The following is a 72,089-nucleotide window of genomic DNA, read 5'->3' as shown; positions in this document are numbered from 1 at the left end:
AAAGTGAGTGAACCATTCTCAGTATCAACTTTATTCTAAGCTTTATTTCCCTTTGTGTACATGCACAGGAAATGACCTAAGGATTCATATACCCTGTTATTTTACTCAGAATTAGAAAATCAGGTTTTGAGATCACTAATAGTACACATTTTAATCTCTCTTTCAGTTTTTATTAAGATTTTTTAATTAAGAGCTTTAATTCATCCTACTTATATTTTATTAGCTTTGGTTTTACTTTCTATAGAAATATATTATTGTGTAATATTTTTCAAATGCTAATTGTATTACGTATGTTTGTTAGCAGATTTACTGCATTACTCCAGAGAAACCTGGCAGCAAATTCCTCAATGTAAATTTGCCTGAGCAAAAACAATAATTGTTTACCTGATCTTAAGTCCTGGCCCCAATTATAAGATATCTGTAGTCCAACCAGCTGAGATCTGTTCAAGTATAGGCAAGAGGCCAACTTACGAAGACATTGCAATAATGAATAAGAAAGAAAAAGTAGTCTGAAAAACAGGACCCTCTAAGAGAACGGTGTATGATATATTCATGGTGGTGGAGTGGGGAGAGCAATAGTAGCTTTTGGACATATCACAAAGCATTGATTGTATGTGAAACAGTGTATCATTTAGCATAGGGAAGTACGGATATTGTAAATAGCATGTTACTAGCTTGAATTTATTCGAGGGATTTAATGGAAGAATTTAACTAGGTAGTTAGTATGTATCAAATACAATTTATGACATCATGCTGCTCAAGTATTTCACATAATCTTTATCAAATCATTATATAATCACATAATTATCAAAATGTAATTCATTATCAAGGACTGGAAATAATCAGTAGTTGAGGAACTTAGTTTAATGAATTAATAATTCATCGATAGTTTAATGAAAAGGCTAGAAGGACTCAGACAAATTCCATATATTGTACAATTTTCAGGTATAATGTGACTCAAATTCACTACATTGTACAATTTCCAGGTATAACAAATTCCTCAGACAAATTTCCTTTTTGTACAAATTCCCTACATTGTACAATTTCTAGGAATAACATGATATATATAATACATAGAAAATCCCCAATAACATACACATTATTAGAATTAATAAGCAGGTTTAGCAACAGTATTGCAACATTGGATATAAGAATCATATCTAAGCCCAATGCACATCTATACACAAGAACAAAGAGTTAGAAGATATGTATGAAAAAAGAAACCATTTACAAGAGCAATTAAAATGATTAAAGGCCTAGTAATACATTAAATAAAGATATGCAAGACCTCAATGAAGAAAATCTAGAGAACTTAATTAGAAGATTTTAAAGAAGACCTAACTAAATGAAGAGATAGATCATGTTTTTAGGTAGGAAGACCAAATAACATAAAGGTCTCAATTCTTTCCAAATATAAACATAAATCAATGCAATTCCAAATAATCCCAAACAGTAATTATCATACAGCTAGATAAGCTGATTCTAAAATTTACAAGGAAGAATAAAGGATTAAGAGTAGTCAAAACACACCTAAGAAACAAAATACAAAGGCCTACTATAACATTCTAATAATTAAGAAAGCATGGGAATATCGATCAGTGGAACAAAAAAGAAAGTGTAGAAACTGATGCATTAGTTTAGGGAAATGCAACGTTTGGGGGAGGTGGCATTACAGATGAGTGAGAAAAAAACTTTTATTAAGTCACCAGGGACAATTAATTATTTATTTGGAATATATATAATTGGATCTCCACCCCTTGCCATGTGTGAAATTCAATTCTAGGCATAGTTAGGACTTAAATGTGAAAAACAAAACTTTTAACATTTTAGGGGAGAATTTCTTCAGCAGTCACATGTAAGATTATCTCAAAATGAAAACATTGATTAGACTCAATAAAATCATGAGCTTCTGTTCATCAAAATAGACATTAAATAATGTAAATAATATGAGCACCAAATCACAACAAGACATTTGCAACACTTAATTAACAAATGGTTAATATCCAGAATATGTAAATAACTCCTACATTTCAAAAGAAAAAGACAAAGGACATACAGAGGGCATGGCAGAAATGTTAGGTTTCTGAAACTAGATGTGTGGACCATATGTATATTCTTTTTTATTCTTTTTTTAAAAAAGCATTCATTGAGATATAATTCACATACCATTCAATTCACCCATTTGAAATAGACAATTCAATGGTTTTTAGTATATTTACAGCTGTGTAACTATCTCACAATATAGTTAGAGCATTTTTATCACCTCCAAAAAGAAACCAGATATTTATTAACAACTAGTCCCATTTTCCTTCACTCCCAATGCTCCCAAGCCCTGTACAACCACTATTCTACTTGCTGTCTCTATAAACTTGCCTATTCAGGACATTTCCTATAAATGGAATATTTGTCTTTGTGTCTGGTTCCCCTAATTTAGCATAATGTTTTCAAGGTTTATCCATGTTCTGGTATATATCAGTATGTTATATTTTTGAATTTTTTATTAAGGGATTATTGATATACACTCTTATGAAGGTTTCACATGAAAAAACAATGTGGTTACTACATTTACGCATATTATTGAGTCCCCACCCATACCCCAATGCAGTCACTGTCCATCAGTGTAGTAAGATGCCACAGATTCATTATTTGCCTTCTCTGTGCTACACTGTTCTCCCCGTGATCCCCCGACACCATGTGTACTAAACATAATACCCTTCAATCCCCTTCTCTCTCCATCCCCACCCACCCTCCCACACCCCTCCCCTTTGGTAACCACTAGTCCCTTCTTGGAGTCTCTGAGCCTGCTGCTATTTTTTTCCATTAGTTTTACTTCGTTGTTATACTCCACAAATGAGGGAAATCATTTGGCACTTGTCTTTCTCTGCCTGGCTTATTTCACTGAGCATAATATCCTCCAGCTCCATCCATGTTGTTGCAAATGGTAGGATTTGTTTATTTCTTATGGCTGTATTTCATTGTGTATACTTACCACTTCTTCTTTATCCAGTCATCTACTGATGGACTTAGGTTGCTTCCATATCTTGGCTATTGTAAATAGTGCTGCGATAAACATAGGAGTGCATACGTCTTTTTGAATCTGAGAAGTTGTATTCTCTGGGTAAATTCCAAGGAGTGGGATTCCCAGGTCAAATGGTATTTCTATTTTTAGTTTTTTTAGGAACCTGCATATTGCTTTCCACAATGGTTGAACTAGCTTACATTTCCACCAGCAGTGTAGGAGGGTTCCCCTTTCTCTGCATCCTCGCCAGCATTTGTTGTTCTTAGTCTTTTCGATGCTGGCCATCCTTAGTGGTGTGAAGTGGTATCTCATTGTGGTTTTAATTTGCATTTCCCTGATAATTAGTAACGTGGAGTATCTTTACATATGTCTGTTGCCAATCTGGATTTCTTCTTTGGAGAACTGTCTCTTCATATCCTCTGCCCATTTGTTAATTGGGTTATTTGCTTTTTGGGTGTTGAAGCATCCAAGTTCTTTATATATTTTGGATGTTACCCCCTTATCAGATATGTCATTTACAAATATATTCTACCATACTGTGGATGTCTTTTTGTTCTGTTGATGGTATCCTTTGCCGTACAGAAACTTTTTAGTTTGATGTAGTCCCATGAGTTCATTTTGCTTCTGCTTCCCTTTCTCGAGGAGATAGGTTCAGGAAGAAGTTGCTCATGCTTATATTCAGGAGATTTTTGCCTATGTTGTCTTCTAAGAGTTTTATGGTTTCATGACTTCCATTCAGGTTGTTGATCCATTTTGAGTTAACTTTTGTGTATGGGGTTAAACAACAATCCAATCTCGTTCTCTTATGTAGCTGTCCAGTTTTGCCAACACCAGCTGTTGAAGAGGCTGTCATTTCCCCATTGTATATCCATGGCTCCTTTATCATATATTAATTGACCATATATGGTTGGGTTTATATCAAGGCTCTCTAGTCTGTTCCACTGGTCTGTGGGTCTGTTCTTGTGCCAGTACCAAATTGTCTTGATTACTGTGGCTTTGTAGTAGAGCTTGAAATTGGGGAGCATAATCCCCCCAGCTTTGTTCTCCCTTCTCAGGATTGCTTTGGCTTTTTGGGGTCTTTTGTGGTTCCATATGAATTTTAGAATGATTTTCTCTAGTTCGTTGAAGAATGCTGTTGGTATTTTGATAGGGATTGCATTAAATATGTAGATTGCTTTAGGCAGGACAGCCATTTGACAATATTAATTCTTCCTATCCATGAGCATGGGATGTGTTTCCATTTATTGGTATCTTCTTTAATGTTTCTTACGAGTGTCTTGTAGTTTTCAGAGTATAGGTCTTTCACTTCCTTGGTTAGGTTTATTCCTAGGTATTTTATTCTTTTTGATGCAACTGTGAATGGAATTGTTTTCCTGATTTCTCTTTCTGCTAGTTCCTTGTTAGTGTATAGGAATGCCACATATTTCTGTGTATTTATTTTGTATCCTGGAACTTTGCTGAATTCAGATATTAGATCTGGTAGTTTTGGAGTGGATTATTTAGAGTTTTTTATGTACAATATCATATCATCTGCAAACAGTGACAGTTTAACTTCTTCTTTACCAATCTGGATGCCTTTTATTTCTTTGTGTTGTCTGATTGCCATGGCAAGGACCTCCAGTACTATGTTGAATAGCAGTGGGGACAGTGGGCATCCTTGTCTTCTTCCTGATCTTAAAGGAAAAGCTTTTAGCTTCTCGCTGTTAAGTATAATGTTGGCTGTGGGTTTGTCATATATGGCCTTTATTATGTTGAGGTACTTGCCCTCTACACCCATTTTGTTGAGAGTTTTTATCATGAATGGATGTTGAATTTTGTCAAATGCTTTTTCAGCATCTATGGAGGTAATCATGTGGTTTTTGTCTTTCTTTTTGTTGATGTGGTGGATGATGTTGATGGATTTTTGAATGTTGTACCATCCTTGCATCCCTGGGATGTATTCCACTTGATCATGATGGATGATCTTTTGGATGTATTTTTTAATTTGGTTTGCTGATATTTTGTTGAGTAGTTTTGCATCTATGTTCATCAGGGATATTTGTCTATAATTTTCTTTTTTTCTGGTGTCTTTGCCTGGTTTTGGTATTAGAGTGATGCTGACCTCATAGAATGATTTTGGAATTATTCCCTCTTCTTCTACTCTTTGGAAAACTTTAAGGAAAATGGTGTTAGGTCTTCACTAAATATTTGATAAAATTCAGCGGTGAAGCTATCTGGTCCAGGAGTTTTGTTCTTAGGGAGTTTTTTGATTACCAGTTCAATTTTGTTGCTGGTAATTGGCCAATTCAGATTTTCTGTTTCTTTCTTTGTCAGCCTTGGAAGGTTGTATTTTCTAAAAAGTTGTTCATTTCTTCTAGGTTATCCAGTTTGTTTGCATATAATTTTTCATAGTATTCTCTAATATTTCTTTGTATTTCTGTGGTGTCTGTAGTGATTTTTCCTTTCTCATTTCTGATTCTGTTTGTGGAGTAGACTCTTTATAAGTTTGGCTAGGGGTTTTTTCTATTTTGTTTATTTTCTCGAAGAACTAGATCTTGCTTTCATTGATTCTATTGTTTTATTCTTTTCAATTTTATTTATTTCTGCTCTAATCTTTATTATGTCTCTTCTTCTACTGACTTTGGGCCTCATTTGTTCTTTTTTTTCTAGTTTCATTAATTGTGAGTTTAGACTGCTCATATAGGATTCTTCTTCTTTCCTGAGGTAGGCCTGTATTGCAATATGCTTTCCTCTTAGCACAGCCTTTGGTGCATCCCACAGATTTTGCATTGTTGGGGGGTGAATTATTATTGTTATTTGTTTCCATATATTGCTTGATCTTTCTTTTTATTTGGTCATTGATCTATTGGTTATTTAGGAGCATGTTGTGAAGCATCCATGTGTTTGTGAGATTTTTCATTTACTTTGTGTAATTTATTTCTAGTTTCATACCTTTTTAGTTTGAGAACTGGTTGGTACAATTTCAATCTTTTTTAATTCTCCAAGGCTCTTTTTGTGGCCTAGTATATGATCTATTCTTGAAAATGTTCCATGTGCACTCAAGAAGAATGTGTATTCTGCTGCTTTTGGGTGTAGAGTTCTGTAGGTGACTGTTGGGTCCATCTGTTCTATTATGTTGTTCAGTGCCTCTGTCTCCTTACTTATTTTCTGTCTGGTTGATCTGTCCTTTGGACTGAGTGGAGTGTTGAAGTCTCCTAGAATGAATGCATTGCATTCTATTTCCCCTTTTAATTCTGTTAGTATTTGTTTCACATGTGTAGGTGCTCCTGTATTGTTATAATGGTTATATCTTCTTGTTGGATTGATCCTTTTATCATCATGTAATGTCCTTCTTTGTCTCTTGTGACTTCCTTTGTTTTGAAATCAATTTTTTCTGATACAAGTACTGCCACTCCTGCTTTTTTCTCCGTATTAGTTGCATGAAATATCTTTTTCCATCCCTTCATTTTTAGTCTGTCGTTATTCTTTTTTACTGCTGAAAAATATTCCATTGAATGGATGTACCATGTTTGATTTTTCCATTCATCACTTGGTGAACATTTGATTGCTTCCACTTTTTGGCTACTATATACATTCATTTACAGGTTGTTTCATGGACATATATTTCATTTCTGTTGTGTCCATACCTAGGAGTAGAATTGCTGTATAGTATGGTAACTCTACAATTAATCTGAGGAACTGCTAGATTATTTTCCAAAGTAGCTGTACCACCTTATGTTCCCACTAGCAAGATTCCAGTTTCTCCACATCCTCATGGGCACTTGTTATCATGTTTTGTTTTGTTTTGTTTTGTTGTTATGCCCATCCTAGCAGACGTACAGTGGCATTTCCCAGTGGTCTCGATTTGCATTTCCCTGGTGGCTAAGGATGTCGCGCATCATTTTCATGACTTTATTGGCCATTTGTATATCTTCTTTGGTGAAATACACATTCTTTTCAAATACAAACTGTTTCATAATCATACAGATGTCAAGGTAAAATAGATATAAGAAAAATCAAAAGAAGTTCATGCAGACAATTTTGTAAATAAACTTTGCTATGAGTAGCAGCAGAGAAAGGTAGTAACTCAGAGGAGGTGACAGCTGAAGAAAGACTACAAATGGTTTTGCTCAATGTTTCTGTTTTTTTTTTTAAGTGTCACAGGGTTAATTGTAGTGTATGGTCACAGTGTTGGTGGGCATAGAGTGAGAGGGCAATGTGAGCAACAGGAATGGGCAGTATGAACATGGGATGGGATACAGTTTTTTACAAAATGGAGAAGAATTATCAAATGATAGATGGCTGATTGTCTGGCCCAGTGTATGTTGGAACTGGATCCTGGTCGGTGCAGTAGGAAAGCACATAGACCATTGGATAAGCAGACTTATTGCTTGTGAATCCATGACTCCAGTGAATCAATGCTTTTTCCCAACCCAGAGACCTGCTCCCAAGGAACTAGGTAAAGAGAAAAAAAAAAAAGCACCCCAGCTAGTTAAACATCCAATGCACTAAAAGCCCATCAGGAGTATGTTAATTGAAACTACAGTTTGTACTAAACCACTTGCCTTATTTAAACACACAAAAAAAACCTTATTAAAAAACAAGTTTTACTTCAAGAAACCCATCTGTGAATTATTTGAATAACTGAACCAATGAAGGGTGAAATTAAAATAAGTGTATTCAAATAAAGATAAGCAGTATAAGTGAAGAGAAATATGGTTCAGATTCGGAGTTTTACAAAAATTCTCTTTATGTATAATGCAACTATCAAAATTATCTCCACCGGGCTATTTTCGTTTCTTCATGTTTTCATGTGCAATGATGAAGAGCAATAAAACAAATAAAAACTCCTTGATTTGCATGTATAGAGGAAATCCAAGCTCTGGCAAGTACAGTGTGGCCTCAGTTTATGCACATGTACATATGCTGGTATTCAGCCAGTACTGAATTTCATGCCCACTCTTGTGCCCTCTGTCAGATATGCTGGGTCTGGGACTCTGTAAATCACGTTTCTTCTGCCAGCTGGCTTCCTGGTACGCTCTGCCAATTAAGGGACACTGGAGGCCACCTGAAAGGCAGGAGGAGGAAGAAAGGACCCAGTTCCTTTTTGCGTCTTGTTTCTTTCAGGGACAACCCAGCAGTGATAGTTTTTTACACTAGCAGCAGTTGGTTCCTATTTGTAGTTCCTGCAACATTCCTGGAACTGGTGGGACTGTGCTCCTTGAGACCCACCAGCACCAGGCAGCGAGCACCCTGTCTTGGACAATCTCAGCTCCAGCTGAGAAGTCCTCAGCTTTTGTACTGTAACAATTCTAACCTCTACCCTTTGCTCTTCACACCCTATGGGTGGCAGCTGCTTTCTACAGCTGCCTTGTCCATGATATTTTAGTGTTCCCTTCTGCCTGTTTGCTTCTTCAATATCTGCCTAGTTAACAATTCTCTATATTAAATTATCTCTAAAAATCACCTTGTGATTTCTGTTTTGTATCTTATGAGGACCCTTATGAATGACTATATATATTCATTTTCCCAGAACATAGTGAGACACCCTCCCCAGTAAGTCTATTATTTTAATGTGCTTCAGTATTGCATTAGCTAAGTTAGAAATTTCTTTATGTTTATCTGTAAAAATGACCCATAATTGCCTTTCCTAGTACTCACTTTTTCTGGTTTTGCTGGTAGTGTTATGTCAGCTTTCAACAATGGGATAGGAAGCTTATTACATTTTTTAAAAAAAATTAATTAATATTAAGACATTACTTTTTTAGAGCAGCTTAAGGTTCACAGCAAAATTAAGTGGCATGTACAGAGATTTCTCTTATACCCCTATTTGCACTACCCCCACTTCCAACATCCCTACCACAGTGGTACGTTGTTACAGTTGATGAACCTCCATTGACACATCATTATCATGCAAAATCCGTAGTCTACGTTACAGTTCACTCTTGGTGTTCTGCATTCCATGGGTGGACCAATGTGTACTGACACGTATCCATCATTATGGCATCATACACACTATTTTCACTGCCTGAAAAATTTTCTGTGCTCCTCATCCTTTTCTTCGCCATCCAAATGCTGGCAATCCTGATTGTTTCAGCCTTCATCATTTTGCCTTTTCCATTTATGCCATATAGTTGGAATCATGCAATATGTAGCCTTTTGAAATTGGCTTCTTTGGTTTATTAATTGTTTTGAAATAATTTGTGTAAATTAGAATCATTTGTTCCTGAAAGGTTTACGGCATTCATCTGTAAATCCATCCTGATACTGCACAATTTCTAAGTTAGTTCATTGAAATTTCAATTTCTTCTATATCTATTTACATCTTCTATTTTTTCATGAGCCAGTTTTGAGAATTATTTTCATCAAAGTATCTATTTTCATCTGATTTATAAGTAACATAGTATTTTTAAATAGAATTTTGAACTCATTCTCTTTATTTCCAGTTTTCATTCACAACGTGGTTAGTTTACATTTTATCTCTTTGTTGAAATTATACTTTCCAAAGTTTCAAAAATGGCTGATCTTTTTAAAAAAAATCAAGTTTTGGTTTTACTGAGAAACTTTTCTTGTTACCTAATTTCATTAACTTGCTTTTTTTCCTCTAATAATTCTGCTCTAATTTTATGAGCATTTTCTTAGCTAATTGAAAGCTTAGTTCAGCATTTTTCAGTCTGCTTTGGTCTAATTGGCTGTATCCTCATTTTCTCATTCTCTCACTCTCAATAGTTCCAGAGAGTTTGTGTTTTCATTTTGTTTCCCCTTTGACCAAAGAGTAGTTCGAATGTGATTAACGATTTTCAGTTACATACTTCTTTTTGTTTTGGCATGACGGCTGGACTCACTTTTCTGTTGTGACCACTAATTTCTAACTTTTTTGCACTGTCCTTGGTAGTTGCTATGATTTTTACTTTTGAAGATTTGTTGACATTTCCTTTATGGTTTAATAGTGTATGGTTAATTTTTTATCAATGTGTGTTGTTAGAAAAAAACATACTTTGTTGTGTATAATCTTTTAAGTGTTCTAATTTTTTGAATTCTTGTTTTGTCAGTTTTTGTGAGAGCTTTTTGTTAGCATCTTTCTTTAAGATTTCTTACTATTTACTTCTCTTTTTATTTATAGTTTTTCTCTATATAAACTTCAAAGCTATTTTATTAGATACTTACAGATTTATTACTGTGTGTCCTTACTGTAGACCTCCTTTTATTAAGGAAGCATTTAAGATGTTCACATTAAATTTTCCCATCTTATATTCTTGTTATAGTGCATAATGTATATTTTTCCATATTGTTATTTTAAGTTATCCCTATGCTTTCATTTTAAGGATGTTGATGATAAACCATTCATAGAGAGTTTTTTTTTGTTAACCTAATCTGTGAATTGCTGTCTTTTAATAGATGAGTTTAACCCTGGCATATATAACTAATGATTCATTTAACTTTTTCCTGAAATTTTATTTGGTTCCTATTTTCCTCACTTGCTGTATATTTCTCTTTACCTCCTTTACAACCTTTTGTTAGACTGTTTTTTTTCTGTGTCCCTCTAATGATTTGGGAGATAATTCTGAATAATTATACCTAAATTGCTATCATACAAACTTACATAGTTTTCAGCTAAAGTTTAATTATTCAGAATCTCAGTGTTCCCCACTAGGAAAGCAGGTACCTCTGTGCATTTCTCATTTTCATATAGTTTGGAATTTTAGTTTGACTCTTGTGGTTTTGTGCTCTATCCTATCAACATGTTTCGAAAACTCTAAATTGTCATTCATCGTTACTCTTGAATCCCACTGTTTCTTCTGATATTTGTAAATATTTTTCTTTTTTCCTTTTCTTTCTGTCCCCTCCCTTCCCATCCCCCATCACCGCATCGTCTAGAAATTTTTTCATACAGCATGTATGAGTACTAAATTAGATCAGTCTTTCTCCTACTATAACTTCTGTGAATTGCAAATTATGTATTTATTCATCTGGTTGGTTTTTATTTCTATAGTCAAAATTTCAGTCTCCTCCACTCTTGTTGATATTATTTGAGAATGAAATATTCTCTTGTATCTTTTGGGGAATATTATATACAATGATCAAAAGTCCTGTCCTACTCAGACTATATATTTTCTTTCCTGGTGTACATTTTTTTCTCTCTGTTAAATTTCATATTGCTCTCTCATGGTGTTGGCTTTCTTTAAATATTTGATGATCCTTTGCCCATCTTTGTAACTGAAATTCTCTATTAAACTCAGACAAGCCTGCTTCTGTTATTGCAGCCTGCTTGAGGGGACGAAAGGACCACTTTTTGAGTGAGATAAGACGTAGAAAGAATTCTGTGCCCCGAGCTCCCCAGTCCCCTGGCTGTTGACCATTGCCTGAGACACCACCCTGTCTCCCCACCCAGTGTCTGCCCCTCCCATTGACCTGATGGAGGATTTCCTTGTTTCTGTTGCCTGGCCCGTAGGCAGGTTGGGGACAGCAGGGTGGCACAGGTGGATGTGAATGTTCTGGACCCTTCTCTGCTTCTGGTATCTGCCACCTTCCGACATGGGGGCACCATTCCTTCTCCTGTTATTTTCAGCTTCCTTCCCTTTCTTAGTTGCATCTTGGGTTGTGGCTTCCTTGTTCAGCCCGGTTTTCCATCGAGTCCTCTTGGTGTCTCCCTTCTTTATTTTCTGTTTTCGAGATGGATTCATTTCTCTCTTTTGCTGTGTTTTCTGTTTGGTAAAGGAATTTTGGTTGGAAAGGGAGGCAGCACTGTACACTCAGCCAACTATCCTGAGCTGGGACCACCTTTCACTTCTTAAGATAGTTTTCCTCCTGAAAAAATAGCAAATGCAGTCATCTTACATGTATTGGTATTGTATTTGGCCTGTGTAACTCTGGGGAAAGGAAATTCCTGGGACAAAATACCCCCAAAACCGAAATCAGTCAAAAGGAGAAATAAAGTTTAAAACCCGTTTATTGCTTACAAACTGCGGTCTGGAGCCGTTTCTCTTTCCTGCTCCGGCAGAAGCAAGCCATCCCTACCCCTGAGCTCTCAGGTTCAGAATAAGCCCTGGTTACCCAGGTAATTACCCATTGATATGGAGATGAACTACTTTTCTCCATCCCTGAGGAACATCTGTTGATATGCAGATGCACTAAAGCCAGGCTAGATAGTCTGGAAATATTACAATTTTACCCACACTTCGCTCTTGTTTTTTAACTACAACTCACAAAGCATAAGGGTCATAGCCAGAATTAACATTAATCATCTAGCAGCTACTTGGGGCTATAGTGTTTAGTTCTGTTTAGACATTATGTATTTTCATCCTCTGGTCTCACATTCTAGAACATTTAAGATAAATCTAGGGCTATACTATGTATTTTTAGTCTGAGAGAATGTTGAAATGGAGAATAGGTGTTGGACAGTTGTCTCGTTTGTTTGCCAACTGGAATGTTTTTTCTTTTCTGCCACTTATCCCAATGAAGATGTAAACCAACAAAGTATTTTTGCAGATAAGGTAGACATATCTAAGAATTGTTTTTAAAATATGAGATCTAATTTGTGTGCATTTTATTCTCTTCTGAATATACTCCCGGAGGTAAATTTGCAATATTTCCAGAATCTCTTGCTTGGCTTTAGTGCATCTCTGTATCAACAGGTGTTTCCAAGGGGTGGAGAGAAGTAGGCCATCTCCATATCAGCAGGTGATTACAAGGGTGAGGGAGGGCTTATCTGGACCAGAGAGGCTGGGTTTCTTCTGCAGCTGAGTTGCGAGAGACATGGGAGAGCAGAAGTGGATGACTGCCTGTAAGAAATAAATGGGTTTCTCCCACTTTATTTCTCCTTTTGACTGATTTCAGTTTCAAATGTATTTTGCCCCAGGATTTTCCCCTGGAGTTACAACCCCTAAGTTATATTGAAATTCACGAGAGTCATTTACTAATGACCCCAAAGGCACTTTGCTGTTTAGGCTCAAATACAAAGGCTCTGTGTGATGATTCGGAAGGCTGGTTGAAGAGAGCTGCAATAGTGGCTGTTTTGTTGGTGTGGACTTTACAAAAAGCATCCCTGGATTTGATGTGACTTTTAATATATTCAATGGTCTAGGAAGAAAAATCCACAAAACTTTTTCTGGGCTGATCTCTGACATATCAACATTGAGATAATCTATGAAATGTCAGTAGGTGTGTGCTTTTATTCTAGGAACCTTAATAGATTGTTAAGTGGGTGTTTGCCTCCACACCCACCCACTGCAGGTCCTCATTGTTACATGTGACTCCTTTCTTTTCAGTTTTAAAAATCCTTCAGAAAAAGAAATTAGATATATTCATTTCAAAGCCTCATATTCCATGTGACTGGCATTATTTTCCAATGCCTCCTATTGATATTTTATTTTACAAGGTAAACATAGTTCTCCTATTCTGTCCTTTGTGTCCATAATAATAATTACTACTACTTTTGGGGTATAACTTCTCTACTTGTAAATATGATAATGCACATAAAAGTTATTTGTAAACCATAAAGCACTATTAAAAAATATTAGTAGGAGGCGGAGCCAGGATGGCGGCGTGAGTAGAGCAGTGGAAATCTCCTCCCAAAAACACATAGAGCTATGAAAATATACCAAAGAAAAATCTTCCTAAAATAGAGACCACAGGACACAGGACAACATCCAGACCACATCCACACCTGCAAGAACCCAGCGCCTTGCGAAGGGGGGCTCCACCATTTTGGAGGAACAGCCCCAGCCAGGCCAAGCCCACAGCAACAGCGGAGATAAACCCCAAAGCAACTGGGCAGGAAGCAGAAGCCCTGTCTGCACACAGCTGCCCAGCACAAGCCACTAGAGGTCGCTATTCTCCCAGGAGAGGAAGGCCACAAACCAACAAGAAGGGAAGCTCTTCCAGGGGTCACTTGTACCAGATCTGCAAACTATCTCTATCACCATGAAAAGGCAAAACTACAGGCAGACAAAGATCACAGAGACAACACCTGAGAGGGAGACAGGCCTAACCAGTCCTCCTGAAAAAGAATTCAAAATAAAAGTCATGAACATGCTGACGGAGATGCAGAGAAAAATGCAAGAGCAGTGGGATGAAGTCGGGAAGGAGATCACAGATGTCAGGAAAGAGATCACAGAAGTGAAACAATCCCTGGAAGGATTTATAAGCAGAATGGATAAGATGCAAGAGGCCATTGAAGGAATAGAAGCCAGAGAACAGGAACGTATAGAAGCTGACATAGAGAGAGATAAAAGGATCTCCAGGAATGAAACAACACTAAGAGAAATATGTGACCAATACAAAAGGAATAATATTCGTATTATAGGGATACCAGAAGAGGAAGAAAGAGGAAAAGGGATAGAAAGTCTCTTTGAAGAAATAATTGCTGAAAACTTCCCCAAACTGGGGGAGGAAATAATCGAACAGACCATGGAATTACACAGAACTCCCAACAGAAAGGATCCAAGGAGGACAACACCAAGACACATAGTAATTAAAATGGCAAGGATCAAGGACAAGGAAAGAGTTTTAAAGGCAGCTAGAGAGAAAAAGGTCACCTATAAAGGAAAACCCATCAGGCTAACATCAGACTTCTCGACAGAAACCCTACAGGCCAGAAGAGAATGGCATGATATACTTAATGCAATGAAACAGAAGGGCCTTGAACCAAGGATACTGTATCCACCACGACTATCATTTAAATATGATGGCGGGATTAAAAAATTCCCAGACAAGCAAAAGCTGAGGGAATTTGCTTCCCACAAACCACCTCTACAGGGCATCCTACAGGGACTGCTCTAGATGGGAGCACCCCTAAAAAGAGCACAGAACAAAACACACAACATATGAAGAATGGAGGAGGAGGAATAAGAAGGGAGAGAAGAAAAGAATCTCCAGACAGTGTATATAACAGCTCAATAAGCGAGCTAAGTTAGGCAGTAAGATACTAAAGAAGCTAACCTTGAACCTTTGGTAACCACGAATCTAAAGCCTGCAATGGCAATAAGTACATATCTCTCAATAGTCACCCTAAATGTAAATGGACTTAATGCACCAATCGAAAGACATAGAGTAATAGAATGGATAAAAAAGCAAGACCCATCTATATGCTGCTTACAAGAAACTCACCTTAAACCCAAAGATAAGCATAGACTAAAAGTCAAGGGATGGAAAAACATATTTCAGGCAAACAACAGTGAGAAGAAAGCAGGGGTTGCAGTACTAATATCAGACAAAACAGACTTCAAAACAAGGAAAGTAACAAGAGATAAAGAAGGATACTACATAATGATAAAGGGCTCAGTCCAACAAGAGGATATAACCATTCTAAATATATATGCACCCAATACAGGAGCACCAGCATATGTGAAGCAAATACTAACAGAACTAAAGACGGAAATAGACTGCAATGCATTCATTGTAGGAGACTTCAACACACCACTCACCCCAAAGGATAGATCCACCGGGCAGAAAATAAGTAAAGACACACAGGCACTGAACAACACACTAGAACAGATGGACCTAATAGACATCTATAGAACTCTACATCCAAAAGCAACAGGATATACATTCTTCTCAAGTGCACATGGAACATTCTCCAGAATAGACCACATACTAGCTCACAAAAAGAGCCTCAGTAAATTCCAAAATATTGAAATTCTACCAACCAATTTTTCAGACCACAAAGGTATGAAAGTAGAAATAAATTCTACAAAGAAAACAAAAAGGCTCACAAACACATGGAGGCTTAACAACATGCTACTAAATAATCAATGGATCAATGAACAAATCAAAATAGAGATCAAGGAATATATAGAAACAAATGAAAACAACAATACTAAGCCCCAACTTCTGTGGGATGCAGCGAAAGCAGTCTTAAGAGGAAAGTATATAGCAATCCAGGCACACTTGAAGAAGGAAGAACAATCCCAAATGAATAGTCTAACATCACAATTATTAAAACTGGAAAAAGAAGAACAAATGAGGCCTAAAGTCAGCAGAAGGAGGGACATAATAAAGATCAGAGAAGAAATAAACAAAATTGAGAAGAATAAAACAATAGCAAAAATCAACGAAACCAAGAGCTGGTTCTTTGAGAAAATAAACAAAATAGATAAGCCTCTAGCCCAACTTATTAAGAGAAAAAGAGAGTCAACACAAATCAACATAATCAGAAATGAGAATGGAAAAATCATGACAGACTCCACAGAAATACAAAGAATTATTAAAGACTACTATGAAAACCTATATGCCAACAAGCTGGAAAACCTAGAAGAAATGGACAACTTCCTAGAAAAATACAACCTCCCAAGACTGACCAAGGAAGAAACACAGAAGTTAAACAAACCAATTACGAGCAAAGAAATTGAAACAGTAATCAAAAAACTACCCAAGAACAAAACCCCGGGGCCGGACGGATTTACCTCGGAATTTTATCAGACACACAGAGAAGACATAATACCCATTCTCCTTAAAGTGTTCCACAAAATAGAAGAAGAGGGAATACTCCCAAACTCATTCTATGAGGCCAACATCACCCTAATACCAAAACCAGGCAAAGACCCCACCAAAAAAGAAAACTACAGACCAATATCCCTGATGAATGTAGATGCAAAAATACTCAATAAAATATTAGCAAACAGAATTCAACAGTATATCAAAAGGATCATACACCATGACCAAGTGGGTTTCATCCCAGGGATGCAAGGATGGTACAACATTCGAAAATCCATCAACATCATCCACCACATCAACAAAAAGAAAGACAAAAACCACATGATCATCTCCATAGATGCTGAAAAAGCATTTGACAAAATTCAACATCCATTCATGATAAAAACTCTCAGCAAAATGGGAATAGAGGGCAAGTACCTCAACATAATAAAGGCCATATATGATAAACCCACAGCCAGCATTATACTGAACAGCGAGAAGCTGAAAGCATTTCCTCTGAGATCGGGAACCAGACAGGGATGCCCACTCTCCCCACTGTTATTTAACATAGTACTGGAGGTCCTGGCCACGGCAATCAGACAAAACAAAGAAATACAAGGAATCCAGATTGGTAAAGAAGAAGTTAAACTGTCACTATTTGCAGATGATATGATACTGTACATAAAAAACCCTAAAGACTCCACTCCAAAACTACTAGAACTGATATCGGAATACAGCAAAGTTGCAGGATACAAAATTAACACACAGAAATCTGTAGCTTTCCTATACACTAACAACAAATCAATAGAAAGAGAAATCAGGAAAACAATTCCATTCACCATGACATCAAAAAGAATAAAATACCTAGGAATAAACCTAACCAAAGAAGTGAAAGACTTATACTCTGAAAACTACAAGTCACTCTTAAGAGAAATTAAAGGGGACACTAATAAATGGAAACTCATCCCATGCTCATGGCTAGGAAGAATTAATATCGTCAAAATGGCCATCCTGCCCAAAGCAATATACAGATTTGATGCAATCCCTCTCAAATTACCAGCAACATTCTTCAATGAATTGGAACAAATAATTCAAAAATTCATATGGAAACACCAAAGACCCCGAATAGCCAAAGCAATCCTGAAAAAGATGAATAAAGTAGGGGGGATCTCACTCCCCAACTTCAAGCTCTACTACAAAGCCATAGTAATCAAGACAATTTGGTACTGGCACAAGAACAGAGCCACAGACCAGTGGAACAGATTAGAGACTCCAGAAATTAACCCAAACATATATGGTCAATTAATATTTGATAAAGGAGCCATGGACATACAATGGCAAAATGACAGTCTCTTCAACAGATGGTGCTGGCAAAACTGGACAGCTACATGTAGGAGAATGAAACTGGACCATTGTCTAACCCCATATACAAAGGTAAACTCAAAATGGATCAAAGACCTGAATGTAAGTCATGAAACCTTTAAACTCTTGGAAAAAAACATAGGCAAAAACCTCTTAGACATAAACATGAGTGATCTCTTCTTGAACATATCTCCCCGGGCAAGGAAAACAACAGCAAAAATGAGCAAGTGGGACTCCATTAAGCTGAAAAGCTTCTGTACAGTGAAAGACACCATCAATAGAACAAAAAGGAACCCTACAGTATGGGAGAATATATTTGAAAATGACAGATCCGATAAAGGCTTGACGTCCAGAATATATAAAGAGCTCACATGCCTCAACAAACAAAAAACAAATAACCCAATTAAAAAATGGGCAGAGGAACTGAACAGACAGTTCTCTAAAAAAGAAATACAGATGGCCAAGAGACACATGAAAAGATGCTCCACATCACTAATTATCAGAGAAATGCAAATTAAAACTACAATGAGGTATCACCTCACACCAGTAAGGATAGTTGCCATCCAAAATACAAACAACAACAAATGTTGGCGAGGCTGTGGAGAAAGGGGAACCCTCCTACACTGCTGGTGGGAATGTAAATTAGTTCAACCATTGTGGAAAGCAGTATGGAGGTGCGTCAAAATGCTCAAAACAGACCTACCATTTGACCCAGGAATTCCACTCCTAGGAATTTACCCTAAGAACGCAGCAATCAAGTTTGAGAAAGACAGATGCACTCCTATGTTTATCGCAGCACTATTTACAATAGCCAAGAATTGGAAGCAACCTAAATGTCCATCGGTAGATGAATGGATAAAGAAGATGTGGTACATATACACAATGGAACACTACTCAGCCATAAGAAGTGGAAAAATCCAACCATTTGCAGCAACATGGATGGAGCTGGAGAGTATTATGCTCAGTGAAATAAGCCAAGCGGAGAAAGAGAAATACCAAATGATTTCACTCATCTGAGGAGTATAGGAACAAAGGAAAAACTGAAGGAACAAAACAGCAGCAGAATTACAGAACCCAAAAATGGACTAACAGGTACCAAAGGGAAAGGAACTGGAGAGGATGGGTGGGCAGGGAGGGATAAGAGGGGGGAAGAAGAAGAGGGGTATTAAGATTGGCATTCATGGAGGGGAGGGAGAAAGGGGAGGGTGGGCTGCACAACACAGAGAGGACAAGTAGTGACTCTACAACATTTTGCTAAGCTGATGGACAGTAACCGTAATGTGGTTGTTAGGGGGGACCTGATATAGGGGAGAGCATAGTAAACATAGTATTCTTCATGTAAGTGTAGATTAAAAATTAAAAAAAAAAAAAAAAAGAAAGAAAGAAAGAAAAGGGGGATTACTCCTTAACAGGATAAAACTATTGGTAAATCAAAGATCAACGCATGCTTTAAATATCCTTAATGTTGATCACTTAAAGGGTGTCAGATGATCAGCTATGGAGGTACTTTTTTCTGATAATATTCCTTTCTCTTAATTAAAAAAAAAAAAAAAAAGCAGTTATTGTGTGCTGACCTCCAATGAGTTCTGCACAGTGGTATAGAGGGCATGTCAAAGTGTGGGCAAAGGGTCTGTTCGTTTCTATGCAGAAGATCAAGGCCTAGCTTGGATACCCAGAAAATGAACTAAGATACGATATGAGGAGGAGCTTCTGGCATCAGCACTCTCTGGGGGACTTGTGCCGGGGGATGATCATCAAAAAGCCTCCACAGGGATCCGGACGATGCTGCAGTTGTGGCTGCACCCAGCCCACCGTCTCCTGGACTTGCCATAGGAATGAGGAGGGAGATGTCTAGGCTGGCATGTGCATACAGTGAGACAACGAATTTGACCGGATCTGTACTGTTGGAACTCAACCAGGAGTTGGGAGGGGTGCAAGTTGTAGCACTCCAAAATCTCATGACTATAGACTATCTATGGTTAAAAGAACATATGGGATGTGAACAGATCCCAGAAATGGGCTGCTTTAATTTGTCTGATGGTTCAAGTACAGTTGGACAATATCCATCATATCATAGATAAATTTTCACAAATGCCTAGGGTGCCTAAATGGTTTTCTTGGCTTCACTGGAGATGGCTGGTAATTATAGATTTGCTTTGTTTATGTCACCGTATTCCTATTATGTTAATATGTGTGTGCAAATTAGTTAGTAGTTTAAAACCTATACATACTTAAGGTACTATACAAGAACATATGTCAAAGAAATAATCAATCCTCCCATGTTTCCTTCATATGCTACATCTATAGCTTTTCTTCTTCCTTCCTAATTACAACCCTTAAATAGAATTCGTGCCTCATATCGAATTTACCGAGTATCATAATTCCTCCAGGTGGTAAAGATACCTCGAGACAAGTGCTGGGCATAGAAGCCACAGGGCATAAATCTGCAAAGAAGTAAAAAGCTAACCTTTGCAAACAATATGGCTTCTCTCTCACTTACCAACTTTACATTTCCCTGTATGGCCCCGGAAGATGACTGGTTAGCCAGAGACGGGTAAGATTCCTCAAGGGAGGAACAACCTAAGACAGGCACAGTCGCAGGGGGGCCATCAGGTGAGAATTTGGGGATCAACAGAGGTGAGGCTCAGAACCTCATCCCCCCTGCTTTGAGAGAAATCTTCTGCATCCGTGGATGTCTTGCTGCCCTTGTCTAGCCTGGATTAATACTTGGTCCATAGGCACACACCTGATCATCTGATCATCTACATTTGCCCTCTTACAGCACTAAACAATGTTTTCTACCTTTATCTTGCATCTACCTACCACTTCAGCATTTTATTAAAAATATAAATAATAATAATAATAGGAGAAATGTGGGATCAACATATATGTCAAGTACAAAAATCAAACGAATATTCATATTTGACCTGATTGTTTATAGTTCATAATGCATGATCAAAACCGAAAGTTTCTGTGATGAATGCCCTTGTACTGTTCACCATGTAAGAATTTATTCACTGTGCAAGAATTCGTTCACCATGTAAGAACTTGTTTGTTATGCTTCAGAAGATTGGAGACTGACGAGAATTAGGCTTGAGATGGATTAATGATTGTACATTGAGCATTGACCCCCCTATACTGAATTTTATTGTTGTTAACAACCATTTGATCAATAAGTATGAGAGATGCCCTCTCAAAAAAAAAAAAATATAACATTCCTGTAAAAGCTGAGTGAGATGGCGCAAATGAATGTAGCAGCCTCTACTGTTATTCATGTGGAGCAACTGTGAGATCAACTCCCCACCTGCCTTTTGGGAATAAAGCCAACTCTGGGACCAAGCACAGCAGGTCATAACCCAACAGATGGAGCAGGACTTCCACCCTCTTATGGCACCGGACACAGACTTCATCTCCTGAAACTGTGTGGAACCGCAGCCATGTGTGAAGAACAGTATTAAAGGAGCAAAACAGAAATGGTCATCAAATGCCTTCTAGGCAGTCTTCCAGGGGCCTGCCTGGTAGAGACATAGAGCAAACTGAACACTTTCCTTTTTTTTTTGGTTTCATTAAAGTACCTGCCTCTTCTATTATACTATGAGTAGCTCAATCGAATAATATGTGCTAAGCAAACTGGGTGTATGATGTCACATGTAGATGAGGTTTGCTTTCCTGTGTTAACTACTACTTGGGAGGAAATTAAGTGGCTTGAGCACAGGAGAATACAAATAACATGTGCAGTGAAGTAAATCTAAAATAGACACATACGCACCCACAACAGAAAAACTAAGTCCAAGTGACTGTATTTCACTCTCAAGCCAGAACGCCCAGTTATTCTTTTTTTCCTGCTCAGACATTGATTCTCAGAATGGCCTACAGCATGTAGTAACCTTTCTACTTTGTATCCTTATTCAGGAAATTAGAATCATATATTTTATTACCTTCAGTACATCACTAGAGAGGGGAGATAAATTTATTCACACATATTAAATATATTTTGTGAAAGTCCTTTTGAAATTCTCCCTGAGAACCAGTCTTCTCATCTTTGATAATCAGTTGTTGTTTTTCAAATGGTTGTAACATATTTTTTTTAATTTCTTTTATTTTTTCCATTGGTAAACTTCTGTAGAAAGATTTTCAATGCAGCTTGATGAAATCAGTGCTAATTTCTGCAAACAACAACAACAAAAAAATATTAGTATTGTCTAATACTAATAGTATCATTATATAATACCATGTTATCAGTATCATAGACTTAAGGACTTTAGAGAGAAAGTGTGTGTGTGTTTCCCTTTCTCTTTTGTTAAGTATATGGATCTTTTAGATATCAGGAACTAAAATAAAATACTTCTCATGAAGTTCCTGTTGAGCGCCAGAAAACTTTTCAGCAAGCAAGTTGATGGTTGCATGTACCAGCTGGCATGGCATTTTAAGGAAAACACATTGTGGGCAAGTTCGATGACTATCAGGAAGTCACTAAATGAGAATGAATTGTAATAGGCTGGTGACTGGCAAACACAAGTTTTAGAGGAGTTTGGATTTCCCCTAGGAAATCAGCAGTTTAGCAGAAAGTGGTCTGTATTCCCTTCTTGCTATAATAGCCATAGTCTAAATCTTTCAAATCCTCTTCATTGCCTGTGAAACTGGATTACACTGGCCCTGCCTTTGTAAGAAACTTGTTGCAACTATATATTTTAGACTGTAAAGCCATGGGACTTCAGTGTTCATCTAATACTCTTCTTTTCCTAAATAGGAAACAGACTCAAGTGAAGAAAGGATTTGTCCCAAGTCAAAAAATGAGTTGAGATATAACAAACAGTAGGCTTTTGGAATTGGAAGATACTCTTCAGTTACATATTTAAATCTTTTGTTAAATCAGGAATCTTCTGCAACATGTCTGGCAATCATTTCGAGATCTTTCCTTGCAAGAAATTGACCGCTTTTCAGAGCAGAGCATCCTGTTTTTGGACCACCCTAATTGTTTAGGCAGTCGTCCCTGGCAATGAACCCTGGGTTCCTGTGGCTCATATACCTTGACTCTATAACAGGTGAGTCCCCCGGGAAGCAGACTCTAAGATAGAAATGAGCACACAGAAAGTTTATTAGGGAATGCTGTGGGGCTAAACACTCGTAAAGGAAGCGAGAGAAACAGGATTTGTCAGAGAGATGTCACCTGCCATGCAGTTTCAAGAGTACCTCAACTGATGTGGCAAGGGATTTAGGAGATGGGTCACTTTTAAGCTGTCTGGAGTTGGACTGAGAGGCCAGGCCTCTAAGGCTTATGTCTCTCAAATACTGCATGCAGGCAGCCCTGGGAAGGGACATGACCTTGGGGAAGCAGTTTCTCCCCCTGAGGCAATCCCACATGGGACTGACATCTGAGGACTTTTTGGAGGTGACGCTACCAGTCTCTAAAGAATAGAATTTCTTTATTTCTAAAAGGAGGTCTGGGTGGTACATCACACGCACAAACGATAGCATTTTAGTTATTATCCTGTAAATGTCTACTAAAAATCCCTGCTGCCTTTGATTGGGATTCTGTGTATCTGTAGATCAGTATAGGGAGAATGGATATATCAACAATCTTGAATCCTCTAGTCCGTTAACATGTTACATATACCTCTATTTAGGACTCCTTTAATTTCAGGTAGCAATGTTTTGTAGCTTCAGTGTAGAAGCCTTAAGTACATTCCACATTCTTGTCTTAAGTACTTGACCTGTTTTGATGCTGTTTTAAGTGCTATATTTAAATTTTCATTTAAAATTATCTATTGCTAGGATATAGAAATACAATTACTGATTTTTGTATATTGGTCTTATAGTCTGACATTTTGCTAAACTCTCTTCCTTGTCATAGAGGATTTTTCAGTAAACTCCTTAGATTTTCTATGTTTACAATCATATTGTCTATGAATAAGGATACTATTACTTTTTAATTTCTAATTCACATGCCTTTTGTTCCCTTGTGTTGCCACATTGCAGTGGCTCAGAGCTGCAGTACCGTGGGGGAAGGAAGTGCTGAGGGCGGACGTGTTTCCTTCCATCCCAGGCTGGTTGAACAGTATTCAGTCTTTCGTTAGGTAAGATGCAAGTAAATTATAGCAGGCAGATTAAAGTTCTAGAATAGCAACATGGTAAATAAGCATTGGGTCGGTTGTTTAGTTGAAGACCTGTGCTAATTGCATCAATACCAGATACAACAGTAGTCGGAACAAGTTGTAAATAATTATCTACGTCCTAGCTTTGAAAAGGAGAATGTTTCACATCCTTATGGAGACTTTTTTCCAAAGTGATGATGGAATAAGTGATTCCTCAGTGCACAGAAGCAGCAAAACGTCCCACAAAACTAATTGTATAGAGGAAAGTTAAGTAGCTCTATCAGATATTCATCACTCATGATCACTGCTGTGCATGCTGAGAGGTTCATGCTTTGACTAGTCTTCAAACACACTTGTCTGTGATAAATCTTTTCGCCTGGCTCCCTTTGGAGGGGATATTGACATGTTAACATTAAGTTCATGAACACATCTCATATTTATGTAATATCCAGAAGCCAGCCACTGCTGCGAAAAGAGAGTGTGAGCATGCTCACGGACTGATTTCCTCCACCCCCTCCTCCCAGCCACCCCGTGCTCAGGTAGGAAGTCAACTTCCTCTTAAAAGCTCCCCCAGTTAACCCTGGAATTTTTGAGGATGGTTTTTCAGTTGTGCCCAGGAATAAAGCTGCTCACATTGCAGGCATACCTCACTTTTATTGCGCTTCGGTTTCTCGTGCTTTGCAGACATTGTGTTTTTTACACATTGAAGGTTTGTTGCAACCCTTCCTCGAGCAAGTCTACCAATGCCGTTTTTCCATTTTGCTCACTTTGTGTCTCTGTGTCACATTTTAGTAATTCTCATAATATTTCAAACTTTTCCATTATCTTTGTATTTAGTCTGGTGATCTGTGAGAAGCGATCTTTGGTGTAACTATTCTAATTGTTTTGGGGAGCACAAACCATACCCCTGTACGGCAAGCAAAGTTCATCAAGGTTGTGTGTGTTCTGTCTGATCAATCATTCCCTCTCTCTCTCCCTCTCCTTGAGTCTCCCTTTCCCGGAGACACGATATTGAAATTAGGTCAGTTAAGGACCCTACAATGGCCTCTAAGTGTTCAAGTGAAAGGAGTTGCATTCCTTTCATTTTAAATCAAAAGCTAGAAATGATTAGGCTTGGTGAGGAAGGCATGTGGAAAGCCAGGACAGGCCAGAAGTGCAGCCTCTTGGACCAAACATTCCCTTTGTGAATGCAAAGGCAAGTTCTTGAAGGAAATTAAAAGTGCTTCTCCAGGGAGCAGACAAATGATAAGAAAGCAAAACAGCCTTGTAGCTGACATGGAGAAAGTTTTATTCTTCTGGATAGAAAATCAAACTAACTACAATATTTCCTTAAACTGAAACCTAATCCAGAGCAAGTCCCTTAATCTCTTTAATTTTATGAAGGCTGAGAGAGGCGAGGAAGCTGCACAAGAAGAGTCAGAAGCTAGCAGAGGTTGGGTCATGAGGTTTGAGGAAAGAGGCCGTCTCCATAACGTAAAGTGCAGGTAAAGCAAGTGGTGATGGAGAAGCTGCAGCAAGTTATCCAGAAGATCCACCTCAGATCATGGATGGAAGTGGCTCCAATAAGCAACAGATTTTCGGTGTAGAAGAAACAGCCTTCTAATGGAAGACAATGCCATCTAAGGCTTCTGTAGCTAGAGAGGAGAAGTCAGTGCCTGGCTTCAAAGGACAGGCTGCCTGTCTTGTTAGGGGCTGATGCAGCTGGTGACTTTAAGTTGAAGCCAATGCTCATTGACTATTCTGAAAACCCTAGGGCCCTTAAGAATTATGCTAAATCTATTCTGTGCTCTTATCAGTGGAACAACAAAGCCTGGATGACAGCTTATTTGTTTATAATGTGGTTTACGGAATATTTTAAGCTCACTTTTGAGACCTACTGCTGAGATAAAAGGATTGCTTTAAAAATATGACTGTTCTTTGACGACGCATCTGGTCACCCAAGAGCTCTCGTGAAGATGTACAACGAGATTAATGTTGTTTTCATGCCTGCTAACACAGCATCCATTATGCAGCCCGTGCATTAAGGAGTCATTTTGACTTTCAAGTCTTATCATTTCAGAAATACATTTTGTAGGCTATAATTGCCATAGGCAGTGATTCCTCTGGTAGATCTGGGCAAAATCAATTGAAAATCTTCTGGAAAGGTTTCACATTCTGGATGCCATTCAGAACATTCACGATTCATGGAAAGAGGTCAAAATATCCACATGAACAGAGTTTGGAAGAAGTGGATTTCAGCCGTCGTGGATGACTCTGAGGGGTTCAAGACTTCAGTGGAAGAAGTCACTGCGGACATGGTGAGAACAGCAAGAGAACTACAACTAGAAGGGGAGCCTGAGGCTGTGATTGAATTGCTGCATCTCAGGATAAAACTTGACCTAAGAAAGTAGTTTTTGAAATGCAATCTGGTCTCAGTGAAGATGTTGTGAGTCATTGAAATGACAGCAAAGGATTTAGAATTATTGTATGAACTTAGTTGATAAAGCAGTGGCAGGGTTTGAGAGGACTGTCTCCAGTTCTGGAAGAAGTTCTACTGTGGATAAAAGTTATCAAACAGCCCCCCCCATGCTGCAGAGAAATCAGCTGTGAAAGGAAGAGTCGATCAGTGTGGCAAACTTCATTTTTGTCTCATTTTAAGACATTGCCACAGCACCCCCACTTCAGTAGCCACCACCTGGATCAGCCAGCAGCCCTCAACATCGAGGTGAGTCCCTCCACCAGCAAAAAGTTAACAAGTTGCTGAAGGCTCTAGTGATGGTGAGCAGTTTCTAACGATAAAGTATTTTTAATTATGTACATTGATTTTTTTAGACATAATGCTATGGCACACTTAATGGAGTATCATGTAACATAACTTATATGTACTGGGAAACTAAAAAATTCACTTGACTCACTTTATTGTGATATTTACTGTATTGTGGGGTCTTGGAACTGAACCTGCAATATCTGCCAGGTATGCCTGTATTTAGTCCTGCCTTCTCATTTGGATCTCACTTGCTTTTGCTAGCAGTACCCTCCCTGAAAATGTCAGTGTTTCTGCTGTGGATGCACTGCACAGTGTCCCTGAAACACAGTTCTTCCGGTGCCGCACCCCATGACGGGCTTTGTTGTTTAGGCCTTGTGGCATCAGTAGTTGGGGTCAGGGTCTGACTTGGCCTTCGTGAAGTCAGGCTCTTCAGCATGTCACCATCATCCTTCCCTCCACACAGGCCACACAAAGAGGAGAGTGGGAAGTTCCTTACTCTCCTCTGTCAGCTATGCTATTTCTCTGATCTTCTCCAACCAGTCATACCACAAACAAGCAGACAAAAGAAACAAACATGTTCTTACTTTTGTCAAAACATTAAAACATCTATGCATGTGATTCTACCCAAACAGATACCTGCAAGCGTCTCCTGTAAACCTGTGACAGAGAAACAAATCTGGCCATGGTTGGAAACCTGGCTACACAGCAATGCCTTGATTGACAAGAGTCATCCAGTTTAGTGTTTCCATTGCAAAAACAATCCAACAGTCACTTACTAAAGCCTCATGGTGTTCTGTGGAAGACATTGACATGAATATGGATTCAAAGCAAAAACACAATCTTTTCAATGCCATATATTTAGAACAACTTCTACTCCACATGGCCTTTCTGTTCTGTCTTTTTTTCCCCCAAAATGAACTAAAATCCAGCCCATTATTTTCCAGGCACAAAATTTGTTCACTGTGTTTAAACACATAAGTATTTGATACCTGGCAAATAACAGTGGACGTTTGACTGTAAATGGAGGAGAGCTTATTGTGACATTATATGCAGGTGATGATTGCTGAATCTGACTAATCATGCACTGAGATTCCCAGATAGTCAAAAATCACACCCTCTTTAAAAACCCAAAGCTGTACATTCAAAGGTCTGTACAACACTGAAGGTAGTGCTGGGTGTTCTTACATGTGGTCATTAACTTAATCACCAACACGGAGAATGGGATTGAGAGGATGATTGAGAACATAAGCATCTTGTAAATATCAAACAGGATCATTCCCTGCATTGTTTCTGAATTCTTTGCTCTCAAGTTTAGTCAGATATTTTCCTGTGCCTCATTTTCACTAAACTGGGAAAACGAAAACTGAAACAAAGATACCACCTCATTATTTAATCATCATTTCTTAAATAAATACAGTAGTTATTACTCTTATGTATAATAACCAGGAGTATAATAATGCCTCCCTCCAAAGAGAAAGAGTTTCATTTATAAGACAATATTCTGAAATCCTCTGTTCATTTATCAAAGTGGGGGTTTTGATGAATTAATCAGTTAAAATTTTTTTAAAAATGGTCTTTTAGTTTGCTTCAACTCCCTGAAAATCTAATGAGCTGATCTGGCTCATAACATATATAAATACAACTACCTGCATTTCATTCTTCCATAAAATTGGAAGCAATACAGATACAAAAGGATTAATTCACTATTTTTTTGCTGCCTCAATTAGAGGTTTTGAGCCTATTCAAGCTGCCACTGCATGAGTCATATCAGGAAATATGAGAAATCAACATCCTGAAATAACTTGAATTGGGGTTTGTGTAATGGTAGGATGGGGTGGCATCCCACAAAAATGAAAGCCGTTTATTAACTCTGAAGAAAATAAAACCATCGTGGGGTGGGAAGTCCTTCACGGAGCCTGAGAAGGATAAACTCCCCACTTTGGGGATAGGTGTTCCCCGTGCTAAGAAAAGCTGGCTCTGCCCGGATCAGATAGCAGTGACTTGCTCATTTCCTGTGTTTGCCGTCACTAACATTTCAGTCCCGATTTCATATCTGCTGATTGGTTTCATATCCTCCTCCCTTCCTGTTAAAATTGGAGCCATTTTTCAAGGTCTAGCCTAGGTCTTCCTCTGAAGCATTTTCTAATCCTCCCAAACTTGATTGAATCTGTTCTTCCTTTTACTTTCCTAACAGCATTTCTAATCTGTACTAGTCATTTGACCCCTAATCATATGCCTACTTTATATAGCTTATTGCATTTTCAAATCTCTTGGTTTGATACCTTAGCTAGATTTAAAAGTCTTGAGGGCAAGGCTCTTTGTTTTATGCTTCAATGGCCCATTGGCTTGTAAGGGGGGGGCGACTATTACATGGTGATGATCTGGAACCACAGGCCGTAATCCTTTCGCTCCAAGAGGCCTGGTTTTCGTGGAAGATAAATGCATCCATGTGGTCTGTTCTGCTTCATGGTATCATAGGTGTGGCCCCGGAGTGAGAGAAACCTAAATTCAAACCCTGGACCCACCACTTATTAAATGTGAATATAGGCAAGTTTCTTAATTTCTTTTTTAGCATCAATTTGCTCATTTGGAAATGAAAGGGATAACAAAACAGTTGGGAGAATGAAATCAGATAATGTCTATGAAGCACTTAGCATGGTTTCTGGCATCTAATTAGCACTACATCATGATACTCTTGTTACTGTAAGTGGTTCCGAGGCATGGGGCGGCTCTGTGGCCAGTGAGGATGGAGGGCTGCATGGGCAAGGGGGCGTCATGGAGCTCCTCAGCTAGTTGGACTCACGGGCTCAGCTGTGGTGGGATGAGCTCCCAGCTGGTGTCGGTGGGAGGTGGGCAGCGTGTAAATGAGACCCGCACAGAAAGGAGTTGCTCACAGTGACAAGACTAGAAGTTGGGCATCTGACCAGTACTAGCTTTGGGTGGTCTTTTTGGTTTGGTGAGGACACTGGACAGCATCTGGAATTTCTGAAAACAAGACCTGTTTTTCTGAAAAGTAGGTTAGGGAGAGGGTAGGCAAGGATTCAGGTGCCTAGGCAAGCAGATGAGGGTTTAAGGTTCTGTTTAAGGTTAATGGTTTTCTTCCAGCAGCTGCCCCAGGTCCTTCAGCGTCTTCTCCTTCCTGCTGGTCGAGTCATCCATGTTCCTTGTGGCCATATTCTCTTCTCCATTCTCTCACCAGCCTAGTGCAAAGGACTTCCTTTCCCACACATCCACCAAATCCCTCTCACCAAGATCACTAATGACCTTCTCTGACCCCGTGGACTCGTCATCCCCCTGCAGACGTCAATCACCTACACTCTTTCCTAAATTTTACTCCACTTTGGCTGCTGTCAGGCCGGTCGTCCTCCGCTGGTATCCCTTTTCTCTTTCTGACTCCTCCCACTCCCACTCTTTCTTTTTTCAGGTTCCCCTTTCATCCTTGAAATGTTGTTATCCCTCCACATTCTGCCGTAGCCTCTCTCTTCGGACTCTGCCCGCTCTCCTTGCTCTTGCCCGCCTCTCAAGTACCCAGGCTCCCGAGCCACCCTCGTGCGGAAGGTTCTTAAGCTCTGGTGTCCTTAAGCTCTGGTGTCCGTCACGCTCTTTCTCCTGAGCTCTGACCCTAACTCCGCTTAGCCACCGACACCTCAGACCGTGTTCAAAAGAGGACTTTCCGCTTCCCCTCAAACTTGTTCTTTCTCCCCTGTTCCTTCTCTCAGGGAAGGACATCACCACCCTCTCTGTTGTTATTCAGGTAAAACAAAAGCGTTCCTCCTTGACGTCGCATTTCCTATATCCAATTAATCACCAGATTCCAATTCAAACTTCCTGAACCCATGCTCTTCTTCTGAGTATATATATCTTGTTTTGTATCCCATCTGAAAACATATGCACAAAGAGTGCTTATTTAAAAACTGTCTTGTGTTTTACTTTTTACCCACCTGTTACCAGCTAAATCAGTTTTGCCACGTTCTTTTATGGATGGATTTGGAAAATGTGCCCACAAAAAAGCTTTAATGTGTTGAAACTGCATAATCAGAAATCCTGCTTTTCTCCATTGTAAGCCAAATACGTTGTTGGTTAACAATGGTAAACAAACTGGGCATCATTTGCGTTATGGAAACTAATGTGCATGCTGATTGTAATTTCAACATCAGAAGAGTTTATACCAGTACTATTGAGAGTGCTACTACTTGAAATAATACAATCAATTTTTATGTGTATTAAAATAGTAATTGTATTTAATTTAGAAAGTCAAACTTATAATACAAATGCTGTGTGGAGCCCTGTGTGATGGTCACCAGTCCTAAAGCAGTGGAGTCCTGGGGTGCAGTTACTGATCCCAGGACCCCAAACACCTCTGCCCACGTGTTATCAGCTGTCAAGGAAAGCAGGGTACAGTCAAGCACTGGGTGGAACAATGCTTCACTCACACAGAGAAGAGTCAGAGCAACGTCAGCCACAGTAGGGGGCTGTGTGGGCTCTGTACCTCTTGGTGAGGAAGTGCCCCAGACCCAAGGCCCTTTTTAACTAGGCTGATTGGGGGTCAGAAGATGGCACACAGGAGACGCTGGCCTTTCCCAGCGACAGCCAGCATCCCCTCAGCCCACCCTCCCAAACGCAGTTTTTCACCTCTGAGAGGCAGGCAGCCACTTCCAACTTGTTAGTCGTTTCTTCTAGTGGTGCCTCTACATATCCAAGTAAGATACTTATACTGTGAATTCTTGATTTTCAACTTTAGGTATTATTCGTTGAGTTCTTATGCTGATTTTGTTTTCTAATGTCATCTGTGCCCTCCTTCCTCCCTGCCCTCCTCCCTCCCCCACATTATCATTCTCTCCATCCTCCTAGTACATTTATGTCATCATTTCTATTTCAATTAATGTTTAGGATTTTTATTATCATGACTGTTGGTTATAGCAGAGCCCTGTACTGTGGTATATTACATTTCCTTTTTACCACAAGTATTTTTGTTTTTTCCTGGAGTTAAATGTTCTTATTTTAATGAGTTTTCATATGTTTCTTTTTACCTATGACTACATCAGCCACATGCTTTGCAGAAGAACTATAAAAGTCTTCTCCACATGGTCAGGTTCATATAAAATGCCTCCTAGAACCCTGCATCCAGCTGCACTAATCTTAACTGGTTACAGTCTAAGCCTGCTGCACACCCGTTGTCCTGGACACCTCCCTTCATTGTTCCTGGGAATTCTGTCCTTCTCCTTGTTTCTTTTAGGATTACTGAATTTCTTGATTACTCTTTCTTAGATTACGTGGCGTTTTGGTGAAGCATTTTGCCCAATAGCTCCCTGAGAAAGGAGTCAAAAGAAATTATATTTTGGGGGAAACTGAATGTCTGAAATTACGTATTGTCACATTTGATTAACAGTTTTGCACGATACTGAATTTTGAATTGAAAATCATTTTCTCTCTGAAATTCACAGGTACTTGTCCACGGTCTTCTGTTTCCAGTGGTGCTGCTGAGAAGTCTCATCATTCTTGGATCCTAATTTTCATATGTGATTCTTCTTTTTCTCTGAAGCTCCTGGGATCTGCTCTTTCTCTGTGATACTCTGAGGTTTCGCAGTGATGCACTGTGGCGTGAGTCCTTCACATTTATTTTTGTGGGCCCTAAGTGGGTCATTTAAATCTGGGAATGTACATCCTCATTCTGAAAAACACTCTTGTATTATGTCTTCCATATTTTTTCTCCTTTTTTGTTTTTTTTTTTTTACTACTCTTGGTCAGTGTATTCTATTTTCTGGGTAAATTCCTCAATTTTATTTTTCAACCTATTCAATCTTTATATTTGCCATTATATTTTTATTTTCAAAGGGCTTTTTCCTCATTCACTCATTCTCTCACCAACACTTACTGAGTTACTATGCTATGCCAGGGATTGTTTTAGGTGCTGGAATATGGCACAAATCCCTTCTCTTGAGGACTGTATTATCTAATGGCTGAAGGCAGATGGGGATTGTAAGTACCAAGAGAGGTAGGTAGCACTACATTCAAAAACAAAACAAACCTCAGGGCAGGCCTCACTGAGAATGTTACATTTGAAGAGAAATTTGAAGGAGATAGATATTTTTATTTTCTGAAAAAAATTTTTACTATAGCAATCTCTTCTAATTCATGGGTGTGAATTTTTTCCTCCTTGCTTTCAGGTTACTTACTGTAAACTTTTTGAAGTTTTCCTTTGACCTCTATATATACTCATCTCTCTTTCCTCAGATTTCCCTCTGCCCTGCCATTTTTTTTCTCTTTTAATTTTGTCCTTCATTTTAAAGCCTTACCACCATGTTTGATGATCCTTGCTGGTCTTTCTATTTATGAATGAAATTTGAAAAAGCAAACTGGAAGCACCACACGTGTCTGTGTGTGTCAGCTGTTGAGCCTCCCCGGGTGATTATGTGGACATTTAGCGATTCCTGGGTTCCTTTCCCTTGGAATGGCTGGTTGCTCCAAAAGCAGCTTGCTTGTGCTGTCTGAGACGTAGGTGCCTGACTGCCAACACCCCGGGGCCACGTCAGTATGTAGGTTATAGCTCGGTCACCCTGCGTGCAGTCGAGACTCTGCCCAACCTCAGCGTCCCTGTGTCCCTGAGCCCAGAGCCTCTTTGATTCTGTTTCTTCTGAGGTGAATCTCCTGTTTTTCTGCCTGTGCACAGGAGGGACAGCTAGCTTGCCATGTGGGCTTGGGAAGAAGATAACACATGTGGGACTGATTGTTAACTTCCCCTGTCCTCTGTTGTCAGTCCACCCCACAGCCCTGTTCTGAGAAGTACTTGGTGGCCCCGCTTCCTGAACTGCCCCAGCCCTCTAAACCAAGACAGGCCTTGCTCCCCTTTAGCAGCCACCTCTGCCCCTCGAGCTGGTCGAAGGATGCAGCGTCCCTTCTCTGCTAAGTTAATCACCACTCATCCATCCATACTTGATCTTCCAAAATCACGTCACTATCATTCATCTACTCTTATCTCAGGACCAATGTCATTTGTATTCATATGTTGATCCTTTACTTTTATTTTATTGGACTTTGTGTAGGGAGAAGAGATAAATCTGCCTGGTTGAACAAGTCTATAATAAATGATTCAATCCAAATTACTTGTGAATCTGCTTGAATATGTGAAATAAATTTTTCTCTTTTGGAATGATAAGAGTGTTTCATTCTCTATAAATCCTCCAAAGTAATTTAGAGACTAAGAAAATAGACATATTTCCTTAACGTATTTCACAAACCTTTTGCTTAGATGACAAAGTTACATATTAATAGTTTTCTTGGATAATCATTTAAATTCGTTCATTAGGTTTTATTTTTAAATTTAATTTGAATATTCTGAGTAATCTGGTTTCCTCTTGTTAGAAAGCCTTTTGAATTTTAAGATGTAGAAGTATTTTTAAGATATATCTCCTAGATCTAACATTTAAAAAAAAAACCAAACATACTGTCTTAATAAATATTACCGAAATTAGTCAAATGCCAAAAATTTATAAGCATCTACTCTGAGCCTTAGCAACATGCTCGGTTCCTTGGACCATAAAATGTTGGACAGATCCCTGGATATGCGTCAACTTGGAATTTGATCCCAGTTTTACCACTGGCTATATGACCTTGGACAAAATAAAGAAGCTTCCTGATCTCAAGCTCTTAATCTGTAAAATAGGGCTTACACTAGTTGTCCTAACACTGTAAACTGAGTGATTCTTTGATAGTTATCAATATGTAGAAGTAGACTAGATAGAGATTTGAATGGCGGAGTCCTTATTCACAAAGACCTGGGAAACTCCAAAGGCAGCATGAATATCAGACAAAAAGAAGTAATTCTCTTAGGTTGTCTCCTGCTCTTTAATATCTCTTTTCTCCCAATTTCTCCTTTTTGATAATCTTACTAAAGTGAGGCTGGGTCATGTCATATTCTAGCTCAGAAATCTCTCCCCGGGCTGCAGGATGAAGACCAGCGCTCCTGTTCTTATTGTCTTCCACTCATGCCATGTGCACCAGCCACTGGAATAGGAAAGAGACCAAGATGGCATGACTGTCTTTTCATGTCCATCACTCACGTTAGTACTGAAACCTTATTCTCCTACTCTACTTTTATCTTCAGTGCCAGCAGTAATATCGCTTGGATTTCGAAGAAAACATTTTTTTCTGGTCCAAGAAGATGCCTTTTGGGTGGGTCAGGGTATGGATATCAGTGGGAGGGAAGATTTTACTCATAAAGTGACTCTTAAATAGTTGAAATCTGAGGTTGTCTACAGCTAAACACTAAGTCTTTCCAAATCCTAAAAGGAAAAAGGTCAATAATAGATTTTGCTGAATTCAAAATGTTTCTCTCATATATTTTTATATCCTTTCCATGTTTGCTTGTCTATACCAGGATTAAAGTAAGGGATGATTCCTAACTTACTACAAAGTCACGTTTTCATTATGTTAAATTTGTCATTATTTCATGCTGTTCTCCTTGGGATTATTCTAGGAAGAAACGAGGACTAGAAACAAGGGAGATGTGGAAGGAAAAGCATCCTGGCAGAAAAATGAAGAAGGGTCTGAGCAGAGGAGAGAGGAAACAAAACCGAGAATTGTGGCCGTCCAAGAAGGACAGGGATGGACGCGAAAGGGGCTCCTCAACTGGAAAAGACGGGTTACCGCATGAGGAGATCTGGCTCCAGAGAACAATTTCTTTTAATATGCTTCCTTTTCCTCTTTCATTAACTCAGGAGTACTTGGCTTTTCACTGTTACTATAGAGACATAATATGAAATTGAAACTTCCTGGTACAAAACCAGAAATAGCTTATTTAAATGGCAGAAAGACTACAAAAACCACCTTCATTTTGTTCTTACTATAAGCCCTGACTCTCCATGATACTTCCTTGAGCACAGACTATGTATTAAGAAAAAACTTTGGTGATGATATGGCAGTTGTCCCATCAACCTTTGAAATTAAATGATCAATGGGTAGTATAAAAAAGGCCAGTACAGAGTAAATTTTGTAATATTTTAAGTCATATTGATGAGACACTTGATAGGAATACAATTTGCTTTTTATTCTGGCATCACTGTTTGTTTTGAGTAAGGCGAGAAAACAAATAACATAATTTGCATAATGAAACCATTGAGAGTAAATAGCTGTCTTTCTTCAGAGGTATCTGTGCCGTTTTGACTTACAGTTTAGATTTGTTCAAGTTTATTTACCTCCCTCCCCCAACTGAACAATGCTTCTGATTTATTCCTGCCATTTAGTGTCATATAAATTCAAGTGTTCCACTAGGAAGAGAAACAGTTCATCAAGTTGCAACTATATTAAGTGAAACATTCTCTCTGATACGTTTTTAATTTGTTTTATTCCCATTTTTGCTATTGTAATTTTCCCACCTACCAGTGGAGATAAGGGACTGTTTCATTCTTATTCCTGTGGCTTGCTGAGACCACATGCTCATTCTGTTAAGGAGAGTCCGCTGATCTGCAGGAGGAAAAAGGGAAATCCACTAGGCAGGGAGGCCCTGAGACGGACTGACCATCCATGAGTCAGTCAACAGGCGCTCCTGACATCTGACTGCTATTTATTGTTGCTCTAGGAGCTGTGGGGATCTAGAAAACATGCACAAAACAGTGTTATTATCTGGGCTGATGAACCCACTGCTAATTCAGGCTACTCTGAGTATTTGATGTACATCCTTAATGTTCCTATCCTTTCCTTCCTCCACTGGCGGGAGGTTTAAATGTAGGGTCCATGGGCCATAAAAAGCCCTTGGATGGAATTCAGATGGTCCATAAAAATTCCATCTTTTTAATAATTAATCACTAACTGAAATTTAACAGTTCCTTCAATTATATATGTAGCACAGTGGTATTTAAGAGTGTCTGTGACCTTATCAACAACAGAAATCACAGATATTTTCATAACACATTATAGCTGTTGGAGATCTCTGGAAATTCCATTTATGCTTTATCACTATTTTTTTTTTTGAGAGGGCATCTCTCATATTTATTGATCAAATGGTTGTTAACAACAATAAAATTCAGTATAGGGGGGTCAATGCTCAATGTACAATCATTAATCCATCTCAAGCCTAATTCTCATCAGTCTCCAATCTTCTGAAGCATAACGAACAAGTTCTTACGTGGTGAACTAATTCTTACATAGTGAATAAATTCTTACATGGTGAACAGTACAAGGGCATTCATCACAGAAACTTTCGGTTTTGATCACGCATTATGAACTATAAACAATCAGATCAAATATGAATATTCGTTTGATTTTTATACTTGATTTATATGTTGATCCCACATTTCTCCCTTTATTATTATTATTATTTTTATTTTTAATAAAATGCTGAAGTGGTAGGTAGATGCAAGATAAAGGTAGAAAACATAGTTTAGTGCTGTAAGAGGGCAAATGTAGATGATTAAGTGTGTGCCTGTGGACTAAGTATTAATCCAAGCTAGACAAGGGCAGCAAAACATCCATGGATGCAGATTTCTCTCAAAGCAGGGGGGATGAGGTTCTGAGCCTCACCTCTGTTGATCCCCAATTTCTCACCTGATGGCCCCCCTGCGACTGTGCCTGTCTTAGGTTGTTCCTCCCTTGAGGAATCTTACCCGTCTCTGGCTAACCAGTCATCTTCCGGGCCATACAGGGAAATGTAAAGATGGTAAGTGAGAGAGATGCCATATTGTTTGAAAAGGTTAGCTTTTTACTTCTTCGCAGATTTATGCCCTGTGGCTTCTATGCCCAGCACTTGTCTCGAGGTATCTTTACCACCTGGAGGAATTATGATACTCGGTAAATTCTATATGAGGCACGAATTCTATTTAAGCGTTGTAATTAGGAAGGAAGAAGAAAAGCTATAGAGGTAGCATATGGAAGAAAACATGGGAGGATTGATTATTTCTTTGACATATCTTCTTGTAGAGTACCTTAAGTATGTATAGGTTTTAAACTACTAACTAATTTGCACACACATATTAACATAATAGGAATACGGTGACATAAACAAAGCAAATCTATAATTACCATCCATCTCCAGTGAAGCCAAGAAAACCATTTAGGCACCCTAGGCATTTGTGAAAATTTGTCTATGATATGATGGATATTGTCCAACTGTACTTGAACAGTCTGAGAAAAATCAGACAAATTAAGGTAGCCCATTTCTGGGATCTGTTCACATCCCATATGTTCTTTTAACCGTAGATAGTCTATAGTCATAAGATTTTGGAGTGCTACAACTTGCACCCCTCCCAACTCCTGGTTGAGTTCCAACAGTACAGATCCGGTCAAATTCGTTGTCTCACTGTATGCACATGCCAGCCTAGACATCTCCCTCCTCATTCCAATGGCAAGTCCAGGAAACGGTGGGGTGGACGCAGCCACAACCGCAGCATCACCCAGATCCCTGTGGAGGCTTTTTGATGTTTATCACTATTTTTAAATTAGAATAGTTATTAGACATGCAGCTAGTGTCTCTTAATGCATTACATAAGTACTATCCTTAAATTGCAGTTGTTTTGATAGTTTTATAATTGTATTTCAACTTGATTATTATCTTTTGAATCCTACATATTTTATTTTATTCATTGAAAACAGTAGTCTAAGATGGAATTCTTTGACTTCACTGGCTCATCAAAGAGGTCAGTGATGCAAAAAAGGGTAAGAATTCCTGTTGATGATAACCAGATTTGGTGATATCTTTATTCATTCACACACTTCCGACAGAAAAAGGAGGAGGAAAAACAGAAAGAAGTTAAATTTAGAGGTTTAATTTCAATGTTAAATTTGAAGCAGTTAAGTGCATAGAAGCTTCTGAGTTATCAGAGGCTTTACCTTTTTCCTTTACATATTCATTGTGCTGGTAATTGAGAGTAATCTGGTAACAGACCTTTACTACCTTGGCAAATCGTTCTGTCTGTATTGCTTGCCAACCTTTTCTCTAAACTGCCATGTTGTGACCTTGGGATATTACTTTACATCCCCGCCTTCCATTTCTTCTTTGCTGGATGGAGCTAATAATACCTAATTTGCTGTTGTATGTTTATGTGTGAGGGTTATTTTCCTGGCTTATTGTAAGGTCTTAAACAATATTGAATGAATTTAATCAAGAATATATCTGCAGGCAGTTTGAAAACTGTATTTGTATTATACAAATATGCAAATGCCATGAAATGCTGTTATGGATGATAGAGAGTGTTGGGTGGTTGACAGATTCTTAAAACTCTAAAAAGTGTTACATCATTGCTGGGTAAGGCTCATGCCTAACTAGTAGCAGAAAGTGGCACCCTGTGGTGATTCCTTACGGTGCTTGGCCACATTACAGCTCGTGATTTTTCAGGATATAATGTGCTGCTGTCAGTGTCCTGTTAGACATGGCTCTCTCATGGCGAAAAGCACAGGGCATTTCCCCAGGGAGGGGGGATGGCAGAGTGAGGGGGTTATGGTATCATCTGCTCTGCCCAGGATGGTACTCCCATGACCACAGTTTCTTGTCAGTAGTTAAAGGAATTGCTGTCATTTCCCTTCACTGTCACATGAGAGCATGTGAGCCTGGTAGGGTGAAGGAACACACTCGGTCCATTCATCATCTTTGTTCTTGCAGACATTATATTCTCCATAGGACTGAGAGACCCAATTTTTCAGTTAGCACCAAATGTAAACCTTTCTAACACCTGCATCCTGGGGCCACAATCCATGGAAGAAGTTGGGTGTGAATTTCAAAGAGATGGTTGGAACGCAACACCTCTCTGGTCTCTCAAATCGACATTGCAGCCAGTATATTTTAAACTGTAGGTTGATGGTGATTAACCCAGCATCCTCTGTGTGTAAGGCATTGTGTACTGGTTTTTATTAGTTGCTGCTCTCTCTGTCCCTTGGTGGCACTGCTGTCCCATTTTGTGCTGTTCTGAGAGCTTTGGAGACATTCCCAACCTTCTTCCCCTCACTGTGCAAGGTTGACAGGAGGGGAGCGGCAGTTCGAGACACAAGGCTTTGAGGCACACAGGTGCACATTTTCTCATCCTCAAGGAATTTCATAGCCAGCATTCCTATTTGTTTGCTGGCACATACTATGGCATGAATGTTACCTTCCCACCTTCATGTCTGTGTTCAGTGCTCTGACAACAGAGTAGGTGAACCCGTTGTGATGTGACGTGTCAATAAGCAAAGAAGGTAAACAATTCTGGATTAGTAAATTGACCTTCTGAGAGGAAAAGGAGAGGAAAATGCTTTCATCTTAAAACTAAGAACCAGGCATTGAGAACATTTGGCAGTTAACAAGGTTAGGAAAAAGAATACTCCAAATCATGGTATTTTGGTTTAAAGGAGTTGGGGTTTATTCTCTTACAGATTCAGTATGATTTAATGGGAGGATCTGAAAAACAACCCCAAAACTATCTTTGACATTCATTCATTGACTGACAAGGAATAAACACATTTCCAGAAGCGGACAAGCAACCAGGAGCATGTGGGAGACACTAATGTAGGAACCTACCAACTCTCACTTTCTCCCTCTGCCACGATGTCTCTGTTTCACATAGCATTGGAGTCCACCATACATGGCAATACGTATTTATTGTTAACATCCCTCATTTAAAAGTACATTACTGGTTTGGAGGGATGGCCTGAGAAGAGGAGATATACATGTATTGTACAGTGTGGAAGGTTGTCACTGTAGCTTTGATGCAGGTGAGCCGTATGCTCTTCCTTTCAGCGGCTCTGTGGCCTGGCAGTCAGGACATGAGTCAAGATCTCCTTTAGAGAGTAACCCCTTTCTGACATTAACTGTGTCTTGATGGAGAGCACAGCACATGAGTTATGAGTTCTGGCCTGGGAGCTGTGACAGATGACTCTGAAAATACAGCCTGGGAGAACTAACTGAGGGAACTCCTCTGGCAGAGTGAGCCCTGAACACACTCAGCTCATGTCTATTTGGGGCTCCTCTTCAGACGTCCAGAATGGCTCATTCCTAATTGCTCCTGTGCAATGTGTGGGCATGTCTTTTCTTCTTCATGCAAATGTGTGGGCCTGTTGGATGCTAGCAGGGAGGGATAGGAAAGGGAACAGGGGTCGTTTTAGGCAACCTCTACAAGAATGCTGAGAAAGGCATGCCGGCTGAATGGAATGGGGCAGGAAGGTGGTAGAGCATGCGCGTTAGGGAAGGAAAAGCATTTGGTGAGAACATGCATGTATTTCTGAGGAGCTCTAGTCATAAACTGAATTATGAATACTGAATAAGGAGAACAAGACAGAAAGTCTGTCTGATGCAACAGAGATCGCAAAGAAGCGAAACAGGGAGGAGAAACATGAAATGTTTGAAATCATTCATTACAAGAGTCGTGTGTCGGTGCTGAGTACCGTCATTTGTTCAAAGCCTCCTAGGGGCGGGAGAAAAAGGTACATGCCAGAAAAGGATTTTTAAAAAACGGTGAAATAGGTGAAGGGGGAAAAATTAGTGAGAATGTTTGATATCTTGATCTGGGTGATGATTATATAACTGTATACACACACAAAAAAAATTTTTAAAGGTCAATAAGGAAGGAACAAAGGGGCGAGAAACAATGAACTAATAGGACTTAAAAAACATTTTTTGGGGGGGCAAGGACCTGAGATTTTTTTCATACGGACTTAACATTTTTTTTTCTTGGTAACAAAATTAACAATAAAACAGAGATGTCCCTCTTAAATGCCATGTCACAGAAATAATGATTTTGGGATTTATATATTTAGATGTCAGGCTTTTAGAGCTCTAAAGGACATTAAAGATCATTTAGTCTACCTCATTTTAGAGATGGGACCAGAGACTCCGAGTGATATTCCCAAGGCCATAAAATCAATTAACCTCCACTCTGGAAGTCAACCTCTGCTTAGTGCAGGACTAAGGACCAGAGCCGTTCCCCGTGTGCCCCGCCAGTCTCGGCGGCCTGACCCTGCGCACCCTGAGCCTCCCTTGCCCTCCTCCATTTGCCATCAAGCTCAGGCAAGTGGATCACATCTTGTGTCCCCATTGTGTAGAAAAAAGAAGGCCTACCTTCTCCCAATGATCAGGGTTCATTACCATGGCCAAGATGCGGCTCTTTCTTTTATAAGCTTCTCTCTTGGCTCAAAGAGCCTAAAATGACTAAGATGTCAGCCAAAGCTTATACTACAACTAGAATCTTTTTGCTTCCATAGTGAAACCATTTTTCCTTTGGAAAACAGGGCCTCAAGTATAATGCAGGTCCCAGAGATGCAGGAATGGGAAGCATGAAGCATCCGCACTGACCACTGGGAGTGGTGAGCGGCGGCTCCACTCTTGCTTCTGTATATCTGGTCCTGAGCCCATGTACTCGAACAGCAGAAACGTAGCACAACCTAAGTATCATTGAATTGGAGTGCGCAATATCTTTTTGAGGCTGGAACCCCACATTGACAGTATCACATTTAAGCTGCCCCTTCAGCTGTGCCTTCAACAGGCCACCCCATTACTCCGTGGGGCCTGCAGCTTTTTATTGGTGTGCTAGGTCATATGACAAATGGTCTCATGCTCAGGTCCAGGTGCCCGTTCTTGCACCTGCTGTCTTTGACATGGTCCCCTTGGTCTGACGCTGTGTCATGTAGGATGACACTGATAAATCGAATGCTTTAAGTGCTCAGACTGATGACTGGTGTGCTCCAGGCAGAAAACCCAAACCCAGAACATGTGTCCGTTCCTGTCAAATGCATTACAGCTTCTTCTCAGGTGAAAGGGCCCATATATTCAACAAGCAGCCAGGTGGCTGTTTGGCTCCTGCAGGGACGGTGCTTTTCTGGGCAGTTAACATTGGTTTCGGCTTCTAGCAGATTGAACGTTCAGTCAGATCACTAGCTTGATCAGCCTTGGTAAATGGAGATAAAGTGTTGAGCCCGTGCATAGCTTCTATCCCTGCCAATATAGCTGTTTCTTTCCAGTGTCCATTGTGCTAGTGCCAGGGAGGTTGATTACAGAAATTGGCTGACATCAACGGGCTTGATTGCATTGTCTACCTGATTATTTCGTGTATCTTCCATGATGGATGCTCTTTTACAGGTATTAACATTTGACACAAAGATCTTCACACTTCATGTCCATCCAAATCCTGCTAACCCAGGGCTCCTTTTCCTGCCCTCCCAGCTTTTATTCTTCTTGACTACTGAGCTTCTAAGTCAAGCCATTTGCTACTGCTCAGCGGTCCCTGCACATTGGGATACTTCTCTTTTCAAACAAAGAACATGACCAAACGCATTGCCTTAAGCTCTGCTTATTGGAAGGATTTTCCTCTGTCACTCTTAAGAGCCTCATCTAAGTCAGGCTATAATATAACCTCCCTCTGTTTTCAGCTTTTATCCACACATAGGGCAAACCCATTTATAACCAAACGTGGATATTTTTCCAAGAAAAAGCCGAATCCAAACCCAGAACATGTGTCTGTTGTCTTCCTTTGCATCAACCCTGTGATGGATCCCCAGTATGGTGATGGGTATGATAGGCCAAATGCTACAACGGTAGATTACTTCAGGATTTAAGCTACCTGCTCATGTAGCTGTCTTGTGTCTCCTGGTCCTGTTAATGCTTGGTCTTGGGTCTGCTGTGTCCATCTCATGATGTGTGAGTCCTAGAACTATCTGACCTGATGACTTTGTAGTCTGACAGTACCCAGCTTATGAGAAGTTCAGGCCTCCTGGCTACTTGGTGTCCATGGTCAGGCACTGCATTTCACCCTGGACCCAATAGAATAACAGGATCTACTTCTTGAAAGATGTATAAATATCTGCTGTAGATGGCATGGCCTTACTCCAAAACCCTGAACATCTATCTGTGTTGTGACTCTTCATTTGGGCTTGCTATAAATACCATACGGCACCTTTCCCATTGCAGATAACCCTAATGCGATGCATACTGGTGGGTTATGTTACTCAAGTGACAGGGGTACTTGTACCAGTCTGCATTGTATACATTCTTTTCCTGCTTTGGTTTTTACTCAAAGCTGGAAATCTTTAATGCTGCCTGGCACACGATTTGGTGCAGTATTCCTGGCTATGGAAATTCCCAGACATGGAAACACCTTCTGTGTGTACTTCTTTCTTCCTTCTTTGTGGTAGGATGTTCAAGTTGCAACAATCTGTCCTTTCTTTGGAATGAATGTCCCAACATGCTTACGACCATGAAACTCCTAAAAATGTTACTGATATGGCTGGACCTGAATGCTCATAGGGTTTATCTCCCACCCTCTGGCATCCATGTATTTCACCTAGGCCTGCAGTGTGTTTGTCACTTTTTTTTTCATCTGATCCAGTCTGCATGCTCTCTCAGGGATAATGGACCAGTAAGATTTTCTGTGATGTGCCTAGTCAGTCAATGTCTCTTAAAACTATATTATGGCATGGAAGAAGAATTAATGTAACTCCTGGGCAGGACTGCATATGTCTTCTCTTATCTATTTCCAGAACTCTTTCTGATCTTCTTTTCTTTTATGGCTAGAAAGTAATGTATTTTTTATTGAACTACAGTTGACATGCAATATTATATTGGTTTCAGGTGTACAGCATAGTGATTTGACAATTATATACATTACTAAATGCTCACCATGTTAAGTATCGTTACCGTCTGTCAACATTCAAAGATACTGCAATATTATCGACTATATTCTCTATGCTGTAATTTTATCCCTGTGGTTAATGTGTTTTATAATTGGAAGTTTGTACCTCTTTATCCCCTTCACCTATTTCATCCATCCCCCACACCCCCACCCCTTTGGCAACCACCAGTCTGTTCTCTGTGTTTATGAGGCTAAGAAAAAAATGTGTTTGACAAGTCATGTGCCTGAGTTGTCATAATTTGTATGAGCAAAGATGATGTATTTGGTAGGCAGCTGCAATTGGGCTACTACTGCCTAGTTGAGTTTGAGGTAATCCATTGTTATTCTTCACAGTCCATCTAAGGTGAGTGACTGGTGAATTATGGAGATATGATGGGGATCAACACCTTTGCATCCCTTAGGTCTTTAATGGAAGCATTGAATTTATGCTAGTCTCCCTGGAATGTGATAGCGCATTAGAGAGTGCTCTGGAGGAAGGATCCATGGAAGATAAGAGAAAGAAGTGAGACTGGGCAGCAGGAATGGTTGGGCTGGGATGTGAGCTCAGTGAATGCCACAGTGGCCCACGGGGAGATCTTGGTGTGGACAGGCCTTGTAGAGTGGTCCTGAGTTGAGGAGAGGGGACTGGGCCTTTATATGCCTATGTCTGACCAGTCATTAGATGCAGGATGTCCAGGGAAGTAACCTTGGGCAACATAGCTCTCTTCAACCAAGGCTCTTCCAGAATAGGGCTGAGGGCGAGACTAGGTCCTTCATTCTTAAAGGTGAGTCTGGGCAGCGTATCACAGAATCATTGACCACATGAAATGGAGGAGATTCCTTATAGAATATGATGTGACCCTCAAAAATAGAATAATTGATATTATGTATTTTTGGAAAAAGGTAGAGACTTTTAATGATTTGCAGTATACTTGAAGTGAGGGTTAACCAAGAAAGGTGGGGTGGGGAAGAAAAAGAAATGTCACAGCCACACTCTAATCACAGAAGAGAACCACTAACCATTAGCATCCTGAACAGACACAGAACTCAGAATACAATGGTTTTTGTAGACTGATAAATGAGTCTGGAGTAAACTATGTCCCATAAATTGCCTAAATGTAGCTCAGGCTAGCATAAACTAGTCACCCGAAGCTGACATCTCTGTTTCACTGGGAGCTAAGTGGTGCTTCCCAGGCTGGAACTAATTGAAGTTGGTGTGTGTGCTCAACAGCTGCAGGTATGCTATGGATCGGAATTAATCCATAACTAGCCAAGAATGTTCCTCTGTTTAAAAATCTGGACACAGTGATCTTGGGCAAGATTTTACACAATGAAGGATATGAGTTTGTTGTATATTGGCAGACTTAATATCTATATTATTCAAAACATAAGAAGATGAAATTAATCAGGAATTTCCAAAGTGATAACTCCTGGGGGAGGCCTTCTCTGACTTACCAATTTAAGTAGCACCTTCCTCATTATTCTCTGTCTCTTTCTGACCCTTTTGGCCTTTGCATTTATCACTATGTGATGTATAACATACAGAATTTATTTTTGCATTGAATGACTGTATGTTCCACCTCTGGAATGTGAGTTTCATGGAAGCACGGAATTTGTCTACTCTGTTTATTGCAATGTCACCAAGACTCAGAAGAGTACCTGATAGATGGTAGATGCCCCATGAATGCCAGCTAAAGAATGGACCCATGAATATATGAGTCATACTTTTATTTGGTTAATAGATTTCTCTGCTTTTGGAACATATTATTGTGAAAGTTAATGTCATTAATTAGGTTAAGAATTAATGGTTGCTTTTTGTGAACTCAGGACTAAAATTACTGTGACTTTCCCTCTATGAGACTCTCTGAAACTTTGGTCATAAGAGTTAACTATGGTACATACCTCATTAAACACACCTTAATGTCAGCGACTAGAAACATTTACATTTCATTAGTTCTGATTTTCTGTCTCTGGACAGCTGCTGATTGCGCTGCTGTAGCATTGATGGTGATGACAGCAGGTAACATTCATTTTACATTTTTTTGCTAGTCAGGGTGCTAAGAGTTTGACATTTGTTAACTTATGTGATGCTGACTACAACTATGTGAAGGAAAGTTTACAGTTTTACTGATGAGAAGACTGAGAGGTAGAGCCGTAAACATCCACAGCCACCCACCTGGCTGGTGGGAGCACCGGCGTCTGAACTGGGGTGAGATGCCGCAGCCGGTTGTCTTGTCTGGATATTCTGAGGCAGTGGTGAGGTGAGAGAAGTCAGCAGGGAGGAGATATAATCTGAAGGAAAATAAATCCCCTACTCCTGTTTCCAAATTATGGGTCGGGAAAAGGAATGTTGGATGGTAGTTCAGAAACACCATCACAGATAGGCACATGTAGGCAGAAGGAGAAACAGCAGTGTCAGAATATTATTTGAAGGTTCGTGGGAGCACACGAAGTCTTTTGGAGGAGACAGGGTAGGATCGCAGAGGAGCTTCTATTTCAGCTAAAACTGAAAATGGAGGAAGAACATACCACAAAGAAGTGCCAACAGTGCTGACATATTGTCAGGAGAAAAGTCTGTAAAGTAACGTATCCAATCAATGTAGCAAAAAGTGATGCTTAATTAAACTTCGTTCTCTAAGTGGGATATTGCAACATATCCTATATACAGTATATAGTATGTATATAGTATGACATGATACTATATGTCATGTGTGTATATATATAAATACAGTATATATATATTGTACATACATATGTATATGTGTATATGTTACTGTATAGTACTATATATTACTCTCTAAGTAGTATACTGCAGTAAATTGGAAAAATGAGTAAAACACATGAATCCAAAGAGAAATGTATTTCAGGTGTTTTGTCAAATTAAAAGTGGTGGACAATACTAGCCCTTTATTCTTCCAAGAACTCACATTCCTCATTCCTATACACCCTTTACCTATATTCACCAGGTGTTTACAATTTCCACATTAGTTTTCCTTCTCTCATATATAAATGTTCCTATAAAATCATTAATATTATTATCTAAATCATGAAATCATTTTAGATTAAATTTCAGGCTTAATGACCCTACCACAAAGTATTTCAGCATGTGTTTTCTAAGAACAGGGACATTATTTTACCTTTTTACCTAATCACAAATATCACATTCATAAATCTTAGCATTACTACATTATTAGTATCTAATGTATATGGTCTATAATAAAATATTTCCAAATAATAGGAATAACATTCTTAATAACCTTTTGTTTCCAATTGAGGATCTGATGCCAGTATCACACATTGCATTTAATTGTCAAATCTCTTTGTCTTCTTTATTTAGGAGATTTCCTCACTTCACTTCTGCTTTCATAGCATCACCATTTTTGAAGTGGGTCCTCATGTAGATTCAGGCTGTGCATTTTTGGCAGGAGTTGTGTATGTGATGTTGCGCTCTGCTCCGTGCATCATCTGGGCCATGTCAGTTTCTACTGCTGTTAGTGCTGTTGACTTTGATCCCTTGGTTAAGGGGTTATCTGTCAGCCTTCTTCATTGTAAATACCATTTTCCCTTTGGAATTGAACAAATACTTGGAAAGATATTTCACTAGGGAGACACTTTGAAAGTGTGTGAATATCCCAACAAATTTTCTCATGATAATCACCCATTAATGATTCTTGTATGAATCAATTATTACTATATGGTTGAAAAATTTTCTAATTCCCCTTTCATTCCTTTCACACTTATTAGTTGCCATATTGCCCACTGCATTTTGAGCATCTTACTTTCTGGCACACTAAGCTCTTCCAGCTCATCTTACACTTTCTCTCTCCAGTACCTTGAATCAGTTATTTCTCCAAGTAGCACTTGTGCTTTTCTTAGTGGTAGCTTGAAACCAAAATTTGGTACTAGTTGTGCTCATTGTTATAGGAGTGTAATTGCACATATATAAATTTAGTGCTGCTATAATGGGGATGGTTATTGAATGCCATCCAAGTACCTTAAGGATTCATCATATGAGGAGTAACTTCCAGTTACAAAGAACCAACATTTTGTTGAACCTCATGGTTAGAAAAATTCGTATTGGTTTAATAAATAGTTATAACTATAAGGGACTATATAATCTTTAAAACATCATCTTTTTTAAAAAAATTAAAGTATTATTCATATACAATCTTATGGATGTTTCACATGAGCAACATTGTGATTTCAACATTCACCCTATTATCGAGTCCTCACCAGCCCCCACCCATTGCAATGACTGTCCATGCTATAGAGTCACTACTTGTCTTTGAATGCTATGCCGCCTTCCCCGTTACCTACCTGTATTGTGTGTGCTAATCATAATGCTCCTTAATCCCTTTCTCCTTCCCTCCCCACCCACCCTCCCCAACTCCTTCCCTTTGGTAACAGTTAGTCCCTTCTTGGAGTCTGCCACTGTTTTGTTCCTTCAGTTTTGCTTTGTTATTTTACTCCACCAATGTGTGAAATCATTTGGTACCTGTCTTTCCCATCTGGCTTATTTCACTGAGCTTAATACCTTCTAGATCTATCCATGTTGTTGCAAATGGTAGGATTTGTTTTCTTCTCATGGCCGAATAACACTACATTGTGTATATGTACCATGTCTTTATCCATTCATCTACTGTTGGACACTTAAGTTGCTTCCATGTCTTGGCTATTGTGAATAGTGCTGCTATAAACACAGGGGTGCGTATGTCTTTTAGAATCAGGGATCTTGTTGTCTTCAGGTAAATCCCTAGGAGTGGAGTTCCTGGGTCAAATGGCATTTCTATTTTTAGGTTTATGAGGAACCTCCATACTGCTTTCCACAATGGTTGAACCAATTCACATTCCCATCAACAGTGTAGAGGGTTCCCCTTTCTCTGCGTCCTCACCACCATTTGTTGTTCCTTGTCTTTTGGATATTGGGCATCCTAACTGGTGTAAGGAGATACCTCATTGTGGTTTTAATTTGCATTTCCCTGTTGATTAGCGATGTGGAGCATCTTTTCATGTGCCTGTTTGGCCATGTGAATTTCTTATTAGGAGAAGTGTCTGTGCAGATCCTCTGCCCATTTTTTATTTAAAAAAAATTTTTTATTAAGGTATGATTGATATACACTCTTATGGAGGTTTCACATGAAAAAACAATGTGGTTACTACATTTACCCATATTATCAAGTCCCCACCCATACCCCAATGCAGTCACTGTCCATCAGTGTAGTAAGATGCCACAGATCCACTATGTGCCTTCTCTGTCCTACACTGTTCTCCCCGTGATCCCCCGTAACATGTGTACTAAACATAATACCCCTCAGTCCCCTTCTCCCTCCCTCCCCACCCACCCTCCTGCACCTCTTCCCTTTGGTAACCACTAGTCCCTTCTTGGAGTCTCTGAGTCTGCTGCCATTTTGTTCCTTTAGTTTTGCTTCATTGTTATACTCCACAAATGACGGAAATCATTTGGCATTTGTCTTTCTCTACCTCCTCTGCCCATTTTTTAATAGGGTTATTTGTTTTGGGGTTGTTGAGGCACTCTGTCCTCCCTAACAGTTTGGTAATGAGCTCTTTATATATTTTGGATGTGAACCCCTTATTAGACAAGTCGTTTACAAATATATTCTCCCATAATGTAGGATGCCTTCTTGTTCTGCTGATGGTGTCCTTTGCTGTACAGAATCTTTTTAGTTGATATAGTCCCACTTGTTCACTTTTGATTTTGTTTCCCTTGCCTGAGGAGATGTGTTCAGGAAAAAGTTGCTCATGTTTATATTCAAGAGATTTTTTCCTATGTTTTCTCTTTTGTGAGTTTTATGCTGTCATGATGTATGTTCAGGCCTTTGTTCCATTTCCAGTTTACTTCTGTGTAGGAGTTAGACAGTGATCCAGTTTCATTCTCTTGCATGTAGCTGTCCACTTTTGCCAATACCAGTTGTTGAAGAGGCTGTCATTTCCCCATTGTATGTCCATGGCTCCTTTATCATATATTAATTGGCCATATATGTGTTTATTTATTATCTGGGCTCTCTGTTCTGTTCCATTGATCTATGGGTCTGTTCTTGTGCCAGTACCAAATTCTTTTGATTACTGTGGCTTTGTAGTAGAGCTTGAAGTTGGGAAGCAAGATCCCCCCTGTTTTATTCTTCCTTCTCAGGATATCTTTGGCTATTTGGGATCTTTTGTGGTTTCATATGAATTTTAGAACTATTTGTTCCAGGCAAATAGAGAAATAAAAAAGAAATAGATCAAGCCCATGTTGATGTTCTAAATGTGATTAAGTCTAAATTAGTACTACATTTGGAAACACTGTATTTCAGGTTGGTTTGTCTACTGACTGAGGTGTTTGTAGGTTCAAAAGAATCCACCAGGCTAAATTGTTAAATCTATTGTAAATCATTTAAGAAGATTTAATTTCATTTATAATAAAGGGGGAAATATTTAAGGAAAATCAATTTATAAATTTTATTGGCAATGATTTAATACATTGAACATTCAAAACATGTAAAAGGATTGTTTATTATCTAAGGACACAACCTGCTTGATATTAAAAAGTTAGGGAGGATCATTGGGCTCTGACGTGGTTGAGCTTCACAGTGTCCACTACAGTTGATATTTTGGTTTTCCACTGTAGGGTCAAAAAAAGTTGAGGATGCATACAGATTCAGAGACTATGATTCCTGAGAGGGAGTTTGAATGTACAGTTTGTAATTTGGACCCTTAGTGCAAACAAAGAAATTCAATCCAAATGTCTCTTCATCAAAATACTAACAAATTCAGTTAAGATGCTTTCCTATACTTCAGGTCCTCACACTCTGTCCTCCCTAACAGTTTGGTAGTGATGATTAAGGGGGTATGCCCTGGGTAGTCCATGTCTCACCAAATTCCATATCAGATATTGCCTCTGAGAAGCTCTAGGTGAAACAATGGATTATAAATAGATGCTGGTTCTATTGTTTCCTTCTGCCAAGGTAAAAAAATGAATTAGGTTAATTGGCAAAAATAAAGTTGCACAGAAACCAGGAAATATGGGTGGGAACATCACAGTTACTATCCAGGATAGTTGAAATCAAGTATATCCTTGAGGCAGGGAATTGAAGCAAGTGACCCAGCAAGATCCCAGCAGCCCTTTAGCTGTGGAACTGAATTGAGAAAATATTGTTTTTAATTGATTCCTGTTCAACCTTATTAAAAGTTTAAATGAGCTTTTACTCTAACCTTTTATTCTCCTGACATTTATTTCCTTGCATTTTATAGGTCCCTTTGTCTTCCTTCATCATAATTTTCCCTTTATATTGTGCTTTGTTTCTTTCTGGAAAAAAAGTGGCCTGCCTCCTTGCCATTTGTTAAAGGCAAAATATTCCTGAGGATGGAAATTTCCTTTATTAGGGGAGTTGCAGAAAGAATTATATGAGGCAATTATTTCCCACTTCTTTGAGACCTCAGCCGTGTATTTCAACGATAATTGCTTATAAATATGTTTGCCTTTATATTGCCATCTGTTTAAGAACAACAATGTTTCTTTTCATTCTTGTTTTCTCAACAGCCTGACACAGATTAAGTTATCAATAAATGTTTGCTGAATGAATTAATAATTAGATATGTATTATAATTTTCATTTAAGTAGCCATCTCTTTTGCTAGACTAAATTTAAAGATGGCGATCAAATCTTATTCATTTCTGTGCTACTAGTTTCTGTATATACTGTTCATATAGTAGGTGAATGAAGGCTTGAAAAAAGGAATGAGGTGGCGAGGAGGGACTCTGTGCCACTTCCTAAGGGAAGGTAGGAGGGACTCAGCACTGCTACCTACCGGTTATGGAGCTCCCTCCAAAGTTGCCTTTCTTCCATGCCTGTCAATGATGTGGGCAATTCCACCATATGTTTATGCACTGTCTACTGCTAAGAGGGCCTCTTGATGAAATAAGTCTAGAATTTAGTAAGAACTCAAGGTCATTTTTAGAAATGCAATTACTTTTTCACAGGAGGAGAGCACTGGCTACCTGAAGGGAAAGAAAATGATTAAGGTAGTCAAAGGACACTGAAGGAGGAAAGCTTTGCTACTTTGTTATGTTGCCCCAGGTCAGCGCAGGGATAAAATGGAAAGACACTGAAACAGACTAGTGCGTAAATATTAAAACCAGAAATGGAATTCGTATGCAGCAGCATCTCACAGTACTAAAAAGGGGAGGAGGTAAAACAAGAGCTTCATTTATTCACCAAAGAAACAAACAAAAATATTTTTGGGTGCCTACTGTGTCCTAGGAGCTGTCCTAGGGGCTGTGGATATAGCAATAAACAGCAAACATTTCATTATGCTGAAGAGATTGCGAACTTGTAGGGGAGATAGATATTGAGTAAATATCATCAAAAAACTATATATTTACAGTTGAAAAGGCCATATAAGGGAAAAATGGCTGGTGTTGTGATGTATAGAACAATAGGACTAACCTGATGTGAAAGGTAAAGGACAAGCTTTCTGAGAAGGGTCTCATGAGATAATACTTGAGAGAACAAAATTGGCATTAGCAATGCAGAGAGGGAAGGAAAGGTGTTCTAGATAAAAGCGAGAGCATGTGAAAAGACCTCAAGGCAGGAAGAATTTAAGCATTCCTGGGACTAAAATTTTATTTTGGTTGGAGCTTAGTGAGAAGTGGAAAGAATAGAGCAAATTATAGTTGGACAGGAAAGGCTTTGGACAAATTATGCAATGCCTGAAGGCCAAGGAGTTTGAATTTTATTTTAATAGGAAGACATTGAATAACTTAATCTAATTTATGGTAGTGATACCACCAATTTAGGTTTTAAAAAAAGATGACTGTAAAAAATGGCAAACTAGGAAACTCCTTCATTTATCCACAGAAACATCAAGTAAATAATGACATAGTAATCAAAGTAATTTTGTGGGAACTCTAAAAACCAGGTATCTACAGCAGCCTAATGAATTCCAAACCAAGGAAAAGTCACACTCAGAATAATAGGACAGTTTGTGGTGTTTTTGCTCACCTTTGCCCCACTCCTTATTTGGCTGGATGAAGCTGAACAATACTGTTCCTCATTTAGAGTGGAAAAGATGTAGAACTTATTTGCAACATTCTGGCTTTTAGGGAGGCTGCCTGACTGGTTTCTGTCTCACCTGACTTGGAGCATTGATGGGAATATGGTATACTTTGGCTATCAGATTGGAGGTTGCTAAAACACTGACAGGCAACATGTTGCGAGTGAGCTTCAGGTGGACTGCAGACCCATGGATAACTTGGGGCAAAAGATGACAGGCAGGTGAATACAATAAAATTGGTAAGTCCCTGGGAGAGAATAGAGGTGAGACACTCAGGCATTTAAGACATTTAAAAGAAGCCACACACGGGTCCAGGGAAGATTATGCCCAGAAAAGGCCTGAGAAAATCTTAAACCTTCATACTAGGCTTTTTAGTGAGGGTCTTCCCCTGTACAGAACAGTCTCCAAAGAGTGGGTGAGGTGGATGTTTTTTCAAATACCCACTTTCAACAGAAGATCATAAAGGCATACAAAGAAATAGCGAAACACAATCTATTTGATAAGACAAAATAAGTGTCCAGAAGCTGACCCTAAAGAAACACAAGCTTCAGACATACTCAACAAAGAGTTTAAAACAAATTTTGTAAGTATAAAGATAAAAGGAGAACACAAGAATTAGAGGAAGTCAGGAAAATGATATATGAACAAAATGAGACCATCAGCAGAGAGAAATTATAAAAAAGAGCCAAACAGAAATTCTTGAGCTGAAAAAAACAACCAAATTAAAGAAATCTCTAGAGGGTTTCAACAGCAGACTTAACAGGCAGAAGAAAGAATTGGCAATTTGAAGATAGGTCATTTGGAATTATTAAATCTGAGGGCCAAAAAGAGAAAAGAATGAAGAAAAGTGAACAGAGCTTAAGGACTTCTGTGACATTAAGTAGATCGATATATTCATTGTGGGAGTCCCCAAAGGATAACACAGAGAGAAAGAGATACAAAGCTTATTTGAAGAAATAAAGGTGGCTGAAAACTACTCAAATTTGAGGAAAGACATGCACGTATAAGAACCTCAATGAAATCCCAGTAAAATAAAACCATGAGGGACCCACACTGAGACACAATATAACCAAATGGTGAAAAGTCAAAAACAAAGAGACTATCTTGAATGCAGCAGAGAAAAGGAATTCGTCACATACAGGGATCCTCACTCAGATTCTCAGTATATTTCTCAGCAGAAACTCTGCAGGCCAGAAAGTCATGGGATGATACATGTAAAGAGGTAAAAAAAAAAAAAGCTAAACCCTGTCAACTGAAAATTCTGGTTCTGGAAAAACTGTCTTTCAAAATGAGGGAAAATGTATGATATTCCCAGAAAAACAAAAGCTGGGGGAGTTAATTACCACTAGACTTGTCCTGCAAGAAATGCTAGAGGGGTTCCTTCAAGTTGAAACAAAAGAATGCCAAATAACAATTGAAAACCATTAAAAATATAAAATTCTCAAGTTAAGGTGAATACATGGGCAAATATAAAAATCTGCATTAGTTTGGTTTTGGTTCAAACTCTACCTTTATTGCTTTATTGGATTTATAAAACAGAAACCTAAAATAATTATAAATCTATGATAAAGTATGCACAATGTATAAACATGTGATTTGTGACATCAATAACATAGCAGGGGGAAAACAGTGAAGGAGTAGTTTTTGGTTGCAATTGAAGTCAGTTGTTACCAGTTTAAAATAGATTGTTATAACTTTAGGATATTGTATGCAATTCCCATGGTAACCACAAAGGAAATACCTGTAGAATATACAGAACAGGAAATGAGGAGGGAATCAAAATATGTCATCACGCATCATCAACTAAATACAAAAGAAGATAGTGAGGTAGAAAAAGAGGGACAAAATAGTTATAAGGTATACAGAAAACAACCAGATGGCAACAGTAACTACTTCCCTATCAGTCATTATGTTGAAGGGATTAAACTACTCAACCAAAAGACACAGACTGGTAGATTGACAGATGGGCTTTTTAAGAGAGGATCTAATAATCTGTTGTGTACAAGAGAATCATTTTAAGGAGACATAGATTGAAAGTGAAAAGATGGAAAGAGGTATTCTAAGAAACTAGTAACCAAAAGAGAGCAGGGATGGCTATAGTAATATCAAACAGACTTTAAATCAAAAGCTCTTAAAAGACACAAAGGATGATATTATCTATTGATAAAATTCACAAAGAAGATACAACAGTTCTAAACATATGCACCAAACATTAGAGGTCCTAAATATATGTAGGAAAAATAGACAAAATTGGGGGGAGAAATAGACTGTTCTATAATTATAGCAGCAGACTTCAATGCCCCACTTTCAACAATGGATAGAATAATCAGACAGAAAATCAGTAAGGAAGCAGATGACTTGAACAGCAGTATAGGCCAATTGGACCTAACAGACATGTACAGAACTCCCCACCCAACCACAAGAGAATGCACTTTCTTAACTATAGGTGGAACATTCTCTAGAATAGACCTATGTTATGCCACAAAACAAGTCTTAATAGGGTTTAAAAGATTAAAATTATTGAAAGTATCTTTTCTGATCACAACGGAATGAAACGAAGTAAACAGCAGGAAGGAAACTAGAAAATCCACAAATATGTGGAAAGCAAATAATACACTCTCAAGCAACCAATAGGTCAAAGAAATTCCAGGAGAAATTAGAAATACTTGAGACAACTGAAAATGAAAACATATCAAAACTAATAAAGGTGATGTTAAGAGGGAATTTTATAGATCTACATGCTTAGAATTAGAAATGATCTCAAATCAGTAACCTAAATTTATATCTTAAGAAAATAAAAAATAAAACTAAACACAGGTTAGCAGAAGAAGGGAAATAAAGTTTAGAGCAGAGATGAATAAAATCAAGAATAAGAAAACAATAGAGAAAAATCAATGAAACCAGGAGTTGTTTGTTCCAAAAGATCAACAAAACTGACAAAACTTTAGCTGAATTTACTTAGAATAAAAGACAAAAGATTCAACTAAAATCAGAAATGAAAGAAGGAACATTGCAACCAATTTTACAAAAATAAAAAAAGTACTATGAGTAATTGTACATCAACAAATTGAATATCTTAGATGAAATGGATGAATTCCTAGAAACATATGATCTACCGAGATTGAACTGTGAAGAAAGAAAAAACTTAAACAGTTCTGCAACTAGTAAGATAATTTAATCAGTAATCAGAAACATTCCAACAGGGAAAAGTCCAGAGCCTATGGTTTCACTGGTAAATTCTATCAAACATTTAAAGAAGAATTAATACCAATCCTCCTCAAACTCATCCAAACACTAGAGAGGAGAGGACACTTCCAAACTCATTTATGAAATCAACATTATCCTGATACCAAAACCAGACAAAGACTTACAACAAAGGAAAACTATAGACCAATATTCTTGATGAATACTGATGCAAAAAACCTTAAAAAAATACAAGCAAACAGTATTGAACAGCACATTAAAGGGATTATACACCATGATGTAATGGGATTTATTCCTGGAATGCAAGGATATGTGAAACATATGTGAAATAAAAATCCATCAGTGTAATACACTACATTAACAAAAAGAAGGGGAAAAAGCCACACAATCATCTCAATTGATGCAGAAAATACATTTGACAAAATTCTTCATACTTTTTCACATTAAAACAGTAAAATGATGAGGAATAGAAGGAAATTACCTCAGTATAATAAAAGCCATATTTGAAAAGCCCACAACTAACATCATACTAAATGCTGAAAGACTGAAACTATCACCGTTACAATTAATAAATAGTACTAGAAGTCCTAGACAAAGTACTAGGTAAGAAAAAGAAATAAAAGGCATCCAAATTGGAAAGGAAGAAGTAAACATATCTCTCTTTATAGATAACGTGATCTTATATGTAGAAAAACCTAAAGATTCCACAAAAAAATGTTGGTACTAATAAATTCAGCAAACTTGCAGGATATAAAATAAGCAAAAGTTACTTGGGTTTCTATACAGTTACAATGAACAATCTGAAAGGGAAATTAAGAAAAACCATTCCATATAGAATAGCATCAAGAAGAATAAAATACTAATTAATTATCCCATAAAATAGGATCAAATATCTGTAAATTATGCATCTGATAAAGGGTTAATATCTAGAATATATAAAGAAGTTCTACAACTCAACAAGAAAGAAACCCAATATGATTACAAAATGGTCGAAGGACTTGAACAGACATTTCTTCAAAAAAGATATATGAAGGGACAAAAAGCACATGAAAAGATGCTCAAGATGACTTATCAATCATTAGTGAAATGCAAATCAAGACCACAGTGAGATACCATCCATACTCATTACGATGACTATTAGTAAAAAACCAGAGCATAAGCATTGGGAAGAATATGGAGAGACTGGAACAGTTTCACAGTTGGCAGGCATGTAAAATAGTGCAGCCCCTATGGAAATTAAAAATACAATTATTGTATGATTCATCAATTTTACTTCTGGCTATATATCCAAAAGAATTGAAAGTAGTGTCTTGAAGACGCAATGGAATATTATTCACCTTTAGAAATGAAGGAAATTCTGACACATGCTACACCATGGATGAACCTTGAGGACATTATGCTCAGTGAAATAAGCCAGTCACAAAAGCACTAAATGAGTCTGCTTATTCTGGAGTTTCACTTAAACAGTATTATGCTGTTTGTATATACAGTATAATAGAGTCATATACTGTATGATTCCAATTTGAGTAATCAGATTCATAGATACAGTAATCAGAATGGTGATAGGTAGCGGTTGTGGGGGCTGGAGTTTGTGGAGGGAAGGAAGTTAGTATTTAGTGGTTATGGGGTTTCAGTTTTGCAAGACGAAGAGCGCTCTGGAGATGGATGGCAGTGATGACTGCACCACAATGTAAATACACTTAGTATCACTGAACTGTACACTTAAAAATGGTTAAGATGGTAAATTATATGTGCATTTTACCAGAATTAAAAATAATAATAAAAATAGCTTCCAGTTCACTTTACGTTCTTCCCTCCCCAAATTCATACTTTTATTGTAAAAAAAAGTACAAAAAACATTTCAAGTGCCAAGAACTAGGGTGAAGTGTAGATACACTGGTCCATGTAATTGATGCACACCTTGCAAAAGTAACATCGTTCAGAGTTTCAAAGAGCAGTTGAGGGGAAGAGGTGGATGATGGTTAGTGTCATGCAGCTGATTATTTTGTCTTTTATAGAAGTATGTTCATAGATTTCGCTTAAAATTAATAAAACTAGGACTAATGGTATATGTTTGAGATTTATTAAGGTAATCCTGAAAGAACTACAATGTAGTTGATCAAAGTGATACTTTTGGTAAATGGGCCTGGGATGGTAGAGACACACATTAGGAAGCTCTAAATTTTCTTATTGTACCCCTTTATTCTATAAAGGGTTTTATATCATGTGTTTGCATTGTTTTAATTATAGTAATTTAAATCATCATTATGTAATACAGCAAAGCATAGGTAGTAGTATAATAAACATCTTTGGTCCTAATACATAGGTTTGTCAAACCTGAATATTTTAACATCTGTGCTTCAGTTATTTGTTAAGAAACAATATATTACAGATACATTTGAAGCCTCTCTAGTTCTATTCCTGTCGCTCCCCAGAGGAGATTGTATATCTTGCTTGTTTAATATGTATCTACACACACACACACATATATATGTATGTTTACATATTATTACATTTTATAAATGTACATGTTTAAATACATATTGTATAAAAATATATTTATATTATATAAATATACAATATGTATTTATATCTATTATACATTATATATGCATATATTATATATATAATACGAAAGGTAACACAGTAGTATCTTTTTATATTTTAAACATTTATGTAAATGGCATTCTATTCTCTATATCATTTGATAATTTGCTTTTTCTGCTGAGCATTCTATTTTTGAGAGGAAGGGTTTTGAGTCCCTGACGTAAAAATAATTGCCATCAGTATTTATTCATACAACATATATCATTCTATACAAATATAAATATAATACTTGGAATCCCTACTGTGTACCTTGTATGAATAACTCTTTATGACCAAGCGTTTTTAAACTCTACCAGAAGGATCACTGAGGTCCTGTTCAGAGCACAGTCTAAGCGACCCCTTTGACAGAAATGAGGAACCTCTCCCTTTAAAGATGAATTGTTTTTCTGCTTTCATTTGAATAAGATTTTCTGAATCGCATCCAATGTGAATTTTCGTAACAATATACTCGTTGCATAACCCATTTGCCAGTTGTCTTTGCTGGAGAAGCTCCTGAACTTGAATCAAACTGTTAAGTTTTTTCATTGCTCAGGAGCAGCTTCTGAACCACTGGGAGAAAAGGCTCCCAAGGGACCCTAAGGATTCGGCCCTGGTGACCCTGCACAGTGTCGTAGTGGCTGAGTTTTCATTAGAAATAAAATTTGTCCCAGAATGTTCTATTTATCACTTACCTTCGTCTCTTCTACAGTCCTGGGAAAAGACATTATTTCCTTGTTATTCAAATGAGGTAATTAGAGTCCAGAAGCTCGTGAATCACCCAAGGTCACGCAGGAACATGCGAGCTGGGACTCCAGGCCATGTCTGTGTTCCTCAGGAGCCTGCGTGCTCTCGGTCCTCTGCCCATGCAGTTCACGCTCTGAACTAATGTAGAAGTCTGAATTGGGGAAAATAAATGTAGCCTATTTTCTTTTCCTGTTTCTCCATCCGATTTTCACAGAGAGGGTTTGTTGTTAGTGAAGAGGCTTCCACACAGTTTTGATGGCTGTGGTTCCTGGACTCTCTTCAAGGTTTAAAATACTGAATGTGTTTTCAAACTGATATTGGTAACATCTGAGATTATCCACTTGGTCAGAATATGTCCTTCATCTTCTCTCTGTCATCCACGTGCGTGTTTATTTTCCTTCCACGGCTATTGCTTTTCTTCTCCCCCACCCCCCACCCCACCTGCCTTGTGTCCCCATTCAGCATAGCCCATGGCATTAATAATGTCTGCCATGCCTCGTTATGATGTAAGTATTTGTACCAAATAAGAAAACAAGTCTGAAAAGTCTTTGTAAACTATGATAAACTACGCATGTCAAAGAGAACTAGAAATACATACTTCAGACTGAAGGGTAAGTTCACTCTCACGTTACAAGAGGATTACCGGTGATGTCAACAAACAGGGAAAAGGGCTGCATTTCCCCCCAGTTTTGTTGATGCCTTGAAAACTTACGGGCATTATTTTGTTCTTTGTAAATAAAGGGGAAAGAATGTGTGTATATACAATGCTTTCATTTATGTATGGAATAGTAGAAATCCAGGAACTGTTACAACCCAATGCACTTTTTCTTATGATTTAAAATTGGTGGTTTTGATTGTATGTAAATTATACCTCGGTAAAGCTGACTTCAAAACGTTTTAAAGTTAAAATAATACAAAGAATGCTGCATTGTGCAACCTTTAAGATCTAGGTATTGAGCATCCAAAGCTGCTAACATCTCCAAAAGAGAGACAACTAGACCCGATGTGCTTTCTGGTGGAAGGAGGCTTCACTACCTAGAGTCGTATTAAGAGCAGGATCCTACATCTGAGCAAGTATCTGGATCCCAGCATTCAATTTACAGCTAATCCAGCAGCCAGAAGATATGTTGAACTACTCTGCAAATTTTAGTATGGAATAAATAAGATGGGAGGGAAACCTGTAAGTTAAGGCACATACCAGATTGCAAGGAAATGATAATGTCTTTCTTTTTTGTATTCGTGTCACCAACCTTTCCACTGTAGGGAGGGCTACCCATACCACCCTTTGACACTGAGCTCAGACAGACTTAGTTTTCCCCATTCTTAACATCTTATGTTAGGATGGTACATTTGTTGTGAATAATTAGCCAGTATTTATACATTATTACTAACTCCATAACTGACTTAGATTTCCTTAGTTTTTACCTACTGTAGTTGTTCTCTTCTAGGATTCCATTCTGGAAACCACATTACATGTAATGTTATGTCTCTTAGACTCCTCTTGATTATGGCAGTTTCTCAGGTTTTCTTTGTTTTTGATAAGCTTGATAGTTTTGAGGAGTACTGGTCAGGTCTGTTGTAGAAGGTGACTCCATTGGGATTTGTCTCTTTTTCTCATGATTGGATTGGGATTTGGGGTTCTGGAAGGATGACCACATGGGCCAAGGGTGCCTATTATCAAGATGACTTCTCAGTATTGATGTTGACCTGGATCACCCAGCAGAGTGGCTGATCAGGCTTCCCCACTACTGAATTACTCCCCTTTCATACTATACTTTTCGGAAGAGTCACATAGGAAGCCAATACTAGAGGACTGGGAAGTTATGCTTCCCCCTATATGGGCAGAATGTCTATCTAAATGATTTGGAGTTCTTCTACGTGGGAGACTTGTCTTTTCTTCCCTACTTATTTATTCAGTCATTTATTTGTATCATTACAGATTCATAAGTGTACTTGGGGTTATAATTCAGCACTGCTTCATTTTGCCACTCAGATTATTCTGGATCTAGCCATGGGTGCTCTTTCAGTTGGCTGCTGTGTCCATTGACCTGTCTCCATCATTGTTTGTGGGCTCTCGTGTGTTTGTTTTAGCACCTCCTTACTTTCTGGCCCTGTAAGGTACTCTTGGCTCATCTTATGTATTTCCTGTACTAGCCCTAGATCCAAGAAACCCTGGTTCCTTTTATTGGAGAACGACATGAACAAAAACCAAGATCTTGGTGCTAAATATTGTCATTGTCACTGGGATAGTTTGCTTCTAAGCCTTCTGAGCCTACAGATCAAGGAAATGCGTGTGTATATAATAACTTTCTATATGGACACATCTACAAATATTTCTAAATGTAACTCTGTATCTAATGTAAGCTAAAACACAAGTTTTGTCTACAACTCCAGTCCATCACTCCAGGGATTATAGCCTTTTTCTCTTGCTTGCCTGTAACCTCCTACTCATATCAGTGAGAAACCTGGCTCCTACCATTTGCCGTCCATTCACTAACTTGCTCAGTTCTAGTACACATGAACAGTGGTTTCAGACTGCTAACCCATACTCCCATGGGAAATAACTTTATCAACTAGGATACAGTTTATGCACATTCTGTGGACTGCCTTCTTGCACTGGCAATATGCATTTAAGGTTCATTCATGTCTTTGTGGCTTTACAGAGCTTTTCTTTTTATCCCTGAATAGTATTCCATTGTATGGGTGTTCCATGGTTTATTTATCCATCTATCTGCTGAAGAATATTGAAGGATGTCTTGGTTGCTTCCAGTTTTGGGAAATTACAAACAACCTTCTACACACATTTGTGTGGACATAAGTTTTCAGATCAGTTGAGATAGTAATATAGTTGCTGGATTATATGGTTAGACTAGGTTCAGCTTTGTAAGAATGTCAAAATGTCTTCCAAAGTGCCTGTACCACTTTGCATTCCCACCAACAAAGAATTAGAGCTCCCATTCGCATTCTCTTCTAGCAATTGATACTGTCATTTTTTAAAATTTTAGCCACACAGTCTAATAGGTTTGTTGTGGTATCTAGTTGTTTTAATTTGCATTTCCTTGATGACACATGATGTTGGACAACTTTTTATAGTCTACTGGTGTATCGTCTTTGGTGAGGTATATATTCATACTTCTGCCCATTTTTAAATTGGGTTCTGTAGTTTTTTTATTTTTGAATTTTCAGCATTCTTATATATTTTAGGTACAACTCTTTAATAGATATGTGTTTTACAAATATTTTCTCCCAATCTTTTCATTCTTTAAACCATGCCTTTCATGGAGTAGAAGTTTTAAATTTTAATAGGTTAAACCAATTGGCTTTTTCTCTCAAGGATCTTCTTTTGGTGTCGTACTTAAAAACTCATCACTGGACTCAAGGTCACACAGATTTTCTCCTATGTACTATTCTAAAAGTTTTGTAATTGTGCATTTTAAATTTAGGTCTATGATTAATTTTGAGTTCATTTTTGTTGAAAAATTGATGGTAGAAATTCTGTCATTTCAATTTGTATTTTCCCTTTCACAAGAGTGTTTTCCATACACCTGTTGTCCATTTTTATGTCTCCTTTGGAGGAAAGTCTATTCAGGTCTTTTACCATTTTTTAATTAGGTTATTTGTCTTTTGCTTTTGAGTTGTAGGAATTTGATATGTATTTTAGATACTAAACTATCATCAGATACATGTTTTGTAAATATTGTCTCCCATTTTGTAGGTTGCCTTTCATTTTATTAATTGTTTATTCTGCTGTGCAGAAGCTTTTATTTTGATAAAATCACATTTGTCTATTTTTGCTTTTGTTGTCTATGTACTTGGTGTCATAGTCAAGAAATCTTTGCCAAGGCCAATGTCAAAAAGATTTTTCTCCATGTTTTCTTCTAGGATATCTATAGTTTAAGGCCTCACATTTAAGTCATTAATCCATCTTGAGTTGCTTATTGTATATGACAGAAGACTAGGGTCCAGTTTCATTCTTTTGCATGTGGATATCTAGTTTCCCAAGTAGCATATATGCTCAATATCAGTAATCATCAGGGAAATGCAAATCAAAGCCACAAAGAGATATCACTTCAGACCTGTTAGTATGGCTAGCATCAAAAAAACAAACGACAAGGGTGGTGGGAATGTGAAGAAAAGGGAACCTTTGTATACTACTGATAGGAATGTAAATTGTTGCAACTACTATGGAAAACAAACAAATTACAAATAGAGCTGTCGTATGATCCAATAATCCAACTTCTGGGTATATATCCAAAGGAACTGAAATCAGGATATGAAAAGATAACTAAATGGCCGTCTTCAACAACATTATTCACAACAGCTGGGTCATAGAATCAACTTAAAAGTCCACCAGTGGATGACTGGATAAAGACAATGGAGTACTTACATACAATTCAGCCTTTAAAAAGAAGGAAGTCCTGCCATTTGCAACAACATAGATGAACCTAGAGAACATTGTGCTAAGTGAATTTAGCTAGACACAGAAGAACAAACACTCCATGCTCTGTTATATGAGGAACCTAAACTAATCAAACTCATAGAGACAGAACAGTGATGGTCACCAGAGGTTGTCAGGGTGGGAAAATGGGAGAGCTGGTCAAGGGTATGAAGTTTCACTTAGGCATGATTTAGTCATACTAGAGGCTAATGTACAAACATAATGCCTGTAGTTACCAATATTGCACTGTGTACTTAATATTTTGTAAAGAATGTAGATCTCAGGTTAAGTGCTTTTAATCACTAAATAAATAAATAAATAAACAGGGTGGAAGAAGACTTCTGGAGTCGATGGATATGTATATGGCATTACTGTGCGCCAATTACACCTCAGTAAAGTGTTTTCTAAGAGCTCTTCAATGGAAGCTTTTTTAAATTTGCAATTGGAAGGGAGTTTTTGGTTTTTGATCTTATTAACAATTTCCAGTTTTCATTTCATTGTGATCATTATTTTTTTAATTGCTATACAATATTATAGTAGTTTCAAGTATACAACAAAATAGTTCAACAGTCACCCATATTATTAAATCCTCACCCTCACCAGTGCAGTTCCTGTCTATCTGTCAACATAGAAATCTGCAGCAGGATCAGTGGCTGTATTCTCCACATTGTACTACTGTCCTCATGACTAACCTACATTATAATGGAGAGTTTTTGTGCCTCTTTATCCCCCTCACCCTCCTCACATACCCACCCTAACTCCTCCACATGGTAACCATCAGTTCCTTCTCAGTGTCTATGAGTCTACTGCTGTTTTGTTCACTCTGTTTTGCTTTGTATTTCTATTCCACCAATAAGTGAAATCGTATGTATTTGTCTTTCTCTGCCTGAATTATTTCACTTAAAATAATACCCTCCAAGTCTACCCATGTTATTGCAAATGGCACGATTTCTTTCTTTTTTTATGGCCAAATAATATTCCATTGTGTATATGTACTACATCTTCTTTATCCATCATTATTTGCTATAGTATTTCTATTATATTAAATTTACTGATATTTTCTTTGTGACTTAGTGTATTTTTTATTAAGGTATTGATATACAGTCTTATGAAGGTTTCCATGGGCAACATTGTGTGACTTAATATTTGAATAAGTTTTGTAAATGTTCTATTGCACTTAAGAAGAAAGTATATTATTTATTATCAGGCTGTAAAGTTTGCTATACATCCATAGAATCTGCCTTATCACTTATCTAGGTCTCATTCCTCTTTAGTAATTTTATATTCATTTTACCTGTCTTGTACTGAAAATGATGTGTTAGACATCTCCTCTTGTTACTGTGTTTTGATCTGTTTCCTTGCATCTGAGATAGGTTTTGCATCTTGAAAGTGTTTGCTATGTTATTTTGTACATAAATATTCACAAATATTGAATCTTCTATGTTAATTGTGGCTTTTAGTATTTTTGTCACATGCAGTGCTTTCAGGCTTGAATCCTAGTTTGCTGATAGCACATCACCTCTCCTGTTTTTTACTGTTTCCAGTGCCTTTTTTGTTTGTCCCTTAATTTTAGACTTTCTTACTCATCTTTTTTATGTCTCTCCCTTGTATATGCCATATAGTTGTGTCTTGCTCTAGATGCCAAATTGGAAATCTTTCCTTTTAATGGATGAGTTTAGCCCATTCATATTCCTTGATATGACTGTGATTTTGTTTTCATCTCTGTTGTAATACCTTATAATTATGTATATTATATTTTTTTGCTCTATTCCCTCTCTACATGATGTGTCTTCTTTGCCCTTTAATTTTTAAAGTTTTTCTAGGCCTGCCTTTGCTTGCCACAAAATTGACCATCGGGTTAGGACTGTGAAAGTTCCCACATGGAGACTTTTTTCTTACAGTTTTAATGACGTGTGGGCATTCTGTATGTTCAGGTTATGTGGAGGGCATAATTTTTGTGTGGCTTTGTTTTTCTTCTTGTGTGAAGGAAAAGGAAGAATTCTAAAAATGTGGAGCCAAGCGTTGTGGAAAAGAATTGATGGAGGAGCCATTCTTAGGGAGCAAAACTGGGGCCTAATAAAAACAAATAGGATCCATCCTAAAAATAGGGGGATTTCTGGGCCCCGCAGGATTACAGAATTGCCAGGGACTAGTGAGTACGGCGTCTCTCATCCTGTCTCTTCATGAATGACAGTGTTTGTTTATGGCTGTTTTGTCTGTATTTCACTACTGAATGATAAATTGACATTTTAGTTTATAGGTCTCTGATCAAGATGAGCCACATCTATATCTGGGGTGGATACAGTGATAGTCTCTTTAAAAGATATTGTTTAGAGAATGAAGCACTTATTGTCTCTGCCACTGGGAGTGCTGCTAGAAGGCAGTCATCAGTCACCGCCCTGCTTTGGGCATTTCTAATGGCTGCAGAAAACTTCATTGTCTGAGGTTATCCTTGTAGGGGCAACTCTGAATAGGGTGGGGTGTTGGGTTCCAGTCACTTTGCCCTAACTTGGGACAATGTGAAAGGCCACCCCAAACTCTACAGTTTCTTTTAGGGTTAGCTGGGGCTCTTCTTGGAGTTCAGTCACAGCTCACTTTCTCCCTTTTCTCAGTCCTTTTTTCTGTTTCTTTCTACACATGTTCATCCTAAGAACACTTCCTGATCTATTCATGTCATATGCTAATTTCCTTCTCAGTATCCAACTTACAGAGAATCCAGTCTGCCTTAGGCCCTGATATATATGGCAAGATCCTGAATTTCAGGCCTGATGTTAATGATAGGATGAGACCTTTTCGGAAGTTTTGGGAGGGGCAAGTATATTTTAACACGTGGAGGGAATGTGAGTAACAGTGGCTGTGAGTCCAGGCTCTGGTAGATTGCAAAGTGGCCCCAGTTCTTCCCTGCTCTCCATGTTCACATCCTCTGCCCTGTTAGTGTTCAGTGTTCATCCATGATGGCTCTGTGCTGGGTCATGTGACCTGCTTTGTCCTAAAATGAGACAGAAGTGACAGTGTGCCAACATGCACTTAGGTCTCAGGATGTTTTGTGTATTTCCTTTTGTGCTCTTCTGTCTGTACTTTACCCTTTCTGGGAGCTGAGAAACGTGTGGAGCAAAGCCAGGTCATTGGAACCATCCGAGCTGAGGCTAACATGAATCAGGTGGAAGCTGGTGAATGCAGAAATGTCAGCAAACCCCACCAAGATCACAGCCACCTAGCTGACCACTCCAGATACCATGAGTACTTACTGTTGCATGCCACTGTAGTTCAGTTTGTGCTTGTTGATTATGCAGTAAATAATAGATAGCTGACACAAGGAAGATAAAACTATGATGTGTGTAGATGCACACCTGGATTTGCAAAGCTGTGAAGATATGCAGGTGAGTACTATAAAGACCAGAGATGGATGAAATCTGAAGAGTAGAGAGGGTTGGGGCACAGGGAGAGCTGCTCTAGTGTCTGGAATGTTCTGTTTTTTGACCTACATGGTGGTTACAAAAGGGGAGATTTTACAATAATTCCCTATATTACACATCTTTTGATGTGGATTTTTCTCTACTCCTTTTACTTTACAATGAAAAAGGTTAAAAATGATTGTAAAATTATATAATCCAAAGCCCTAACTTTATATGGAGAAAAACATGTAGTTTAGAGAGGTTAAGAGGTTTGCAGAGGAGCATGTCTAGTTAGCAACAGAACCAGGAATAGCAGCCAAACCAAACATTGTCTTAATAAATGAGAAAAAGAATCTCAGTAAGAGGAAATGATAGTCTCAAAGGGAAGGACACAGAAATAGTGACTTGTGGAGAATTTCACTGTAAAGGTGCTAAAGAAGCTCTGTTAGGGGAGGACATGGAATTTCTTCCTGAGACTTTATAGGAGACCATATTTCTGAAATATATCCCTGCCAAGAGGTAAGGGTTTACATTAGGAAGTACTTTTAAGCCTCAAAATTCCATATATTTTTATACTTTGTAGGTATAAGGGTTGAATGATACCAGTCGGGAGTATTCACTGAAATTATTAGTCTTCCTGGGTGTTACTTCATATATTAATTCATAGAGCTCAGCTGTTATTTTCACATTTTGCCATCATCTGAGGTTAAACTTGTGAAAATGAGTAAAGAACGCGTTGAAAACTCACTTAAAATGGAGTTGGGATGCCCTGAAAGGGGTTCTCTCATGCAGGTGCCACTCTCTGCAGCCTGCATACCCAGCAGGAGGAAAGAAGAAAAATGCTTCCCTTCACCCGGGAGGTCACTTTCCACACTGCAGTTTTACCTCCTGCTTTTAAGAAAAGGCAGGAACAACAGACACATGGAAAGATGCTCCACATCACTGATCATCAGGGAAATGCAAATTAAAGCCACAATGGGGTACCACCTCACACCAGTCAGGATGGCCAGCATCGAAAAGACTAAGAACAACAAATGCTGGCGAGGACGCAGAGAAAAGGGAACCTTCCTATACTGCTGGTGGGAATGTAAGCAAGTTCAACCATTGTGGAAAGCAATATGGAGGTTCCTCAAAAAACTAAAAATAGAAATACCATTTGACCCGGGAACCCCACTCCTTGGAATTGACCCAAAGAATACAATTCCTCACATTCAAAAAGACATATGCACCCCTATGTTTACTGCAGCACTATTTACAACAGCCAAGATATAGAAGCAACCTAAGTGTCCATCAGTAGATGAATGGATAAGGAAGATGTGGTACATGTACAGAATGGAATACTATTCAGCCATATGGAAGAAACAGATCCTACCATTTGCAACAACATGGATGGAACTGGAGGACATTATGCTCAGTGAAATAAGCCAGGCAGAGAAAGACAAATGCCAAATGATTTCCCTCATTTGTGGAGTATAACAATGAAGTAAAACTGAAGGAACAAAATGGCAGCAGACTCAGAGACTCCAGGAATGAACTAGTGGCTACCAAAGGAGAGGGGTGTGGGAGGGCAGGTGGGGAGGGAGGGAGAAGGGGACTGAGGGGTATTATGTTTAGTACACATAGTGTGGGGGGTCAGGGGGAGAACAGTGTAGCACAGAGAAGGCAGACAGTGAATCTGTGGCATCTTGCTGCACTGATGGACAGTGACCTCATTGGGGTATGGGTGGGGACTTGATAATATGGGTAAATGTAGTAACCACATTGTGGTTTCATGTGAAACCTTCATAAGAGTGTATATCAATCATACTGTAATAAAAAATTTATAAACAAACAAATAAATAAAAGTAAAGGCAGGAAGATCTCTCACTGCTCCTCAACAAGCACTAACCCTTGCCTGCCCCCAGGGAGAAACGGCCATGACCTCAACTTCTCCTCCTTCTCCAATGAACTTTTGTTCAAAACAGCCCTCCTCAATTTCCTCCTGAAACCTGGAAAGCTGAACTTGCCTGTGTCTCTTCAGACTTGCCTGTGCTTTGCTGTAGTTTGCTTGTCCCAACTTGCAATTCCTCTCCTATTTCTGAATAAATTCATTTTGCTAGTAAAAGAACTATTTTGTTTTTCAGGTTGACAAAACATTGGTGGGTATGGACTTAGAGCCTACCTACCCATTCTAACTAAACTCCCTTAAAATGAGGGCACAGCTAATAACCCAAACAACCGTCCCAAGCTTGCTAGGGGCCCAGCCACCCTGGAAGGAAACCTCCTTCTGGCAGGCTGCTCTTTTCGATTTACTAGACTGGCTTTCCTGTACTTTGAAAGAGAACATGAGCTGGTTTTAGATTTTCAATTCCTATGGGGGTCCTCCTAAAAACGGTGATGTTGCTCTTAGGGGTGGCTTGAGAGAGGCAGTATGTCTGGGGAATGTGACAGGGAGGTGGCTTAGGGTCTTTTGTGAAGGTGCTTTTGCATAGCAGGAATATGATTTTTTTACTTAGATTTGGGGAGAGGGGAGAAGTAGCAAAAAACGTCTATGAAACAGCTATTGGCCTCCCTATTCACTGAGCCTCCAGGTATTGTTGCAACCTGTTTTAGAATATTTCAGCATTCTTATTTAATATTTAGAATCATTCTACAGAGTCTAGGTAAAGAATAAAAGTTTTTTTAAAAGTCTTATTTTTAACCAGTTTGCATTCAAGTACTTTAGAAATGGCCTTTTCTTCAGAGATAATGTTAGGTATGTTTACCTTACTATATCCATGGCTGTATGTGTTGTCTACTCTTTCCTAATAACACAGAATGAGAGCGTGGCTCTTAAGTAGGCAGTTTGGAGAAAGAAAAAAATCTTAGTGCTGCTTTTTAGGGATAAATTGATAATCATACCTAAGTATTAAAGAAACCCAAACTATCTACTTAGACACCTGTTTTAGATCAACGTCTTCCTTTAAGCTATGGGTAGAAAGTCAGTGTGTATTCTCTGTGAGGCTCATAAAAGAACAATTCTACAATTTAAAGGACCTAATGGCCTTAAAGCCCCCTGAGGAATCCAGATTAATGGACGTCACTCAGAGAATTGCAGAGCATAGGAAATCCAGCTAGAGCAGGTGTAACCCTTGAATCTAAAACGAAAATGCTGTCTCACGAGGCAAAAGCAAACAGAGAAATGTCCGCAGATGTAATAAAATACTGATGATGTAAGTTTTTCCTGTTGTGTTTTCGGCTTTGCAGATCTAGTGTGGGTTGATATGTAAGTACATTGATTATCTTAGTTTTAAGCATAGATTATGGAGAAACCTATGTTAATTGTCATGGTTCAATCGTTTCCATGTTCCCTTAGAATCCTGCTACCTATAATCTCCAAAATACTAAGCTGGCTTCCACCCATGGAAAATCATCACAGAGTATTTTCCTTTTTAGCATTTAAGTTGCACGCACTGACCTAAAACTTGGAATTGAAATAGTATCAAAACAATCGCTGCAATTTTATAAGAGAAACCTCAGTCCACAACCTCTTAGGAGGGTCAGGCTTATTCATGCAGTCTCCATTTAAAGGAGGAGGAAGTGGAGGTGCAGGTAGGTGATGCCCAGTGTCACCCATTAAAAGTCAAAGGACTGCCACAGGGACAGTGATTCCTGGAGTAGACAGAGGCCGCTGCCTGGACCAAGCTTGGCCAGCCCGAAGGAGCTCCTTTCTCCTAACTCCGCTGCTACATAATGGCTTAGGAGTACCAGAGGTAAAATTTATGTTTGCGGTATCCTTGTAATTTTTATTATTTAAAGCTTGATGAGCAGAGACCAATAGTAAACACAAGATTTTGGAGAAAGCAATTATGGGGGATTATTTTGAGCTACTTGAGCAAAGTTTGAAGGGAGGAAAACTAATTGGCATGAAATATTGAATTGAGTGTTGTCAATTCAAGCGATTCCTCCCTGCAGTCTGATGTGGAAGCTTCCCTACGTGGCCGCAGCGGGAGTCTGACACCACTTAATTGGTGCTCCGCTACCGACATCCCAGAGAGTCAAGGGACTGCTTGTTTTAGGTTAGTTCAGATTTTTAAATTTGCTATAGCAGCAGAAGTTCACAGAACTTGAAAATTTATATAGAATTTTTATGGTGCCAAGTAAGGCCCTTAAAAACAATGACTATATACAATCACCTTCATTTCAAGAACTAGAGAGAATTTTAACCGTAAGAAAATTGAAAGACGTGCTCTCAGAATCTAGGACAGGTCTTTCCGTGGGTTAGTTCATCGTTTCCATCATTATAAAAACCTGTGTTTCCCCAGCTTGTTTCTAGTTTTTTGTTTTCCAGTTTGCAAAAAAGCAGTGTCAGTTTTTTTATGGGCTGGCGTTGGCGTGAGCACCGGGACGTGGGGCTGAAGTCTGTGATAGACTTTTAAGCGTTATGATCAGGGTATTTGTGTGTAGCTTCCATGAAGTGTCATCAGCGTCACGTATGTCGTTTCTTAAAGATAACCTAGAGGGAGCGGAAGA

At 38.5% G+C, this 72,089-nt stretch overlaps 1 long non-coding RNA gene across 1 annotated transcript; it reads left to right on the top strand.

Annotated features, from left to right (window-relative positions):
* The first annotated feature begins 22,541 nt into the window (after window positions 1–22,541).
* LOC140844778 (uncharacterized) lies at window positions 22,542–35,687 on the top strand. Its single transcript, XR_012123273.1, has 5 exons — window positions 22,542–22,818; window positions 23,753–23,850; window positions 32,059–32,215; window positions 34,561–34,674; window positions 35,091–35,687. It is a non-coding gene; the product is annotated as an uncharacterized lncRNA (long non-coding RNA).
* Window positions 35,688–72,089: the final 36,402 nt, after the last annotated feature.

Source organism: Manis javanica, chromosome 12, assembly GCF_040802235.1.
Source record: "Manis javanica isolate MJ-LG chromosome 12, MJ_LKY, whole genome shotgun sequence".
NCBI lineage: Eukaryota > Metazoa > Chordata > Mammalia > Pholidota > Manidae > Manis > Manis javanica.
This window is presented reverse-complemented; position numbering and strand designations above follow the sequence as displayed.